This window comes from Aulonocara stuartgranti (assembly GCF_965226115.1).
Source record: "Aulonocara stuartgranti genome assembly, chromosome: 4".
Lineage (NCBI taxonomy): Eukaryota > Metazoa > Chordata > Actinopteri > Cichliformes > Cichlidae > Aulonocara > Aulonocara stuartgranti.
In genome coordinates this window covers 15,101,582-15,156,064 of record NC_138942.1, presented here as the reverse complement: position 1 = coordinate 15,156,064, position 54,483 = coordinate 15,101,582, and the positions used below count along the sequence as shown (strand labels likewise).

The 54,483-nt window shown below is 38.6% G+C and overlaps 2 protein-coding genes and 1 long non-coding RNA gene across 5 annotated transcripts; 1 reads left to right on the top strand and 2 right to left on the bottom strand.

Annotated features, from left to right (window-relative positions):
• Window positions 1–5,730: 5,730 nt before the first annotated feature.
• LOC309705477 (nuclear GTPase SLIP-GC-like) lies at window positions 5,731–22,497 on the bottom strand. Its single transcript, XM_082531346.1, has 21 exons — window positions 22,231–22,497; window positions 22,008–22,095; window positions 21,787–21,899; window positions 20,800–20,824; window positions 20,543–20,629; window positions 20,136–20,223; window positions 17,375–17,588; window positions 17,033–17,254; window positions 15,215–15,421; window positions 14,947–15,122; window positions 13,533–13,626; window positions 13,357–13,444; window positions 13,095–13,216; window positions 12,063–12,236; window positions 11,821–11,975; window positions 11,592–11,709; window positions 11,359–11,467; window positions 11,133–11,263; window positions 10,860–10,941; window positions 10,574–10,655; window positions 5,731–10,460 (listed from the first exon to the last, which is right to left on the bottom strand). The coding sequence occupies exons 2-21, from the start codon at window positions 22,072–22,074 to the stop codon at window positions 10,391–10,393; spliced, it is 2,424 nt and encodes an 807-aa protein (XP_082387472.1). The 5' UTR covers window positions 22,075–22,095; window positions 22,231–22,497; the 3' UTR covers window positions 5,731–10,390.
• A 13,416-nt stretch (window positions 22,498–35,913) lies between these two features.
• Window positions 35,914–38,603, top strand: LOC309705498. The gene is made up of 2 exons (XR_014276564.1): window positions 35,914–36,267; window positions 37,571–38,603. It is a non-coding gene; the product is annotated as an uncharacterized lncRNA (long non-coding RNA).
• Window positions 38,604–39,641: 1,038 nt separating this feature from the next.
• On the bottom strand, window positions 39,642–53,350 carry LOC309705471 (nuclear GTPase SLIP-GC-like). 3 transcript variants are annotated; one of them, XM_082531329.1, is made up of 23 exons: window positions 52,598–53,350; window positions 50,448–50,529; window positions 50,164–50,276; window positions 49,356–49,397; window positions 49,209–49,247; window positions 48,258–48,282; window positions 48,014–48,100; window positions 47,618–47,705; window positions 46,392–46,608; window positions 46,049–46,270; window positions 44,733–44,939; window positions 44,465–44,640; window positions 43,765–43,858; window positions 43,595–43,682; window positions 43,356–43,477; window positions 42,950–43,123; window positions 42,709–42,863; window positions 42,463–42,580; window positions 42,222–42,330; window positions 41,990–42,120; window positions 41,693–41,774; window positions 41,435–41,516; window positions 39,642–41,126 (listed from the first exon to the last, which is right to left on the bottom strand). In XM_082531329.1, the coding sequence occupies exons 2-23, from the start codon at window positions 50,512–50,514 to the stop codon at window positions 41,057–41,059; spliced, it is 2,508 nt and encodes an 835-aa protein (XP_082387455.1). In that variant the 5' UTR covers window positions 50,515–50,529; window positions 52,598–53,350; the 3' UTR covers window positions 39,642–41,056. The 3 variants fall into 3 exon arrangements, with proteins under 3 accessions (XP_082387455.1, XP_082387456.1, XP_082387457.1); XM_082531330.1 differs by having other exon boundaries at window positions 53,229–53,350; XM_082531331.1 differs by having other exon boundaries at window positions 41,411–41,516; window positions 52,598–53,347.
• Window positions 53,351–54,483: the final 1,133 nt, after the last annotated feature.

Below are 54,483 nucleotides of genomic sequence, written 5' to 3'. Positions count from 1 at the left end.
TATTACATGTATGTGAACCTGGAAATAAAACAAAATGCCAAACAGGTCAACAATTCATGAAACAAATCAAACTGCAAGTAGAAATTGAAAGGCTCAAGTCAAGGTTAATAACACAAAAATAATTAATAATTCAATTTTACTACAACGAAAGAGAAAAAAGGGACTGATCTAGTTGTAAAGAGACAAAGATAGTATTTTTATTCTTTCTAGAAGCTGATGCTGTATGTCTAAGGTCATGTCCATGATACGGTGGCTCGCAGTGTCGTTTGAGTGTTCTTTGCAGCAGCCCCTCCGATGATCTCATGGCACATATATACAGTGGCAGGCCAAATCAATTCAGTGCTTCAATGTATAGCATTACTCCACACATTGGGCTCTCGGGTCCGCCTCATTTCCTCTGTTCACAAACCGCATGCTTCAGGAAGTCAAAGCTGTACTTGCACAAACATTTTGACTTTTGGGAGGGGGTTGTCACCTTTATCTTCCTTTTTGCATTTTAAGAACTTCTCCATATATTTTGCTAACTGCAAACAGCAGGCAGACTGTCTTCTTCTTCTTGCTTTTTGAGGCTGTTTAAACAACTCCCACCAAATGGTGTGAAGCTGTATTGAGACTGAGATTGTCATGGACAGGGAACAATAACCAAAAGTATTTTGCGGCTCTTAAGGTGTGGCTCGCAGCCCCATGGTTAAGAATCACTGACTTATGTGATGCTGTTTATACTGTAAGTAACCATAAGAGGGTGGGCATGCTATGCTTTAACACATCTGTGAATCATTCAGAAAAATGGAAGAAAAGGTTGATGACAGACTGATATTTATTCTGGTTTTAATTTTTTAGATTTCCTTAAAAAAAACAAAAGAAAAATGTTGGGTCTAAACTCAGACCCCGCTGTATCCAGGACTTATTCCCATGAAAGAAAAGCAAGGCAACAGTGTTCGATCGATTTCTTGCGCAAGGGAGGCCTCTCGTCTGTGACCAGCACGTTGAAATGACCACGCTGGTGGCCTCCTCTCGCCGCCTTTTATTGACAAACTTCAAACAATAGTTTACAAAACACCTCCCCTTGCAACCCCCTTTGGTTACAAAGACAAGGCACTGTATGTAAGTGTGTGTGTGTGGGTGTTATGTGAGAATGTGTGTGTGTGTGTGTGTGTGTGTGTGTGTGTTTGATCAAAGGGTCATAAAACCTAAAAGCAGGAACAACATCCTTGGTCATAAAGAGGGTAGTCTTCCCCCACACCCAATGTATGGTTTACCAAAGATAACACAGTGAAACCATACAAAGGGTAGGAAGCTCTACCAAACATCAAACAGATCTTCAAGTTAGGATGTATCTACAATAAAACCTCCCCCAGCACAGAGTGGCTGGAGAGGTGGTCAGGATCAAAGGAATGGCTTTGATCCTACTGCTTAAACTAAGACTGTACAAATTTAAGAAACACAATGGCAACATTCAACAATTAGACTTAACATTTCCCTCCTTTTTGTCATTGTTCTTAAATTTCAACTTATGCACCCTTTGTTTAGACAGTGTCAGTGTAGATTTCATTCATGCACAGTAAACTACATCCTATACATAAGCAAATCAGTATCAACAGTTCAAAAACAGGAATTAATATCTTCAAAAGAAGATGCCACCAAGGACCAGACAGTAACCAAGCTATCCAGCCTTGTGGCGGATCTACTCCTGTCGTGCAATTCATTATGTATTTCTTCAAGTAAACAACTGAATGTCAAAGGTCAAACAAGAAGAATCATCATTCTCAAAAATCATATGTCACTACAATCCAACTGTATACAGACATAGGTATTTAAACGCATCAGTTGACTTTATTGTTTGTCCATGTGGCTCTCAGCTAACTTCAAAGCTGCAGCCTGGTCAACACCCTTCTTTATGACTCCTATCAACCCCCCAAATCTTCTCACTGTAGGCATCCTGTGGGGGTTAGAGTCAACTTGTGAATTATCTGCATTTACAACTCTTCTCCTGTCCTGTTGTCACCACAGAAAAAGCTTTGTAAAGGAAATTGGATCCAGCTGTTTTGATCTTCTTGGCTCAAAACCTCAAGTGTTCATGATGTAAATGTAGACAAAAGGCTTCTCTGTTTACATCCTTCTTGCAGAAGACAAAAGAATAAGTGATGTTACCATGTTCCATGGTTAATCTCCAACTTGGGCTAATCCATTGTCCTTCGTACACATAGGCAATTGGCCTGTTTCCAGTTCGTTTAACTGTATAATGTCCTGCAACAAGTCATATTCTTTGAGTCAGACGAGCAGGTCTGTCTCACCAGAGCAGTTCACCTTCCCAGCTACTGGTGAATCAACCTTCCATTCAGGTTATGAGGAATTGGAAAGTTGAAAAGTTGGCAGTGTTCCTGGATGTGTTGCTAAAGCAACCAAACAAACTGTCTCGCTCCAAGTGATGCTATCCGGTTGTGTTCTTAAACTGCCACCAGTAGTTGGTTGAAAACCCATGCGGGTACTGGGTGTGATTTGCTCTGTCCCAATGCGCTCCTGTCATCCCACTCAGGGTCCACAGGCACAAGAAGATGCACAGCACATTCCCAGCCATTCTGATGAGTACCTGTGGCTCAGTTGGTTTCTTCACCGGATTGAGACGAGGGGCCCTGGAGGCTTTCCCCCCCTTTGTTCCCGGTCTTCCTGCCACTTACTCCGAGCTGGCCTGGATGTGTGTCACCTTCTTGCAGTGCGCTTGATGTATCCAAGTGTTCCTTCCAGCAATCTTCACTGCTGTGGTCGTCGTCAGCAGCATCCGATATGGACCTTCCCACCATGGACTGGACCAGCACTTCCTCTCCATGGCCTTATCATCATCCAATCTCCAGACTTCAGGCTCTGCTCCTGCGAAGAAACAGAATCATCTGGCAGATCATTTGTTCTCATGACTACTTTACTTTTAAACATTTTCAAGCATCTAATCTGCTAATATGCTCTCTCTTCTGCTTTTCTATCATCACTACAGAAGACTGGAACTCTAAATGCTCTAACATGTGTAATCTCAAAGAGTCAGACCATTCTCTGTTGGAGTAATCCTCATGTACTTATTCTATACAGTCTAACCATGTCCTGCCTGTCTTCCTAAATCTTAACTTTAAAAAAAAAACTTTTGCAGACAGTAAAGTATTTAATAATCCTAGAGTGAGTATAACGACTGCTCATCTCCCTCCTGTTTGAGACATGGCATAGCCAATGGCTCAAAATAGCAGCAGTCTTATACAAATTATTAGGCAGTACTGGTTTATCACACAGATAAAAAAATCATCCTGCAAGCTTGCTCCCTCTGTAAGTCACAACTATTGTCCTGCAGTAGGTGAGTGGGCCTGCATGTCTGCTAATGCTGTACTGATAAAAGGTTAACACCATGTTTAACTAAAGCTGCCTCTTTTGCGATCTTATCTGCAAAAACTTCCCCTAATGCAACCGGATCTTTCCCTCACATGTGTGCTGCACATTTACAAACGGCAATTCCACTGGTTAATAACGCTGCATCCAGCAGAATTTGCAAGAGTTTGGTGTGTTCTGCAGGTTTCCCTGTAGAGGTTGTCACACCTCGTCTCACTCACTGCACTACAAAGAAATGTACAGTAGCAAATGTATACTACCTATCAGTGTATATTGTCTCTCTACAGCTTTACACGCTTCCGTTAAAGCTAGCATCTCTGCTGCTCAAGCAAACATGAAACATGCTAGTTGTCCTACATAGATAACTCTCTCTCACTGTCAGCTACAGTAAAACGTGTTCTAGTCTGTCCCTCTGCTGTTGTAAAACTCAAATCATCAACAAACCAAACCTTTCCCTCAACGAGTGGCACATCTATTAAGTCATCCCTCAGCTTACACGTCTTCTCCTCGCGCTCTCTACACTCATGAGAAGTGTCCTCCTCCGTTGGCAAAAAGGGTTTGACAGATTCAGAATTCTGCACCACTTTATGGTAATATGTGTGGTTGTGAGAGTAACAGTAACATTAAAGACAAGTGTCTTGTAGGTGACAGAAATGTAAGTTTAGTCTGCAATAGTAAACATCTACCTCGTGTGGAACTAACAATTGCAAAAGGTGAAATAAACTATTGAAACATTGTACAGCTTAAGCTGCTGCACATACTGATCTCACGCATGGAGGTAAAGCACGAGCAACTAGAGCTAATCTTTTAGGATAGTAAGTTACTGGCTTCACTTGTGGAAAAAGTGCTGTTAGTTATTTTACAGTCACCTGGCATTTGTGCTGTTCACAGAACCACAAGTCCATCGCTGGACCTCCTCTGCGCTGTCACTTTTTGGAGCTTGGCACGCTCCCTCAGGTTCCATTTTCCAACGCTGAAAGTCTCCTTGTGACAATCCTTTGGAAGCCCAGTAGCACAGCTCTCTGTGCTGAAGGTGATCTCCGATCCTCCTGAAGACTCCCTCCAGGCCTCAGCTTCCATCTTGTGGACGATCCTCTCAGTCTCTCCTTCTCATCATGGCACCTCACGACATCTACAAATTGAAAAAAATGACACTCCTCTCGCCACACGGCTTTCGCCATGTGTCAACTCCCCAATGAGACATGTACAAGAGTGTTGCACAGTCTCCCTAAAACAATCTCCAGGGTTTGTCCCTTGGAGCAGCTTCACTCCAAGCTGTAACCCTGTGTAAGAACATTAATCAGCACTTAAATGTTCAGCTTGTTTAACTCCCAGCTCCTGTATCACAGAAGACAAAGTCTTAAATTTAAACAACTTCACATTTGCAACCAACTGTAGATCATAAGAGTAATAAAGTATTCAGCATCACAGAGACAAGTATCATTGCAGGTTTATTCTAAACTCATTAATCTCCTACGTTTTCCCATAATTTATTCCAAATTATTTAACATCTCAATGTTATTCCACATTGTAATCAGTGAACTTCACTTATAGGCCATCAAAGCCTCATCTGAACATGGATGCACCACTTGCATAGGTTTAATACTTGTAAATAAACAGCTAATCACACAAATCACTGCAACAATAATAGAAAACATTGTTTAATATTAATTCTGGACCCCACCTCTTGACGCATGGACACTTCTCATGCGTCAACTCACCAAACCTGGATCCCTGTCTTAAAAACTGGCTCCACCAGGAGCCTGCATACTCACCATCATGGCCTGGAAAACAAGATCTGGAAGTAAAATCAAACTTCACACTTATAAACAAGTATATCACAAGGGTAACAAGCATTCAGCATCAGCAAGACAAGTGTCATGTGCAGGTTTTCTCAAATCATTAAATCACTATTGTTACCATAATTCGCCTCAAACATGGATCATCCCATGTGCTCAGTTAACATTAATGTAATCGGTGACTTCTCTTAAGCAAAGTCACTCCACTCATATATTATTATGGGTCCAAAAGTGGCCAGCAAATGAGCCCATAATAAACTATTCCATAAATATCGTAATCTCTTATTTGTTTTACTCATGTCACTTGTCCGCTTCTGCTGAATGCTACATGCACTCTTAAAGAAAACAAAACCTGTAATAAAGAAACAAACATCCACCAGTTGTTCTGCTAAAAACCACATCATCAAATCACATGAAAAACTGCAATGCTGTAAGAAAAAATGCAAATGTTAGCGCTGCGCAGGTGTGTACACACTTTCTCACAGTAACTTCTGTGAGTACCACAAGCCCATGAATAACACACCTCTGATAGATTCACAAACATAAAAATGGCATTTAAAAGGTTAAACCATCACGCAACCTCAGATGTTGCTATCATCTTTCTGCTCCTGTAACAGAGACACACACAGAGATACATCCACACCTTTGTCAAGTGGGGGTTGACTTCACACAATGGTGTTAAGTCAGTCAGTCAGTTCCCGATTTATTTTAAAATTCTTACTCATTCACTCAGTGATTCCTTCTTTTGCTAATTGTGGAAATTATCGTCGCATTCGTTTCCACGCTCAGCAAAACAACGTCATTTCAAAAAGAAAAATAATTTAGACTGGATTTCCTCGTTGAATCCTTTTGGACAGGAATTTGTTTCCTGATTGTCCCAAATAAGAGCCCATTTTAATTTTGGGGAAGCTCACTTTGCAACAGTTTTCTCGACGACGCTTCGATTCTAATCGTGCAGATCTGCTCAACAGAGATCATCAAACAAAACTTTCAGTGCACCATGAAAGTAACAAAATAAAAGAAAGAAAATAAAAGAAATCAAAGAAAATAAAGGAAAGATAGGCCTTGTTTAAATCATGACACGTGTTCTTCATGCCAGGGGGATAAATCGTAACAAAAGACAAATCAAACAGCCAGTTTAATCTCAAACATTCATCCAATCAGCCATACACACAACATACAGCATAACCCTGTTGTCTTAGCACATAATAAGTTTTAGTTCTCATGTAACTAAATGTGTGCCATGGTAAAACTTCTTCACACACCAGAAACTCACAATCAGCTCACTCAACTCACTCATTTAAGACCTCTCATCAGCATTCTGTTTCCTCCTCTATGATGCAACCATCTGTCCTCCTATAATATTCAGTCCACTAGTCTATGTATCACTTTCATCTTACTAGTGACTTGGACAAGATGACAAACAGAATCTCATGCTTAAGATGCTGTCTGGTCTCATGAGTATCATTGTATGTGTATATGCATGTAGGGTTAGTATGGTTAATGCATTTTCAGTATGTTTTTGTGTTCATCTCTCACCACACTTCCATTATTCTCATCACTGCTTAAAACAACACACATCTCTCTGTTTTTTTTCTTTAACTGTACTTTTCTCCAAAACAGAAAATAGCATTACAGCTGTTTCAGACTGAGAAACACCAAACACTCTTCGTGCTATCATTCATCCACACAACTATTTTATTTCTTTTTGTCCACTGGGCAGGTGACATGCAGAATCACGTCTGCCCCAGCTGGATACCTTTCACACACACCATGACGTCAGACACCCTCACACTCATGGAATTGATCAGGAGAAAAACTTTCTTCATCTTCACACTCTGTTACAGAAACACCATATGTTTTGTTTTTTTTTTTTGTTTTTTTTTTGTGTTGTGTCAGGGATGGATATGTAGTTGTAACGTTTGTGTTCACTAACTTTACTTTCTGTTTCCTACCCTGCCAAGTCTGTCTTGGACTCAATGCTGCTCCTAATATGCCTTTAATCTCTCCTCCACTTCTGCCTCTGCTCTCTCACGCTCTTCTCTGACTCTACTTTCTGCTAACATTCTTGCTCTTCCTAATGCTTTTCTATGGTGTTGTTCTAGAGTAGTTGCAGTGGATTGAGCTGTAGTTTCATCCTCAGGTTTCACAACTACTTCTTGCAATATTGCTCTTTTAACATTCTGTGCTTCTCTCCTCTTCTGAGCCTGCTCCAGCCACAACTTAGCAACTGCTAACTGCAATTCCTTCCTCTGCTTCGCTTTACCTGTTTTACCTGCTACACTTACAGCTATTCTTTCTACCAGCATTTTACACTGAACTTCCACTAATGTCCCTTCAAATCCACATTTCTTATACCAACAACCTACATACTGCGTGCTGCCTGGTAAAACTTTCTGCATAAATTTTACATCTCCTTCTAAGGCAGACTTACACATTTTATTCTCCATTACAAGACAACAATCAGCCACACTCACGCAGACCACGTCTGGCCCGCACACACACAACATAGGCCTATCGCTTGCGTCTGCACGCACAGCTAGCGCTCTCTGTTGAAAACTCTCAAACGCCCCATATGGCGGAGAATTCAACCTTCGGACACTCTCCAACGCCCCAAATGGCGGAGATTCCGGACGCTGAACCTAGGTTCTCTCCACGCCCCAAATGGCGGAGAACTCTCTACGCCCCAAACGGCGGAGAAGCCTGCGTCTCTCTCACGCGGCTAGCGCGCTCCCGGACTCACGTTTAACGCACAGCCCGTAGCCGCTCTCTATTGTTTTGGGTCCACGTGCGCTCTCGTGACCAGCGCTCCCCGGGACTCAAACGTTTCACGCAGAATCACGGTGACGCGTATCTAGGATCCCACATTCATTCACACGGTTATAGAGACGCTCTCTAAGGCCTTCTGTACTCACTGTTTGTTTACGTTCATGGGAAGAGTCTCTGGATCCCGTCAATCGTCATCCATCCCGAGGGGAGGTCAGGCGCAAACTTCCCGGCCTGGTGGCAAGCCAAAAACACCAGGGCTTTACGTCAATCATCCCAGACGTTGCGGTGGCGTCCTCTCCCTCTCCTCGGTGGATGCAATGTGTTAGGCTCCGGCTCCGAAGGACCAAAAAATGTTGGGTCTAAACTCAGACCCCGCTGTATCCAGGACTTATTCCCATGAAAGAAAAGCAAGGCAACAGTGTTCGATCGATTTCTTGCGCAAGGGAGGCCTCTCGTCTGTGACCAGCACGTTGAAATGACCACGCTGGTGGCCTCCTCTCGCCGCCTTTTATTGACAAACTTCAAACAATAGTTTACAAAACACCTCCCCTTGCAACCCCCTTTGGTTACAAAGACAAGGCACTGTATGTAAGTGTGTGTGTGTGGGTGTTATGTGAGAATGTGTGTGTGTGTGTGTGTGTGTGTGTGTGTGTGTGTTTGATCAAAGGGTCATAAAACCTAAAAGCAGGAACAACATCCTTGGTCATAAAGAGGGTAGTCTTCCCCCACACCCAATGTATGGTTTACCAAAGATAACACAGTGAAACCATACAAAGGGTAGGAAGCTCTACCAAACATCAAACAGATCTTCAAGTTAGGATGTATCTACAATAAAACCTCCCCCAGCACAGAGTGGCTGGAGAGGTGGTCAGGATCAAAGGAATGGCTTTGATCCTACTGCTTAAACTAAGACTGTACAAATTTAAGAAACACAATGGCAACATTCAACAATTAGACTTAACAAAAACAAACAACAACAAAAAAAAAAGAATTCACATTCAGAATATTCATAAGGATTTCTGTGGGAGTAATGGGGGTAAAGACAATTCAGGGACTTACTTCAAAGACTTTAAGCATTAGAAAATTAGAATTAAAAGGACATCTCGCTATAATATTATGAGTAAGGCTATAATGAAGAGGAACAAAAATGCACAAAAATGATGGCATTTTAGGATAATTGTGCTAAAAAAAAAAGGAGAGAAAAAAATTTCCCGAAACATATAATTTATTTCTAAGGTAAATTGGGATTAACAATGTAAGACAAGCTTTTAGAAATAATGTGATAGTGTATTTTTATACATAATACACTCAGTTCTTTTGTGGGGATTCTAATGACACAGAGTACTAGACCTGCAACAACAATGGCTGTTAGATGAGACAGAGGTGCACGTTAGACAAACTTAACTTCTGTCAACAGCGCAAAATATCAAAAAAGAGTCAGCTGATACTACTGCCAAAACAATCTTCATAATTAATTTTTTTGTCAAGAATAAAGAAAGGTGACAGGTGAGAAAGGTTGTTGGGACCAAGAAACTTACAATTAAAGAGAATAACAGGAATTATGAATGGGTGCTTGGAAAAAAACCCCAGAAACTTTAAGTTTTACAAATAAATTTATGACTAGTTGTGTTTTTCATACACAAATCCATCTAATCCCAATTCAGATATTGTTTTTAAGAAAAACACCCTCTGCTGTGGCTCTAATGTATGAAAACCTGTCAAAAACACATATTTGAGTGTGAAAGGTTGAGATGAAAAACTACTTTGAATCTCATAATCAGACAGTTAATTCCATAATGAAAAGAACTACTAAAATTAAACATTTATTGGAGGAAAAGATGGACACAATGTAGAGGGATAAAACTAGTCCTGTAGCTGCATGGAGATAGAGCTACTTACCCTAACTGACCAATCAACGTTTACAAGATAAATTTTAGGAGTCATTAATACTAAAAATCTTGGAACAATGGTCTGGATGACTTGTTACCTTTAAATATTTGTAGGTAAATATAATCACAATTTTAATTGTAATTTTAGATAAAATACATTGATGTTCCATTTAATTACACCTTAGTTGTGGGCTGTATTATAAAGTGTTACCATTTTTTATCTAGTGTGTTAAGTACACTGATTTTATATGTACTGAAATGTGCTATATCATTGCATTGTCATCTGAATGAACCATAACTAAACTCATAAAATAAAACGATTAAAATAGATTTGAAATATATGTAGAGTGATGTGATGTGAATCTCTTTCAGTTTTCCGCAAACTTCTTTGTCAGCCTCAAGATTTAAAACATTAAAAGATAAATATGTCTTACAGAAATAAAAGTCCACAATCACTTATAATGACATTCACAAAATCAAAGTCAAATGTCACCAAACAACTTTTAAAGGGACCAAATAAAAACAACTGAAAATGATTGAGACCAAATCGGATGGTTTTTTGTTTTAAACAGCACTTCCTCTGGTAAGACCTGTTTGTGTCCAGGTTTCTGCAGTTTCTACCTGGTCAGCAAATCTGAAACATCCAAAAAAAGGTTTAACAATGAGCAATAAGGACCAAAATATATATATATTTTTTTAAATGTAAAATATTCTATGTAATACTGATGATGACGTATAAGAATTTACCCAGTTAGTGATGTTTCATCATCTGGAGTGCCTACAAGTTTATCATAATGTTTCTTCACCATCTCAAGCTCTGTTGAAACATCTGAAAAACAAAACATTTTTTGAATTGTTTCCTCCCCAAGAGTGACTCACGTAATAGTGTGTGTGACTGTAAATTATAAGTTAATTTTAAAAATAGAGAGACAAATAGGTAAATACACTGTGCTATCAGGTGAAAGATTTCAAAGATAAAGAGAAAAGGAAGGAAGCTTTATCAAATGTAAATACAGCAAATTGTCCTGTTTACCTGGGAGTAAGCCCCCATCAGTCTTGAATGAACGTTCAATGGATTCCTTCATAGTTTCCTCCAGAGTCTTCAGGATTTTTTCCTATTTTAAAAATGGTTATTACTTATCACAGATCAAAATATTGTGTTAAGTCAAATACAATTACATTTAGAAGGTTCTCAGATACTGCATAAAAACATAAATGGAAACATATTTTTGTGTAAGTCTATTCCAGTTAAATATGGAAAAAGCCTTCATATGTTCATCCCATTTTTTCATAAAACATGACAAACCATCAAAGTGTGCAATTTCTCCAACATGGTATTTTTTGCCCTCTCAAACATGTCTTCCTTTGAGTGCACGTGGTCCGTAATAGTCTCCCTCATGTTGTACAGCGTGTCTTTTCCACTAAATTCTGCAGCCTCTACAATAAGACAGAAAGCTCCAATCAGATTTCTCTTTCTGAATAATGATAAATATAAATATGTGTTTTTGTGAATCTCTGATCTTATTTCTTACTCTTGTAGCCTTCATCCATAATGTCTTCAATTGTCTCTGTCAGACTGCTGTAGACTCTTTTCTTCTGTTTCCGCATCGTTCTGTTCAGTTTTGCCTTAATTTTTTCTTCCTTAGAGAACAAACATGAAATATGGATGAACATCACTTGAAATCACATCAAGCCATAAAACTAAGGTTAATTTTTCATGTTTTCCATTTACTGTCCATTATGTCAGTAAAGTTTCATCTCTTACCTCTGTCTTGAGAAATCTGAGCTGCAGTTCAGCATTTTTGTACTTTTCAAACAGAGAATCAGTGTTAAGTGAAAATGTATCGATGACTCCATTGAATGCTCCACGTTCTGAGTCATTTCTAAAACATATAAACATTGTGGTTATTAATGGCAGAATTGGCAAGTTTATATGTTATGATTATATATCTTGGATAATATTATGTGACTGTTTAGAACTTGTCTTTTCTTACGGGAAGGTCTTTCTGAATTCATCATCAATGCTGTCAATCAGACAGGAAGCCAACTTCATATTAAGGTTAATTAGGGTCCCTTTCTTTGGTTTGTGGACGCCACCATTCTTAACAACACACTTCAGTATCTTGTGAAAAGCACCACCCTTCTTTCCCTAAAACAGAAAAGAAAAGAAGAAGTATTTAAACACATATTCATGTAAAATATGTTGTTTTGTTGTAACTATATTTAAAATACATACACGATACAAGACGTTCTTGAGTTTTTCTCCATATGATCCTTTGGATTTCTCAACGCCATCATCAAGATATTTTTCAAAAGCCGTATAGGTGTCTTCCATTTCTTTGTTGACATTACGAAGTTGGATGTTCGTGTTTTTCTCAAGTTCTGCACACACCTCGGCTTTTTTATCATCCTGAAAATTTTTGAAGGAATAAAGTCAGAAAAACAACTTGTTGTTTCGTATATATTTATGAAATCAATTGATTTTAAAAGTCACTGTCCTGTAATAAGAACCTGAGAAGTAAAATAGAACAGCAAAAATAAATGAATCAATTAATAAATCATAAATTAATAGATTATAAAAACAAGATACTCGAAAAAATTTGGAAATCTCAACATGTAAGAGAATGTGTATCTTTTAATGCTGGGCATACACTCTGCGATTTATGGTCCATTTTGAGACGATTTTTCAGTCGTGCGACCGTTTTCGGGATTGGTCCAAGTTTTCCCCTAATCGTGTGTCATGCATCGTGTAGTATACGTGGGGTAACAAGAAGCGATTAATACCTCACGATCAGTTCCCGATCTCGTAAGAAAATCAAACCTGTTTGAAATCCTGTCGCTCGTTGCGAGGGTGTCAACGCAGCCTGTGATCTGGACATAAGCGATGGAGGCACAACTTGTAGAACTTTGGCAAGCTCATCTGAGTCTTTTCGATGTGGCCTCACAAAATTATCACGACCACAACAACCGTGAAAATAGTTGGATGGATATTGCTGCTCATTTGCAGCTGCGTTTTTCATTAGCAATTTAGTAATGTTGATGGTGGTGGTGTGTGTGTCTGTGTGAGTAAAAGACAGAGAGGGAGAGATAGATTTTGTGTTATGTGTTATGGACGCACAGTGTGAGCACATCAGGCCATATAGTGTGAGACCCTGCACCGTGACCTACGAACTTCTCACCCCTGCGATTCAATCGTACAGTTTGCGCAGAAGCTGAATAACGCGACTGAAAAAAATCGCAGTGTATTCCCAGCATTAGTTGACCTTACCACTCCTCTGGAGTTGGCTCCGTGAATCAGAGACAGAATCCCGTGAGCTCCATTCACATAGTTTACTGTCTCTGAGTGACAGTCATTGAGATCTTGCAAAAATCCCTGAAGTTGAGGTATTTCTGTTGAGAAGAAATTTCAGTGCCAGTTTGACATTACTTAAATTCAAATTAAATAATTCTTCTTTCAGTCAGAGCAAACTAAAACAACATGTGCATTTCAGCTGTTTATATTCTGTTAGCAAAACGGAGACTTCACTCACCAGTTTCATCTGGACTTAGATGCTTCCCTTTTAGGAACTCTTTGGAGCTCACTGTGAACACTTTGAAACTGTCATCAGTGAAGTGTTTCTGGGGAAAAATGTGATTTAATTTTAAAGCATCCTTACAACTATGGAGAGTCTTTACATTAGATTTTCTGTCAGTCTATAAAACTCACCTTAATCTTGCTTCTCTTGTTGAATTCTTTCCTTACTCCATCCTTGGCTTGAATGTTTCTTTTAACTATTCGATCATGGATATCAGCTGATGAACTACAACAAATGTGCATATATGTACTGTTACCATCATCACTATTATTATCACCATCATTAATCTGGGGCAGGCTGGGTGGTTTTGATTTACTCTTGGGCTACGTCCCCACGTACAAAGGTATTTTTTCATTTTTTAAAAATCGCATCGACGTGTGCACTTTTTAAAAAATATCTCTGTTCACATGTAAACGCAAAAACAAAGTCAAACGCTGTCAAGAACATGCCAAATCCTAACTTACTAGAATTATGTCCTCTTTTCTTTTCAAGTGCCTTCATTATTTCAAATGTTAATAACTAAACTGTATTTTGGATTTTATCTTGCTAGCTCTTTTGGCCAGAGTTTATTCAATAAAGAAAGAAACTGACAATTTTACATTTGTCTTAGTGATTTATAATCACGAGTCACAGCTCTCTGAAATACGGCAGGCAGTAACTGCATGTGTATATGTAAGCGTGTAAAAAAATGCAGATAGTATTTTGTTTCTGTCTCCCATTTTGAAAATTCATCAAATGTAAACAATCACGTGGCGCACAGCGTGGCGTCATGTTTGATGTTGCGTGACTAACTCCTCGTATTCCTCGTCCACGGGTAAATGCAAAAACTGTTTTCGAAAATCTCCACGCTGGCACGAGTTTATAAAAATCTCAGTTTTCAGTGATCCAAAACGCCATTTACGTGTGGATGAAAAGCCCAAACCGATAGAAAAAGCTATGTTTTCAAAAATACCAGTGTAGCTGTGGACGTAGCCTTGGCCTTTAGGCGGAAATGTGGGAGGCTCCCTTTCTGACCAAGCTGAGCTTTCCCTGACTGTCGCACACATATAACTCATTGTCATCGCCTAGATTGTATTTAAAGACTGACTGTGGCACTGCATCTCTGCCACCTACGGTGGTGTTCTCCACTAATTCACCAGTTCATATTAGTTTATTCAGTTTATATTTTTCTTTCATTGTAAATAAACCTATTAAACTTCACATCAGTTGTGCATACATAAAAGCTGCAATGATGCCAGTTGCAACTCTTTCTCCTCCTGCTCTCCTGTTATTGCTCACCCTCTTCTCTCTTGCTGTCCCTCTACAACTAAAAAAAAATCTACTACCTTTGCCACTCTCCACTATTCCACTCCCTCTCTCTTCTCTTTATTACTCAGTCCACCATATTCAATAAACTTTATAAAATTGTATCTGCATCTCAGACTCCCTTTGACCCAAATGTTCTGTATTATTAAAAAAAAAAGGCTAAACTCTGTGTTTCATTCTAGCCTGGGTTTATCTTACATGGAAACACCCTGTAGTTGATCAGCATTCAAAATTACTTACAGATCATCTGAATCATCAAGAAGATCAGACTTGGTGCAGATAAAGTGAATTTGCTGACATTCGCCACCATTTCCAATCAGACTACTGACACTTTCCAGGATCTCCCAGGCCTCTTTCTCTGATGCTGCTCGATTAATCTCAGTCACAATCCACACAGTAGAACACTCTCCAACTATCTGAAAGGAGAATAACATGTCTCAGTGCTTCATTGAAAGATGACTGTTTACAGACAACACAGTATAAGCAAAGAGCAGTAAATGTGAATTACCCCTTTCCACATCTGATCTCTGCTCTTGTTACAGTCGCCATTTCCAGGAAGGTCCACAAGTGTGACATGCTGGAGAAAAGGATTGTTTGGCACCCTGACAGTCACACACTTCACTAGTGGCCAAAACCACTTTTTTCCTTCATTGCCTTCTCCTTGTTTTGACTCACTTCTTGTGTACTTGACAAATTGTGCAGAAAGTTCATTAGCCTGCAATAAATAGTAAAAGCAGTGCAGTTTAATTTCAGTCCTCACAGAATGTGCTTTATAGAATTCATTAAAAAGTCAGTGACATAAAAAAGGTTAAGTAATTAGTGTTCAGTTTTAGATTTAAATGATCAGATTGTGTCATGTACAAGCTTCCCTTTGTGTTATATTGGACCAAGAAAAACATCAATCAAATCCAAAATGAAAATAGATTTTTATGATTTATTTAATTTTTATTCTCTATTTAAATCATGCTATGAACACTCTTGTTCTCAACAGCCAGTATTACTATTAGCAGAAACTACTTCATGTCGGCATTTTGCACAGTTGTCCACTTTAACTGACTGTCAGACACTGATTTACTTTGTGGCCACTTTGATTCAGTCTTTGCTGAATTTGCTCAGCAGTGAATTTCTACGGTGCGATTTAAAGTGTAAGAGTAGGTTAAAATAGGGAACTGATCACTGTTGTGTGATAAGGGAAAAGGTTCTTACTGCGATTATTTAAAATAAAAACAATCATGCTCTACATCACGGACCTGGACCAAACTTGGGTCTTGTTAACCAGTTATTACAAGAACAGATTTATTTTTTCTGGCAATGTGATCATCTAAAGATCATTGTGGGATCTCAGTAAGATCTGTTTTGTTTTGATCACTGGATCTGTTTTCAGTGTTTTGTTTTTTGGACTTTTGAATCTATGCTGCATGCTATTTTCAGAAGTGAGATATGTTTTTAGTTCTTAGGCTACGTTCACACTGCAGGTGTTAATGCTCAATTCCGATTTTTTGATCAAATCCAATTTTTTTGTCTGCGTGTTCACACTACAAATAAAATGCGACAGCAAACGCGCTCTAGTGTGAAGGCTTAAAGCGGCCCGCATGCGCAAAAGAAGACTTCACACACAGCGCGCTCTTCAGACCCAGAGCAAACAGTATTGTTTGACAGATGGCCGTTAATATAAAGACTTCGGACTTTACGTTTCCCAATTTTTGCTTTAAGTTATTTTGTTATTTACATAATAATGTAAATAACCTAATAATTATCCTTATTGCTGTTTTAGAGAGGAGCGGTGCTTCAAAGGATAGTTGCAGATTTCTGTCAGAATCTGCAGATTATACAGTACAAATAAAATGTTCACGTTTCTCCAACGTTGTCTTCCCAACAGTTTCACTGACATCTACGCTGGATGGCCAGGAAGCGACCGCGATGTCTTCTCGGGCGCTTCTCTAGTACTGATAATTGGCGTCTGTCTTGTGTCGGTGACGTAAAAGACGGATTTAATGCGACCTGACCGTTCAAACAGCAGTCGCTTTCTAAAACATCGGATATGTATCGGATTCAGTACCACATACGAAAGTGACCCAGATCGGATTTGAAAATATCGGATTTGCACCGTTCACACTGTCACACCATGATCGGATATGGGTCGCATAGTGTCAAAAAAATTGGATTTGATGCGCTTTCGCCTGCAGTGTGAACGTAGCCTTAGTCTTTTGTTTATTTGGTCAGTTCCCTTTTTGTGTCCAAGATGTCCTAGTTTCACCTGTGTCCCCTTCCCAGCATCCCCTGTGTGTCCCCTGTCTGTTATAGTAGCAATATGAGTTTGTCTTACTGATTCACATCTCAATATCTTCCGCCTGGATTGGAGAAATTCTGGAATTTCTTTGAAATATTTGTTCTCCATGAGGTTTTCAGAGGACTTCTCTTTCCATTCTTCTCCATAAAGTGCTGACAGCTTTTCAACAGCATCACGATAATCATCATCGCCTTCCTTTTCCTGATTTTCATTATTGTCAAGAAGCTGATGAAATGACCACAACTCATCTTTCCACTCCTACAAAAATAGATGACAAGCAATTTATTGAGGCATGTACCCAGCCTTAAGCTCCAAGAACTGCACTATAACAAATGATTTAGTTTTAAGTACAAATCAAACTTTGAGAATTCATTTTACCTCCTTTGTGATGAACTCAATTTCTGCTTCATACTTGTTGTGTGCGTTAGCTTCCACTTTGATCATGACTGAGGTGCAGGCATTGATGCTTCCTGAAGGTAAAAGATTCTTCTCTTCAATGATGGCATTTATCAAAGAGCTCTTTCCAGCCCCGGTTTTACCAAAGACACCAACCAGCTCCCTCTTGTCTGTCTCCAAATCACTGATCTTTTTCCTGATGAACGAGATTTTAAATATGGGTTAATTGATTCAGTCATGAAAACTTTTTATGCACGCTTTAAAAAAGAGAGTTTCAAAGAGAGTTATAATCATGGTAGTGATCATCAAATGAAATATCACTAAATATTTTAGTTTTATACACATACACCACTAATTGTTTACTGTATGTTGTTTTGATCAGCATCTTCCTTTTTGTGTCAGTTAAAGCTAAAATGTTTCCCCCAAGAGTTGGTAGATAACAGGAACAGCAAAAAATGTAGTTAAGTCACCAAAACCTCCTAAAAATATCAGTCTTTGTTGGTCTTAACTTTGATAGTTTTATTTTACTAATAAATCATTCTGTGATCTATAGTTGTACTGCTGTTAAGTCAAAAGTATAACGTAAAATAGCTAAACAAAGAACCAACACACCAAACAGACTGACACAAGAAACTAATTGGTGAATATGGAACCAAACTATCATCTGGCTGAGTGGTGCGACACCAACAACCTGCTGCTTAACACCGAGAAGATCAAGGAGCTCATCGTGGACTACAGGAGGAAAGCTGACCCACATCCACCCATCTACATTAAAGGGACGGCTGTGGATTATGTGAGCAGCTTCAAGCTCCTTGGAGTCCACATCTCCGAGGATCTCATCTGGACGACCAACTGCTCCAAGTTGGTCAAGAAGGCTCACCAGCGCCTCTTCTTACTGAGGACTCTGAGGAAGAACCACCTGTCCTCAGACATCCTGGTGAAATTCTACTGCTGCACCATCGAGAGCATCCTGACTAACTGTATAACAGTCTGGTATGGGAGCTTCTCTGCCTCGGACCGGAAGGCGTTGCAGAGGGTCATGAAAACCGCCCAGCGCATCGGTGAAAGACCACTTCCTGCCATACAAGACATCTACAGGAAAGTGTCTGAAAAGGGCTGGGAAAATCATCAGAGGCCCCAGTCACCCAGCACAAGGACTCTTCGACTCCTGCCCTCTGGGAGGCGCTACATGAGCCACAGGACTAAGACCATCAGGTAGTGGTAACAGCTTCTTCCCCACAACTGTCAGACTCCTGAACTCTGACCCACATTAAACTCATGGACTGAACATACACACACCTACAACCACCTATAACTGAACACACACACAATGGACAAAACAAACAAATGGCCAACTGTACCCTCATACACAAAATAATAACATGGACCAGTTCAGGTGGTGGTTCACCAACCTTACAACCACTAGCACTTTATATAACCACTGTAGAAATTACCCACATATCTCACTGATCTGAACTGCACTACTGTAAATGCTGTATAGACAATCATTCTGTACAATACAATAATTATAGTTCTACAACTGTTTACAACTGTTTATTAATACTCACAATTGTATATCTACAATCAGTATAGTTCATATTTCATATTTCTGTATAGTTTTCATATTTTTAACCATATTTAAATCCTGTTCATAGCCTGTACATAGTTTGTACACTCACTACAGCCTGTACATACTTATAGTTATAGCATATTCATAAAATACCTTCATACCGTGTACATTGTAACATACCCATAATTAGGGATGGGTACCATCTGACATAAACGGTAGTAACCAGACCGAAAAGCAGCGCACATTTCGGTGCTTTATTTCGGTGCTTTTATTCCCTGAGCTGTGATACACTTCTAGCCAATCATTTTACGTTTCCGAGGATAGTAGGCGGGTCCAGGTACGTACGTTCTTTTAGAGCAGAGCTACAGATTAAAAATGCCCAAGGCGAAGCGGTCAAAAGCCTGGCTGTACTTCACAGCAAAAGATGCAAACTCAGCAGCCTGCAACAAGTGCTTTAAGCTGATACTGTGATACTGTCAAAGGAGGTAACACCTCAAATCCGATGAAACACCTGGCGACGCATAGCGTTTTTTTTAAAAGCCCAGAAATGCACCGTATTTGATAGCTTGGTGCGAGACCTCACACCGAGCGCATCTACTGCGGGTGGGTTGCCTGTTATCGGACCCGGAGTTTGCATTTCATTTTTCTGATTTCGTATTATAGGGACGTGTTGGGTGGCCAGAAGCGTAATATACCGACGATTTGTCACATAGCATAACATGTTACGCTTTGGGAGTGAGAACGTGTTGTCTTTTCATGTTTGCCTCGGCTCTCTCCAGGTACTTTGGCTTTCTCCAACAGTCCAAAGACGTGCAATTAGTGCATTTAGGTTAATAAATCCTCATCAATGTAGTTACTCATTCCTGTGACTGTATCTTGGTGTAACCAGTGTGACATCCATAAAGTTTGTTTGGACTGAATCATTTTAATTGTTCTGATCATGTGAATATACTGCTTATTTTTGCGTGTGTCAAGACTCTTGAAAAGGGACCATCTTCTCTGTGTGACTCAATTACACATAACTAGCAGTTTTTGAGGATGTTTTACAGATATTTTCTGCATTTTTGGTTTCTTCAAACACAATCTCTCTTTGATCTGTTTGTGAAACTGTCACATGATCAGGAGTGGAACCAGGCCCATACATTACAAAATATGAAAAAACTTAATACTCACTTTAAGAAATCACTGAGTTTGTCTTGGTCATTTAGTCTGGCATGTACAAATGTCATGATGCTTTTCACATCAGACAGTATGATTGATTCTGTGGACAAAGAAAGGCAAAAACTATTTAAAACAAATAGACTAGAATAAACAGAAAATGTAAAATCTCATGTAAAAAAACAAACAAACAAAACAAACCTGTGTGAATTAGAGTATATCAGGACCATAATGTGACCACTTACCAATCAAACTTACTATACCATACATCAAGCTGACTGTTAAATTTTGACAACAGGCCAAAGAAAAAGTAATTTCTAGCATCAAAGATGAAACTGGCATGTTGGACAAATTGTGCTGCACAGAAATTTAACCCTATAGTGGCTTAAACTGTGACACTGTTTAGAAAGAGACGTAAATACCTGCAAATCCTGGCATAGACAGACGCTGTCGCTTAGCTGGTGACTGCAACCTGCTGGCATCACTTTGAAGATCAGATTTTCTCTTTCCTGATTGTATAAAAACAACAAAAAATAAGAACAAAAAATAAGAACAAAAAATGTGTTTCTCTCAGCATTGAAAGTTATTCTTAGTAAAGTTATGTAGATTGAAAGGCACCAATATTTTATGCAAACACAGAATAATATGAGATGCAATAAATACGATACATGTGTCTCACCTGTATCACTTGTGGATGGCAAGACCTGAGGATGAATATGAGTTATACAGGAAATTATTACTATTTGCATTGGCATTGCTCTTTAACAACATTTGAAGGACACTAGCATACAAGTTTTACAATCAACAAACTTAAATGCAGTTATATTTATAACTAGCAGACTGATGAAGAATACATTATAAATTACCTTATCACAGAATTGGAGACTTTGCTTCGCACCCTTAAAAATCCTATAGCTAGCCAGGCCCCTTTAGCCTGTCCAGTCAAAGGCTAGCTCCCTCTGGCAAATTGTCCCGAACAGTCGGGTAAACAAGATGACTGGGTGATGGTGAGGAGGAAGCATAGTCTTAAACAGAAGTCCCCGGTACACCACCAACCTGTTCATGCATCTAACTGTTTTTGCCCACTTGGCAAAACACTTGCCAGGAATCAAACTCTGGTAATTGGTGATTCTGTTCTGACTTCGAGGAGGGGGCCTAAGGGTACATCTTTCGCCATCTTAGAATGCTGTAATTGCAGCCATTCCCCAACTCTCTGAATGGTATTCATGGCCATTGATCAGTGGGTTTTGGTCAGTGGTTGTTGATCAATGGTCATGAGAATTTGCATAATTAACATTAAGGAACTGACCTCCCAGCCCATTGTTCCTTCACTGGACTGGTTTCAGTCATTATGCAAATGCACTGCAGTCAGCTGAAACTAAAGAGGTCACTTGGATGAGTGACGAAACGGTTCTCACACAAAACGCTACGTCCAGATGAACAGAATCAAGTTTTGGAGATTTACTTATCTGCATGATTGATGCATCAAGACAAAACGATAGAAATAGTAATTACTCAGATTACCAGTTACAGAAAAAAAGTAAAAGAGTTGCTTTTAACGCGGTTTTTCCCATCACTGATTATTACTGCCAGTGCATTTTTAAATATACAGATAAAGTCACCTCTGTTCACTAAAATAGCAATGATTGTCAAAGAACTTAATTACCTTTAACAGCTTGAGGTTCTTCTTGAATCTCATTCTTGGTCCAGCTTTTGTGATCAAATTCTCAATTTCTCGATCATCAAGCTCAAAAATATTTTCTTCATCAATTTCTTGATCTGTAATTAAAAATAAAGTTGAAGAGATAAAGATTATTCTCAACTTACTTCACAGATCACATCAGAATCAATATCTGTACCCATCAGGGATTCACGTTAATACTTTACCTTTAAATTTTTCCACCCACTCACTAAGCCCCCATTCAACCAGTTTGGTTCTTACGAAATCATCCATGACCAAGAAATGTAAGATAAACTGTAAGATAAAATGCAATATTTAACCAGACAATACTGCTTTACTGGTTAGACATTCGTGATCGACTTCTCCTTTAATGCACATATAATCAGAGACAGTGATATTAAATTCAGATTAAAAGTTCAAACTGCTCACCTTTTGTTAGAAGTAATGCTGGAAAAGGCTGCTGAGGGAGATCTGAGGGAAGCAGTGAGACACAAACAGGAAACAGGCGGGAAAAATAAAAATCAAGCAAAAAGCAAAGTCCACAAACAGATGCGGTTAAAAACAAACTGGAACTCTGTGGCTCAGACTGCACAATTGCAACTGCATCTATACATAAAATACAAAGGTAAATCCAACATGAGTAACGCGGGAGCAGGAAAAGCAGAACGGAGAACTGAGAAAGGCAGGAAGAGGAGGTGTTTGTGCAGCGCAGATGGGCGTGGCTGGAAGAGCGGTAACACCCTCCCTCGGAGCCCTTTTTTTTCAACAATGAAACGATGTTGGGTGATAAACACTTTTTTTTAAAAAGCCTAATAATAAATACCATCTTTAATCCTTAAAATACTAATAAAAATATAAATTGCCACTCTTTTCTGTTACCGTCATCAGCCCAGCCACACCCATCCCCCAATAGATAAAATACAACTGTTAAGTTGCATATTATCTATTAGCTTGTATCTATCATCTTGTTTTATAACCCCCAAAACACAAACACATCCTCCAACCACACACACACACACACACACACGCATGTTTTGTTTTCAAACACCATTGCAGTGTATTTCGCACCTCAAACCTTTTGTAAACAATAAAACAAATACAAGTAAACTGAAACAAATTACAGGTTGCAATAAAATAAAGTACAAACTCTTTTAATAACAGAAATCTTTATGGTTTAATTTATTGTACGTGTAGTTTTTTTTAACTGTGTAAGAATATTTAACATTATGCTATCAATACATTTAAAAAAATGCCTCTCTTCAAAATGGGTTTAAAAACATAAACAGCTGTGGGATACTGTTTGTCCATGATTTGGACAGCCCAGTGCGGGCTTCTGACGCAGGGGGATACCTACTTTGGCACTAGGGCTGGTTATCATCACTGATTTCTAGAATCGGTTGGATTCCAATTCGATTCAATTTTTCCTCAGACAGTCAGAAATATTATAATTTTGATCATTTATCAGTACTGATACTTCATCAGATGTTTAAGCATATGCAATATACACAGCAGATGCCTTTGTGTCAAAGTAACTAAGGATAAAACACAGAAAAACATGAAGGAGATTTTCCTGGCCTGGCTTTTCCTTAAAAATATTCTGCAGTGGATCAAAAACTGAAGAAAACCGTTAATCAACATATGAACATTACCTGATGCTCTTTGAGGATAATAGCTTGCTTGGTATAATTAGAGAGACTGTAGATTGCATAGTGGGAGGGGGCTGGGGTGCAGGGCAGGAGAACAGCTAACCCCCACCCCCTGGACTGGAGGCCACAGTTACAAGCCTGTGGGAGGGCAACCCTCCAGGGCAAAGAGGAGAGTGGTGGAAAACTACTGAAGAGCATTCCCCCCCCCCCCCCCCCCCACACACACACACACACACACACATTCACAGATCAGCCTTAGGTGTGCTGATCTCCAGATGCATCTGTAAGGAAGAGGTGAAGAGTGGCAAATCCTGCAGCATCATAAGCTGTGAGATGTCGTCGTTCAGCACTGATGGCGTGTACGTGCCATCAAGTGAGAAAGCTGAAGACATCGCACTGATTCTCATGCATTTCGTCCACGCTTTGTGTTTACATCTTTGCGTGGAATCCGTTTACCTGCTCTCATTTGCTGATTTAGTTGTTTGGTGGTTGTTGATATAGTTTTCTTAGCTTTAACCTGAAATGCACAAGATTAATTTGTAATAAATAGAATATATATGATTATATGATTATACATGAAGTATATAAAGAAACAAAGGATGGGATACCCATCTTCTGGCCTTCTTCTTCTTACCACATTTGGTTAGAGGAAGAAGGGTGGGGGAGTAGAAGTCATGCATACAACATGGCCAAATGGCTATCAATGCTTCTAAGGGGTCACTTAGGAGCATTCAGGATTCTTCCTCTAGTTTCCTGCATGATCAGTAAATCCAGACTTGGAAGTTCACAGTTGGAAATTACAGCAAAAAACAAGCCAAAGGATTAGGTGCTGCCGAACACTATGAACTTACGAATGATAATTTTTTGGCTTTTTTCTCTTCTCGTACAATGTTGGATTACCATTTCAAAGTAATTGGAGAACACTATAGAGTTACTTTGCTATTGGATTATATTGACAGGGAACAGAAATAAATGCATCTTCAGGCCTGGATGAGCCCATCCTCTCTCTCATTCCACCCAAGATCAGTATTAGGAATCTACATTAGCTTAATTAAGTAAGTAAAATTCAAGTGATTTTATTAAGTGATTATTATTATTATTACTTGATTGATCTTTTGCTTTGCTTCTACTAAATTCCTTTAATGTAATATTCTGGATTCATCCATCCATCCATTCGCTTCCGCTTATCCTTTTCAGGGTCGCGGGGGGTGCTGGAGCCTATCCCAGCTGTCACAGGGCGAGAGGCAGGGTACACCCTGGACAGGTCGCCAGTCTGTCACAGGGATTCAAAAAGTCTAAATTCTCGACATGCTTTTTTTTTTTAAACCTTTGTGAAACAGGAAATGTAAAAACCTGTATTGTTTTAATATCACACAAAGGGTTATAAAAGGTTAGTTTGGCCATAAAAGTTAACAGATTATAGAAGAGAGCTGCTGATGACAGATGTGACTGGAGGATTGTAGATGACCTGCAAGGCCACTGAGATAAGAACGCTTTTACAGGAAGCAGGATCACCAATCATTCGACTTCCGGTTGAAAAATAGATTGTTTCAGTCTTTAAAGTTCATGGATAATTTTGTTGTATGTTAAAAACTGCTGTGGTGCTGCAAAATACTTTTTTGGCAGGCAGCTTATTTTTAGTGTCAGAAAAAAACAAGAACAGGGTTTGAAAAAAAAAACATGTTTCCATCTTACAGCATAGAATCAATACAGAATATAAACAACAGAAACAATATAATAGCTAAAGTAGAAGCTGAGTAGGCAACTCCAGGCCTCGAGTGCCGGTGTCCTGCAGGTTTTAGATATTGTTAAGGTTCAAATATTGAGGAAGGAGAGTACAAACAACCATGGTCCAGAAGATCTTGGTCAAACAATTGATTTTAATGAATACACGCGTGGGAAGACCAGTTCCGTTCGCAGACAGGGCTGATCTTCGACTTAATCAAAGCATACACAGATTTTTATAGCATCAGGGTTTGAATTAATGACGCCCCTTCATACGTCACAGACAGAATATATACATACGTCAAATCAAAACCACAATGACTTTTAACACGGTTTTTAAAAGAACATTGTCTTCTATCTCATCTGGAACACGAGCCCCACATCCTGCCAGACGCTGTTCCTCTTTCTTGCAGAGACAACAAGAAACTGTTCCTCTTTCACAGTTGCGAGTAAACATAACTAACCTCTCACCTATAAATGATTCCCTCTAATTGAGTGTGTGTGTGTGTGTGTGTGTGTGTGTGTGTGTGTGTGTGTGTGTGTGTGTGTGTATATGTCGTCCTCAAATGCTCTCTCATCTCACCCGTTGCACTTCTGACCTTTCACCAGAACAGAGGCTCATCCTTATGTGTAACAACCTAATTGAAACTATATGTACTATATTGAATAAATGTTTTAATCAAGAACCTCTACTAAAAGCTTAATAAAAGGATATAAAAGTATACCAGGCAATTTGAATAACCTAGTTATTCAAATAGCCTCATCTAACCAGCTCCTCAGAATAACCTGCGCTTAGATTCTGCTTTCTGTTTCAGTTCTGCAAAGCCTGCATATCCTGTCAGAATCAGAATCAGAATACTTTATTGATCCCTGGGGGAAATTATTTTTTGTTACAGTGCTCCATTATAAACCAACATTAAGACAAGACAGACAATACACTAACTAAGAATAGTACAATATATACATATACATACATACATACATAAGTCACTCATAAATAGCTGAAAAAGAAACATGTGTAGTTATAGCAGCAAACAGTGTGTTAAGTGGATGCGTTGTACAGGGAGATGGCCACAGGCAGGAAAGATTTCCTGTGTGGTTCAGTGGTGCTTTTCGGTAATCTCAGTCTCTCACTGAACGTGCTCCTGTGACTGACCGGCATGTCATGGAGTGGGTGGGAGGTGTTATCCAACATTGTCTTTATCTTGGACAGCATCCGCCTCTCCGACACCACCTTGAGGGAGTCCAGCTCCATCCCCACAACATTGCTGGCCTTACGGATCAGTTTATTGAGTCTGTTGGCATCTGCGACCCTCAGCCTGCTCCCCCAGCATGCAACAGCATAGAGGATCCCACTGGCCACAACAGACTCATAGAAAATCCTCAGCATTTTCTGGCAGATGCTGAAGGACCTCAGTCGCCTCAAAAAATAGAGACGACTCTGGCCCTTCCTGTAAAGTGCTGTGGTGTTTTTAGCCCAGTCCAGTTTATTGTCAATATAGTCCTCCACAATGTCAACACTGACCCCCTGGATTGAAACAGGGGTCAAGTGTTTCCTGGTCTTCCTGAAGTCCACGATCAGTTCCTTGGTCTTTGCCACGTTGAGCTGCAGAGGATTCTGCTCACACCACGTGACAAAGGAGTCGACCACAGCCCGGTACTCTGTCTCATCATCCCTGCTGATGCATCCAACCACCGCAGAGTCATCAGAAAACTTCTGAAGATGGCAGGTCTCTGTGCAGTGGCTGAAGTCTGTGGTGTAGAGGGTGAAGAGGAAGGGGGAGAGGACAGTCCCCTGTGGTGCCCCTGTCCTCTCCCCCTTCCTCTTCACCCTCTACACAGCCTCTGTCAGCCTGTGGCTTAGTCTTTCTGAAAGACACACACACTGTTTAAACATCTGAATGCAATATCAATGCTGCAGATTATATTATTAATGCAATAGTAATGTTGATGATTATTAACAATAGCAGTAAAATAGTTTCCCTGCTCTCCACAATATCACCCTGGGAGAGAGATACTCCCTACAAGTTATGACAAAATTTGATTCGATTTGATTGATGACCCTAATCACGACCTTTTGACCTCCCCCCTCCCCCCCGGAAGTGTGTAATTTGATCCCCTAAGCGTGACGAATTGCATCCGGAGAAGGGAGGGGGAAACCCCGGAAGCGCGCCACCTGCCCCTAAGCGTGACGAATTGCATCCGGCGAAGGGAGGGGGAAACCCCCGGAAGTGTGTAATTTGATCCCCTAAGCGCGCCACCACCACAGGAACGCAGCCCAGCAGCGTTCCTGTGTACTTGGACGGCGAAGAGATCTGCTCTCCCGAGGCCGCTAGCATGGGAGGCAGCAGCAGCGAGTGTTTTTTTTATTTTTTTTATTTTTTTTAACTTTATTTATCACATTATAGACATACAGTCAGGTAAAACAGGGATCACATAAAAGATAACATTGTGGTAGTACAATGAGGAACAGAAAGAGTGACAAAGACAGTAAGACAAAAGTGAGTACAAAAAATAAAATAAATCAAGGGGAACATAAATAAACAAAAGTTTGCAAGAGCCAAAATCAAGTTAGCAGTTTCAATCCGTTACAGATGTTAACAGTCTTGAGAGCCTTAGTGTTTTTTGATGAGGAGATTGTCCTTATATATTGTGCAAGTTCCATTTTTAATACAAGAAGTTCAGGCTTTCTGCCGAGGACTTTGCTTTTGTGTATATGAAATTTTGCCAAAAATAAAACCAAATTTATAAAAAAGAAAGCATCATTGTCCTTGTCTTTAAAATTATAATAGCCAAAGATAACATCCTTATAGTATAGTTGAAGATTAGGGAGAACAAAGTCAGCAATAAACTTGTGGAAATCCTTCCAGAATTTACACGTAAATTTACACGACCAAAACAGATGAGAAACTGTTTCAGGTTGCTCTTGACAGAAAGTACAATTTACATTTATTTCAGCCATAAATTTGGACAAATATTGTTTGGTAGGGTAAAACTTATGAATCAACTTAAAAGAAATCTCTTTAATTTTGTTTGTCAAGAAAAACCTTTGTGGTAAAGTCCAAACTTTTTTCCATTCAATATCTGTTACAAAATTGGCCCAATAAAATATGGCTGATGGAACAGAGACCATTGCATCCTGAAAGAGAGATCTTATTTTGGTATTTATAGACTTATGAGAGGAAAAGCAAACATTGCCAAGAGAAGAATGTAACACATCCGGGGGAGTGACCTGTCGTGGAGCACTGTGGGAGCATCTGTGTAACATGGACAGACCAGATGGGATGGCATCGAACACTATTGAGAATTCTTTAGGCGTTATCGGTACATTGTATCTCCTGAGGAACTCAGAGTAATTATAAAAGAGTCCATCTTCTCTAAATAACTGACTAACCAAGATTATTCCATTACTAAACCAGTTATTTAAAAAAAGAGTTTTATTTTTATAAATAATATTGCAGTTATTCCAAATAAAACAGTTTTGTGGAGAGAAATTGTGTTTGTAAATCAGCGCCCATGCCAAAAGAATTTATTGATGAAAGTGAGAAAGTTTCAGTGGTATTTTTGGAATACTGTAATTGCAGAGCAGTAGGAAGTTAAGGCCGCCTAAATGAGAGAACACATGATGTGAGATAAAGTTCCAGATAGAAGTGGGATTTTTTAAATACTTTTTAATCCAGTTTATTTTAAAGGTGTTGTTAAGAGCACCGAAATCAATAAAATTTATACCTCCTTTATCATATGAATTTAAAGCTACTGATTTACGCAAGTAGTGAGTTTTATTTTTCCATAAAAAATTGTATAATAATTTGTTAATTGACTTACAGGTTGTATTATCAACATGTAGTGACTGGGCAGCATAGGTTAGACGGGAGATACCTTCAGCCTTCGATAGCAGAACTCTACCCTTCAATGACAGGTCTCGCTGTAGCCAATGATTAAAGATTTTTTGGGATTTATCTATAATAGGAATGAAGTTTGTGGAGCATCTGGATTGCTCATTTTTTATTATTTGAATTCCAAGGTATCTTACAGAGTTTCTTACAGGTATTCCATGAATTGAAGTTGCTGAACAACTTTTAACTGGTAAAAGTTCACATTTATGCAGGTTGAGTGAAAGTCCGGAGGCTTTAGAGAATGGCTGTATATTGTTGATGGCCACTGAAACTTGCGAGGCGTCTCTGAGGAAGAGAGCTGTATCGTCTGCCAGCTGACTTATGAGTATTTCTCTGTTAGCAATGACCAGGCCTTTTAAAGAACTGAGTTTGATATGCGAATTAAGGAGTTGCACAGAAAGAAGGAATAAATATACGGATAGGGGGCAACCCTGCCTCACTCCACGCTTTAGAGAAAATCTTGGGGAAGTACCAGTGGCAAGCTTTATGGAGCTGTTACTATTGGAATACAGTGTCCGAACGGCATTACAGAAGGACTGACCAAACCCAAATTTATTTAAAGCAGTAAAAATAAACTCATGCTCTAAGGAGTCGAACGCCTTGTAGAAATCTAAAAAAAGAATAAGACTATCATCCTGTACAAGTTCTGGGTAATCTATTATGTCTAGAATTAATCTTATGTTGTTTGAGATATGACGATTCCGCATGAAACCAGACTGACTCTCATCCATAACTTTATCTAATACAGGTTTCATTCTATTAGCCAGAATTTGTGCCAATATCTTATAATCATTATTCAGTAAAGAGATTGGTCGCCAATTGTCTAAGAGCAAAGGATCCTTTCCTGGTTTGGGAATGAGGGTGATCAAACCTTGACATAAAGTGGGAGGGAGTGTACCTCTATCCATACTTTCCTTAAAAACTTCTAAAAGAAACGGGGCTAAACTGTCAGCGAACTGTTTGTAAAACTCGGCAGTAAGGCCGTCAGTTCCAGGTGATTTGTTAAACTTCAGATGTTTTATAGCATCTGCAACCTCAATCAAAGAAATCGATCTGTCGCAAAGCTGACTATCCTCCTCATTCAGCTGAGTGATTTTGTCTAAAGAATTTTAAAAAGTCAGACAAGCTTCAGGGCAATAACTAGAAGAATAAAGTTTGCAATAAAAGTTTGAACAATATTTTGCTATGGTATCCGTATCATTAGAAATTGTCCCATTAATATTTAGTTGTAGGATGGAGTTGGTGTTAGATTGATGCTTTTCAAGTCTGAAAAAATAGGCTGAATTCTGCTCTCCTTCTTCGAGCCATTTCCTGCGAGACCGAATAAATGCTCCGTCAGCTTTGCGTTTGTAAATCTCATCTAACTTATGCTGCAGGTCAACCAGTTTTATCTTATCAGATTCACTGAGGGTGCCTATTGGTTTGGAAGTAAGGCATGTGATCTCTTGTATCACTTGCGTCTCATCAGATCTTCTTTTTTTTGCTAAATCACTGCTATATTTTCTAAAGAATTTTCCAATTTCATATTTCAAAAGTTCCCAGTTACTACAAAATGTATTATCTGTGAGAGCTTTACTCCAATAAAGTTTAATGAATCTCTGAACTTCACAAATCACTTCTTTATGCTCAAGAATGGTACTATTTAACTTCCAGTAAGAGGTTTTAGTGATTAGGGAGGATGACAACGGGATTGATAAGCTAACCATTTTGTGGTCTGAGAGTGGTGTAGGATAAATATCCGTTTTAACTTTTTCTAAATCTTTTGAGATAAGCCAAAAATCGATACGCGAGTGTCTGGTTTGAGACTTATTGCACCATGTATAAGCTATCTGAGACGAATGAGAATCCCTCCAAGAATCGACTAAGTTGAATCTTTGTGCAAACAGTCTTATGAATGAGTTAGAGTCTGAACTTCTAGAAGGCCATCTGTCTAAATAGCTGTTAAACACTGTATTAACTCATTCACTGCCAGCCATTTTTCAAATCAGGTAACTCCCCACTGCCAGGGTTTTTGAGCATTTTTACTCATTTTTGAAGAGCCACAGAAAACTGTGTGTTATGATCATATAAACGCTGAACCTACCAAAATGAAGAACAGACTCTCTTCTTTCATCCAAAAAAAAAAAGCTTGTTTCTACCATTTTCCATTCTTTAGTAATCAGCTGTAGAAGAGAGGTGGGTTCCACCAAAAATGCCTGTTTTGACCAAAAAAAGGGAGAAAACAAACTCTTTGTGAAAAATACATTTCAAGCAGAAAAGTGCCTTTGACACTAATATTTCTTGCTTTGTGACACCTCTAACATATAAAATAGTTTTTCACTTCTATAAAACAGAAATAACACTGAGAAAGGTTATGTTTTATCAAAACAATTTATTTACAAATATATGAAACAATAAAATTCACTGACAAGCTGCCCAAGGTTGTATTCTAGCCCCTCCCATTGAAAAACGTAATTGACGTCTATAGACGTCAATGGCAGTCAACGTAAGTTTTTCAATTGACGTCTATAGACGTCAATGGCAGTGAATGAGTTAAAGTCTCCACCAAAAATAATAAAAGAATTGGGATATTTAGATAACCAGCGCAGTAGGCGCTCCTCCAACCTGTCAAAATATAGTTTATTCTCCCTCTGACAGTTAAAACCATACACATTGACTAAAACATAGATAGAGTGTGCAGCCTCAACTATTAGAAAAATGTAATGACCATCTTTATCTATGTCAGAATTCAAGATTTTACCATTAAATCTTCCTTTAAGTATGCAGACACCAGCAGCATGCTCTGTACCATGGGACATCCACAGATCATCTCCCCATTGCGATCTCCAAAATGTTTTTTCTTGTTCTGTTGAGTGAGACTCTTGTATAAAACAGAAATCTGAATTGAACTGCTTGCAAAACAAAAAAAATAGCCTTACGTTTAACATTGTTTCTTAAACCTCTTGCATTTAAAGAAATAACAGACAAAGACATAAAGATAGTAACAAAAATTAAAAGTGACAAATAAGAAAAAGCTTAGACCAAGTAAATGAAGAACAGTTGAATTGGGAACCTGGTCACTTAAGAGAGTCCTATATAAGATGAGAACTGCAACCCCTGAGTAAGGAAATTGTGAACTTGAATAATAATAGGAATACAATAGCCTAAAACAAAACCAATGTGGTAAAAAATAAATAAATAAAATAAATAAATGCTTCACATATGAGCATTGAAAGGGAGCTTAATAGAAATTTTCTTGCTCCATTTAAATCACTAATTATTCAAAAAAAGAATTAAAAAAACAAACAAACAAAAAAAATAAAATAAAAAGAAGCTTATCCAGCTTGCTCATAACATTTTCAGCAAAAATATTGCAGCCAAACTGAAGACCAATAAACTTATAACAAATAAACTGCATCAGTTTAACTCTGATCGTTTTATGAGTCCAACAACAAAGACAAACAAACAAAAAAAGAACGGCAGTGAAACCAAGTTAATCTTAAGATACTTCAGTTTTCACCTCAAAATACCTTGGATCAAGTTATAGGGGTGGAAAAATCTCTTTTCCCTCCACGAATGCACGACCTCCTACGAAGAACGCCAGCTTGTTTTCTTTGCGCGCAGCTTCCACAGACGGCCAGAGTCTGTTTCTTCGGGCGCGGTCGTCAGGAGACAGATCCTCAGCCAGCTTTAGGTTGTTACCTTTCAGGTAGGTGGATTTCTTAGCAGCGTGCCAGACAGCATCGCGGTAGATCCTGGATGTAAACTGAATGATGATTCCCCTGGGTTGGTCGTTATTGGACTTCTTGGGACCGATGCGGTGGACGGTGTCAACGACGTCGGGGAATTTATCTTGCATCTCCGGTAGGACTGATCTACAGACTTTGAGTACCTCCTGCCGCACGTCCTGCTTGTCCCTCTCGGTCAGACCGTAGAGCTTCAGATTCCAACGGCGTGAATAGCTCTCCAGGTGAGAGATGCGCTTTTCCTGTGCTTCAGCGATAGCTTTATATTTTTCGAGCTGTGCCTCAACACTGACAACTCTGCTCTTCATATCATTTAACTCAGCACAGACAGCATCAAATGACTCCTTAACAGCTGTGATATGTTCAGTGTTCTCTTGGACAGCTTTTTTCATCTCGGAGATGGCTATGGAGTTGTCACTCACCATTTTTTCAAGAGTGTCCGACCTCGAGTTAATCAACATGGTAAGTGATGAGAGCTGGGAGAGAACCGTAGATGTCTCCGTATCCGCAATTTTTCTTAGCTTACCAGCGGGAGAGGCGCATGGAGTGATAGGGAGAGGGGGAAACTCTTCTTCCATCCGTGAATACTGAAGCGGTTCGGAAACTGCCTCCAAATAGTCGTGCATGGAGTCGATGAGAGTATTTTTAGTGTCGGCGGGCATCTCAGTGGCGAGAGAAGACTGAGCAGCTTGGCTAACATTAGCAAGCTTGCTAACGGAGCCGCTGTTAGCATGTAACTTCTTAGAATCGGTCTTTCTCTTCTCGGGTTTGCTCATTTTGGTTCACAAATAGATACCAAAATGAGAAGTAAAGGATGACTATTGCGTAGGCGTAAATAAAGTCTCTGTTCACTGTGTGTAATATATATTTAAAAAAGGCCAGGTTCGCAGAGCTCAGCGAAACGTGACTGCTCAGAGCGCCATCTTGGGGGTCTCGCGGCTAATGCTCGATAATGCAACATATTGTTTACCTTCGGTTTTAAAACTTTTTTCTCCGCAGTTCTCCTGGTATGCGGAGACGAAAATAACGTCGTCTTCTTGTTCTTCTTTTCGCTGCGGCGGAGGTTCTGCGGGGAGGATGGCGTCTAAATCGCCTCGGAAAACGGCCGGATTTATGCTGCTACTCACCGCGCTATCGATAGCTTCTGTAAGTAACAGAGTTTCGTTAAAAAAAAAAGTCTATCTAAACTTATTTAAAAAATTATATATACTTATTTAATCGCACCGTAGTCCACTTGCGTGAAATCATTGATGTAGAAATCTAAAAGAAAGTAATCAAATTATTGACATCTCTGTTGATATATAATTTAAAGTCGTAAAGAAAAAAAGACTTACCGGGGTGAGGTACGAATACTTCTGGCGAGATGGCCCTGGCGCTCTGATCGGCGGTGTTGTTTGAACGGAATGCTGACATAATATTCTCGGATTCTTCCTCGCGATTGGTAGAACTCTCACAGTAGGGTTTGAGCAGATAACGGCTCTTTTAACTCCCCCGTCTCATTTTATCCTCGTCTAGAGAGGCATCTGTTTTTCACATCTTTCTCCTGACAATATTGTCAGTTAGAGAGGGTTTTTTTTGTGTGTGTGTGTGTGTGTGTGTGTGTGTGTGTGTGTGTGCAGTCGGGAGAGTTGGGGTGTCCAATTTCCTTTTTTTTTTGGGAGGGCTGTCTGTTTTCCACATTCTGCAACGGTAAAATACGACTTAGAGGCGGATATTTGTTTTACTTTATGGGCAACAGTTGTTCTTGCTCGCCTCCTGTTGACAAAACTCACCTCATGGTTTAAACTCGACTCTGAGAAAAAAAACTCTTTCCCACAGAGGGGGGTGCTTTAATAAACTTATTCGAATATGAGCTTTTTTTTCCCACTAAGGCTTATTTTATGGGGAGATGTACGAAATTATTTACCGGGTTACAAGCAATGATAATATCGGCTGTTGACTCCTCAGCGTCATCATTTTCATTTTCTGTCTATTGAGAAAACCCATTGTAAAAGTAATGAAGAAAAAAACTCTACCGCTGTCTCATTCCTCCTTGACCCGCGTGTGTGTGTGTGTGTGTGTGTGTGTGTGTGTGTGTGTGTGTGTGTGTGTGTGTGTGTGTGTGTGTGTGTGTGTGTGTGAAACAAGATCGCCTGTCACGGCAATTATGGTTTGTTTTTCAGTCCCTTGTAAAAGGGACTCTCAAAAGGAAAAGTAGTATTCAAAGAAAAGTATTCACTAAGGGATATTTATTCATTTTTACACATACGGGGTAGGCAGCCTGTAGGTTACAAGCGGATAGAAAGTTCTTCTTTTCATCACAAGCTATGGTGTAGCCTAAAAATGCAATTTGTTGCTAGACAGATCATCTTAAAGGTTTTTTACTGCGTCTGTATTATAGGAAAATAAAATACTATTAGAAAGAAACGGTTCTCTACAGGCAATAGGAAGTCACTCTTTTTTTCCCATTACAAGCGCCGGTGCAGCTTAAGAAAGTAAAATTACATCCGCTATTGTAAAAAAAAAAATAATACAGAGAAAATTGTCATAATATTGAAACAGAATTCAAACTATGAGTTTGTGGAAAACTAACTGCCGCTCTGTCTCTCTATACAGCACAGAGTCAACTGCTGCTGCATCACCCCTATGCTTCAGGAACCCTCTCTGATCTCCCCCCAGCAACCATACCCCTCCCCTCATGCTTAAGGAACATGACGCATCAGGTCTGAAAATGACTAGACACTTCCGGAGTATTTCCGGTAGGGTCGCAAGGTCTGGATCGAGGCCTTCCATAGTAAATATGCTGACTTCATTACAGTAATAGGCAAAATGAAATTCTCATCGTGCTCTTTAGATATATTGCCTCTCTCTGTCTTGTCTGGGACTCTCACCATCATTGGTCCCACATTGTTATCCATCATCAACAGTACACTGAGGCAAGGTTTTGTTCCATCCTTTAAACATGCTGAGGAAACTCCTCTTTTTTAAAATAAATAAATAAAAAAAACAAACAGAATCTAGATCCTTGCTCTACTAGTAATTATTGGGCTATTTCAAAACTGCCATTTATAAGTAAATTACTGGAAAAAGTTCAGTTCAGGTCCTCACTATGCAGATTACAGATTTTTGTCCCTTTTCAATCTGGCTTTCAAAAGCAGCACTCCACTTAGACCACTCTCTCGATGGACCCCCTAATGATCCTCTATCTAATCGCACGAGCCAAGGTGTGAAAATGGGTGTAGGTCACGAGGTTTCGGGTGAGCTCATTGTGAAACCTAGCCCCACCCTGTCATGTGATTTCCTGAGGTCAGATGGCCCAGGATGTGAGTGGGCGTTAAGGCGTCTGTGAAGGGATCTCAACACTGGATTATAGATGGCAGACAGTTGGTGTCGTAAACCACCGCCTCTGTTCAAAGATGGTCGCTCACAGTGGACATAAATGGCATCTTTTACTCTTCTTTCAAACCATCTAGCTACAGTCGACAGGGGAACAAGGTTTGTAATGTACATGATTTAATTTGAGCAATCTGAAATGCATAATATGTATTGTATAGTTTAATAGAAAACGGTTAGACTAGCATAACGAGTGGTTAAAATGGTGTTAATGGTGTTACTGATGCTGAAAAACTAGTTCATGTATTTATTACTTCCACGCTCGACTACTGCAATTCATTATTACCAGGAAGTCCAAAAAACTTCCTGAAAAGCCTTCAGTTAATTCAAAATGCTGCAGCAAGAGTACTGACAGGGACTAGAAAGAGAGAGCATATTTCTCCTGCTTTGACTTCCCTTCATTGGCTTCCTGTTAAATCCAGAGTTGGATTCAAAATCCTGCTCCTCACATACAAGGTCTTAAATAATCAGAATCAGAATACTTTATTAATCCCGAAGGAAATTAGGGTTACAGCAGGCAGCACGCTAATGGCGCATGCGCACTTACAAAGGAACCTTCTGACCAACTTTACACAAACATCACATTGGGGAGACATGTCAGAAAGGTAGGCTGATAGGAAAAAAAACAACGAAAATACAAAACATGAGGTAAGAGGAGGGGAAAAAAAACTCCACTCAGACTGAGCTCCTAGTGGGAGAACAGTTTGATAACAGAAAAAACACCTCAGCACAAAAAGCACACGACACCATAGAAACACAAGACAAGCAACAGGGGCGGGTAAAGGGTAAGAGAGAGCCGGTGTAGACAGCGCATCCGGTCCTGCAGCATGTCTGCGCTGGTCCAGTTGACTGCCATCTTCCCTGGTAGGGCACAAGCATCGAAGGCGTTTGGAAAGTAATGCACACGAGACAAGACAAGGACATAGAGGCTAAGCAGGGAAGATAAGGGTAAGGAGGAGAGGAGAAAAGTGCGACCGCCTTCGCTGAGAGCCAAAGAGGCCCCATCTTATCTCAATGACCTTGTAGTACCATGTCACCCTATTAGAGCACTTCGCTCTCGCTCTGCAGGCCTACTTGTTGTTCCTAGAGTATTTAAAAGTAGAATGGGAGGGAGAGCCTTCAGTTTTCAGGCCCCTCTTCTGTTGAACCAGCTTCCAGTTTTGTTTGGGGGGACACTATCTCTACTTTTAAGATTAGGCTTAAAACTTTCCTTTTTGCTAAAGCATATAGTTAGGGCTGGACCAGGTGACCCTGAATCCTCCCTTAGCTGCAATAGATGTAGGCTGCCGGGGATTCCCATGACGCATTGAGTTTTTCCTTTCCAGTCACCTTTCTCACTCACTATGTGTTAATAGACCTCTGCATTGAATCATACCTTTTATTAATCTCTGTCTCTCTTCCACAGTATGTCGTTATCCTGTCTTCTTTCTCTCACCCCAACCGGTCGCAGCAGATGGCCCAGCCCCTCCCTGAGCCTGGTTCTGCTGGAGGGTTCTTCCTGTTAAAAGGGAGTTTTTCCTTCCCACTGTCGCCAAAATGCTTGTCATATGATTGTTGGGTTTTTCTCTGTATCTATTATTGTAGGATCTACTGTACAATATAAAGCGCCATGAGGTGACTGTTGTTGTGATTTGGCGCTATAAAAATAAAACTGAATTGAATTGAATATATGGATGGGTTGTCATTTTGGAAGTTGCTGTTTGTGTGAAAGACTAGACAATAAACTAATGTTGTTTTTTGCTCAGTCAAGTCAGAGTTATGTCTGCTGTTTTCTGCACAACACTGGGTTGTCAGACACAGATTGCATGAAGTTATCAATTTGACTCAATTGCAGGCTGATATTAGACTTAGAAATCCGAAGTTGCCTATTGTGTGAATGTGAGTATAACGGTCTGTCTCTCTGTGTTGGCCCTGCGATAGACCTGTTCACCCCGCCTCTGGACTGCTGGGATAGGCTCCACCCACCAGGCAGAGTGACTACAATACCCCATCAGCCTTTTACGGCTGAGAGCTCATCAAGAATGATAAAAAAATAATAAAATCATGCCCATATACTTCACTGTAAATTTACTATTGTTATCATTTATACACAATTTTTAATAGTCTTCACAGTCTCCTTTTACATCAACAGTCTTGCTGCCTTACGTTTTTGAGGTTGAGATACCAAAATATGAAAAAAAAAATACTATAATACAAAATGCATTGAGAAATATTTCATACTTTATACTTAAATTAGCCTTTATTACTTACGTGAGGCGGTATCAGTTTATACTGTAAATAAGCATGAGAGGGTGAACATGCTATGCTTCATATAAAGAACAACAAAATAAACAACAAAATAAACTACCACAGCTATGCAGATGACACACAAATATATATCACAATGTCACCAGGAGACCGAGGCCCTGTACAGGCTCTTGGTAAATGCATTGAGGAAATTAATGACTGGTTGTGCCACAATTTTCTCCAGCTAAACAAAAACAAAACTGAGGTAATAGTCTTTGGCGCCAAAGAAAAACGATTACAGGTCACCAGAGAACTTCAATCTATACACCTAAAAACCACAAACCAGGCGAGAAATTTGGGTGTAGTGATGGATGCAGACCTAAACTTAGAAAAACACATTAAGACAATAACAAAGTCAGCTTACTATCACCTCAAGAATATTTCAAGGATAAAAGATCTGATGTCTCAACAGGACCTGGAAAAACTAGTCCATGCATTCATCTTTAGTAGGCTTGATTACTGTAACAGCATCTTTACAGGTCTACCTAAAAAATCAGTCAGACAACTACAGCTCATTCAGAACTCTGCTGCTCGAGTCCTCACTAAGACCAAAAAAGTGGACCACATCAGTCCAGCTCTGAGGTCTTTACACTGGCTGCCTGTCCGTCAGAGGATAGACTTTAAAGTTCTGATGCTGGTCTATAAAGCTCTGAATGGTTTAGGACCAAAATACATCAGTGACCTCCTGACCCAGTATGAACCTTCCAGATCCCTCAGGTCATCTGGATCCGGTCTTTTATCAGTTCCCAGAGTCAGAACCAGACACGGAGAAGCTGCATTCAGCTTTTATGCTCCTTATATCTGGAACAAACTCCCAGAAAGCCTCAGATCAGCTGAAACACTCAGTTTATTTAAATCCAGGTTGAAGACTCACCTATTCTCAGCTGCATTTGAATAAAGCACCAAATCCACACTTTTAAGCTTAAATTTCAAAACTTGCATTTAACTACTGATTTTATCTATTGTTCTGATTTTATCTGTTTTGATTTTATATACTGTTTTGTTTGTTTGTTAATTAGTTTGTTTGTTTGCTTGTTTTAATCAATTTTAAATCATGCTTTTTATTTGTTTTTGTTTCTAATGTCTCTGTAAAGCACTTTGAATCACCTTGTTGTTGAATTGTGCTATACAAATAAACTTGCCTTGCCTTCAACACATCTGTGAATCATTCAGAAAAATGGAAGAAAATGTTGATGAAAGACTGATATTTATTCTGGTTCTTTAAAAAAAGATGATTTTCCTTTAAAAAAAATAAAAGAAAAGAAAACAAACAAAAATAACAACAACAAAAAAACAATGCCCCTAAGAGTAAGAGTAATGGGGGTTACAGCCAATTCAGGGACTTATATCAAAGACTTTAAGCATTGAAAATGTATTCACAGAATTAAAATAACATCTGGTTATAATATTATGAGTAAGGGTGTACAACTGTTTTTAATTTTTATTACTTATATTAAAAACTGAGCTTGAACAAAAATGACTGGACATGGCATTTCAGGATATTTGTGCTTAAAAACCCAAACAAAAGTATAATTGATTTCTAAGGTAAATTGGGGATTCAGATTGTAAGACACGCTTTTAGAAATAATGTGATAATATATTTTCATACAAAATACACTCAGTTCTTTTGTGGGGACTCAAATGGCACAGGATACTTGGAAAGACCTGCAACAACAACAATGGCTGTTAGGTGTGACAGAGGTGCACCTTAGACAAACTCAAATTCTGTCAACAGCACACTATGTTGTCAAAATATCACAACAGAGTCCACTGATACTACTACCAAAACAATGTTCATATAATAATATTTTTTGTGAAGAATAAACATAGATGACAGGTCAGAAAGATTGTAGGGAACAAGAAAGCAACAATTAAAAGAGCATGACAAGAAGTGTGAATGTGTCCTTGGAAAAAAAACCCAGAAACTTTAAGTTTTACAAATAAATTTATGACTAGTTGTGTTTTTCATACACAAATCCATCTTATCCTAATTCAGATATTGTTTTTAAGAAAACGCACCCTCTGCTGTGGCTCTAATGTATGAAAACCTGTCAAAAACACATATTTGTGTGTGAAAGGTTGAGATGAAAAACTATTATCTCATAATAAAAAATCTTAAATCAATGGTCTGGATGACTTGTTACCTTTAAATATTTGTAGGTAAATACAATTACAGTTTTAATTGTAATTTTAGATAAAATACATTGATGTTCCTTTTAATTACAGGGGAATTACGCGTTAGTTGTGGGCTGTATTATAAAGTGTTGCCATGTTTTTACCTTCTGTGATAAGTAGACTGATTTTACATGTACTGAAATGTACTATATAATTGTCATTGTCATCTGAATGAACCATAACTAAACTCATGAAATAAAAGCATTAAAGTAGATCAAAACATATATGTAGAGTGATGTGAATCTCTTTCAGTTTTTCCTCCAACTTCTCTGCTAGCCTCAAGATTTAAAACATTAAAAGAGACAGATGTCTTACAGAAATAAAAATCCAGAATCACTTATGACATTCACAAAATCAAAGTCAAATGTCACCAAAGACCAAATAAAAACAACTGAAAAGGATTGAGACCAAATCGGATGTTTTCTTTGTTTTAAACAGCACTTCCTCTGGTAAGACCTGTTTGTGTCCAGGCTTCTGCAGTTACTACCTGGTCAGCAACTCTGAAACATTAAAAAAAGAGAGCAAAGGTTTGACAATAAACAATAACCAATGAACATAATATAATTTCTACATTTTAAAAATCGTAATATTGCTTGTAAAACTCCTCACACTAAAGAATACTAATGGCTATAATTAGTTTAAATGTTAAATTGCAGATTCCCCTAAAATGGACTCATTGCAGCCTCTGAGCTGATCATCATACTTTGGCTTAAAATAATTGTTAACATTGTTAAGAGCAAAAATTCTTTATTTTTTGTAAAATTTTTAATATTTAATGTAATACCATTGATAACATATTAGGAGTTACCCAGTAAGGGACACTTCATCATCTGGAGTGCCTGGAAGTTCATCATAACGTTTCTTCACCATATCAAGCTCTGTTGAAACATCTGAAAAACAAATTTGAATTTTTGTGAATCAGTAATTTATAAGTTAATTTAAAAAATAGATAAATAGTTACACAGACGAAGTTATCAGGTGCAAGATTGCAAAGATAAAGAGAAAAGGACGGAAGCATTATCAAGCACTTGGAACCGATGTAATTACAGCAAACTGTCCTGTTTACCTGGGAGTGAGCTCCCATCAGTCTTGAATGAACATTCAAAGGATTCCTTCATAGTAGTCTCCAGAATCTCAAGGATGTCTCTCTAATTTAAAAAAAAAAATTGTATTCACTTATCACAGATCAAATATTGTATTAAAGTCATATTAAATTACATTTAGAAATTTCTCAGACTTCATTTAAAACATAAATGGAAACATAAATTTTTGTATAAGTCTATTCCAGTTAAACACAGAAAAAGCCTTCAGGTGAGCTATAACAAAATATGGTCATAATATTTCTTCATAAAACAGGACAAACCCTTAAACTGCGTAACTTCTCCAACATGGTATTTTTTGCCTGCTCAAACATGTCCTTTTTTGAGTGCACATGGTTCTTAATAGTCTCCCTCATGTTGTACAGCTGGCCTTCTCCTCTAAATTCTGCAGCCTCTACAATAAGACAGAAAACTCCAATTAGATTCCTCTTGCTGAATAATGATAAATATAAATATGTGTTTTAGTGCCAAGTTGTGAATAATATTATCTCTTACTCTTGTAGCCTTCTTCCATAATGTTCTCAATTGTCTCTGTCAGACTGCTGTAGACTTTTTTCTTCTGTTCCCGGATCATTCTGTTCAGTTTTGCCTTAATTTTTTCTTCCTTAGTGACAAAACATGAAATATGGATGAACGTTGTTTTAAATTACATCAAGCTATAAAACTAATTTTTCATTTTTTCCTTTTACTGTACTTTACTGTTTGAATTGATGTATAGGAAAGTTTCATCTCTTACCTCTGTCTTGAGAAATCTGAGCTGCAGTTCAGTATTTTTGTACTTTTCAATCAGAGAATCAGTGTTAAGAGAAAAAGTCTTGATGACTCCGTTGAATGCTCCACATTCTGAGTCATTTCTAAAACATGTAAACATTGTGGTTATTAATGGCAGAGTTGGCAAGTTTATATTTGAAAATTGTGATATGTTATAAATTACATATCTTGAATAATATTATGTGACTGTTTAGAACTTGTCTTTTCTTACGGGAAGGTCTTTCTGAATTCTTCATCAATGCTGTCGGTCAGACATGAAGCCAACATCATGTTAAGGTTAATTAGGGTCTTGTTCTTTGGTTTGTGGACGCCACCATTCTTAACAACACACTTCAGTACCCTGCAAAAACCACCACCCTTCTTTCCCTAAAACAAAAAAGAAAACGGAATTATTTAAATACATACTCCTGTAAAACCTGTTGTTTTGTTACACCTAGATTTAAAATACATACGTGATACAAGAAGTTCTTGAGTTTTTCTCCGTATGAACGTTTGGATTTCTCAACGCCATCATTAAGACATTTTTCAAAGGCCGTAATGGTCTCTTCCATTTCTTTGTTGATATTTGCTAGTTGAAGGATCATGTGTCTCTCAAGTTCTGAACACACCTCACCTTTTTTATCATCCTGAAAAGGAATAAAACCATAAACAAAATACTTATTATTATTTCTTCTCTATAAACTCCACTTGGCTTTAAGTCACTCTACTGTAAGTAAAACAGAACGGCAAAAATACAATCAATTGATCACTTAATAACCTATAAATTAATACATAAAAAACACAATAAGAAACACAAAGACATTTGATAAATCCCAACATGTAAGAGAATGTTGTTGTGTATCTTTTACTTGAACTTACCACTCCTCCGGAGTTGGCTCCTTGAATCAAAGCAAGAATCCCATAAGCTCCACTCACGTAGTTTACTATCTCAGAGTGACAGTCATTGAGCTCTTGCAAAAATCCCTGAAGTTTGGGTATTTCTGTTAAGAAGAAATTTCAGTGCCACAGTTTGACATTACGTACTATAATTCAAATTAAATAATTCTTCTTTCAGTCAGAGCAAACTAAAACAACATGTGCATCAAGACTTCACCTACCAGTCTCTTCTGGACTTAGATGCTTCCCTTTTAGGAACTCTTTGGAGCTCACTGTGAACACTTTGAAACTGTCGTCAGTGAAGTGTTTCTGCGGAAAAATGATTTAATTTTAAAGCATCTTTGCAACTGTGGAGAGTCTGTATTATTTTCTATCAGCCTATAAAACTCACATTAATCTTGCTTCGCTTGTTGAATTCTTTCCTTACTCCATCCTTGGCTTGCAGGTTTCTCATTACTATTCGATCATGGATATGAGCTCGTGAACTACAAGAAATGAGCATATCTGTACTGTTACCGTCATCACTATTATCATCACCATCACCATCATTAATTTGGGGCAGGCTGGGCGGTTTTGATTTATTCTTGGCCTTTAGGTGAAAATGTGGGAACCAAGCAGAGCTTTGCCTGACTTTTGCACACCTGTAACTCTTTGTTAACACATAGATTGTATTTAAAGACTGGCTGTGGCAATGTTTCTCTGCCTGATGGTGCTGGTACTCCAGTTTGTTGCCTTCTATTTTTAAATGTCTGGTCTGGTTAATATCCTCTCATACTCCTACTTGCTAACTTGGGTTGTCAGAGCCTCACACCAAAATACTTACCTATTCACTACAGTCTCCGTCTTTTTTCCTTCCAGCCAGTCATTGAGTACTCTCTCCCAAACCACCACCTTAGGGTGGTGCTCTCCACTAATTCACCAGTTCATTGTATACATTTGTTTCATTAAAAATAAACCTATTGAGCTTCAGTTGTCTGCTTTGCGGGTCCAGTCATATATGATTATATGGCTTTATTTGCTTAATGTATTTATTTTGACTGTTTAAAAAACAAACTCGCAAATATGGGAGTTTGCATGGAAAATGTACTTACAGATCATCAGAATCATCAAGAAGATCAGACTTGGTGCAGATAAAGTGAATTTGCTGACATTCGCCACCATTTCCAATCAGACTACTGACACTTTCCAGGATCTCCCAGGGTGCTTTCTCTGATGCTGCTCGATTAATGTCAGTCACAATCCACACAGTAGAACAATCTCCAACTATCTGAAAGGAGAATAACATGTCTCAGTGCTTCATTGAAAGATGACTGTTTACAGACAACACAGTATAAGCAAAGAGCAGTAAATGTGAATTACCCCTTTCCACATCTGATCTCTGCTCTTGTTACAGTCGTCATTTCCAGGAAGGTCCACAAGTGTGACATGCTGGAGAAGAGACTTGTTTGGCACCCTGACAGTCACACACTTCACTAGTGGCCAAAACCACTTTTTTCCTTCATTGCCTTCTCCTTGTTTTGAATCACTTCTTGTGTACTTGACACATTTTGCAGAAAGTTCATTAGCCTGCAATAAATAATAAAAGCAGTGCAGTTTAATTTTAATCCTACAGTTTAAGTGCTTTACAAAAACCATTAAAAAGTCCGTGACATAAAAAAAACTTAAAGAAATTGGATCACTAAAAAAATATATATATATATATTTTTAATCATTTTATTTTTTGCTTTTATATTAAACACAGCATGCTTATACAGATTCAACTGAGGACAATTACTACATTTAGCATTTGTGAACTTATAAGGAAAAAAGAAAAAGGAGAAAAAAGAGGAAGAAAAAATTATAACAACATTAACTAAATAAAGAGTAAAATAAAATAAGAAAATTCGCACAGCGTGTGAGGCATGAATTATGATCAGTTAATTAAGAATTCTAGAAATGGCTACCAAATCGTACAAAAACTCGCCAGTTTCCCCTTTCTATCAAATATTATCTGTTCCACCCTGGCCACAGACACCATCTCATTAAACCACCTTTTAAAACACGGGGCCGAAGAAGACCGCCACTGTAAAAGAATAAGTTTCTTTGCAGCCAGCATACCCATTGTAATTATCTGTTTTTGTGAAAAGGAAAAACAGATTCGATTGATGCAAATGATCCAATTATAGCCAGTGTACCATCAAGTGGTACTTTTTTCCTAAATTGGTTTGAAAACCACGTAAAAATCTGGCTCCAAAAAGCTTTAAAGACAGGGCAATGCCAAAATAGATGTGCAAGGGAACCTTCGTCAATTTTCGATTTAAATGATCAGATTGTGTCATGTACAAGCTTCCCCTTGCGTTATATTGGATCAAGACTGAGGAGAAATTCAGGTCATGTGAAACCCTTTTTAAAACAATCAACCATTTGATAGTTTTGAGTAAGTCTCTAATTCGACAGACAGAAATAAAGAAAGAAAAAAACTGTTTTTGGTGTTTTGTGTTTTTTGGACTTTTGGATCTATGCTGCATTTTGTTTTCAGAAGTGAGATGTGTTTCCAATTCGTAATCTTTTGTTAATTTGGTCAGTTCCCTTTTGTGTCCAAGATGTCCTAGTTTCACCTGTGTCCCCTTCCCAGCATCCCCAGTGTGTAGTCTATCATGGCTGTCTGTTATAGTAGCAATATGAGTTTGTCTTACTGATTCACATCTCAAAATCTTTCGCCTGGATTGGAGAAATTCTGGAATTTCTTTGAAATATTTGTTTTCCATGAGGTTTTCAGAGGACTTTTCTTTCCATTCTTCTCCATAAAGTGCTGTCAGCTTTTCAACAGCATCACGATAATCATCATCGCCTTCCTTGTGCTGATCTTCATTATTGTCAAGAAACTGACGAAATGACCACAACTCATCTTTCCACTCCTACAAAAATAGATGACAAGCCATTTATTGGAGGAATGTACCCAGCCTTAAGCTCCAAGAACTGCACTATAACAAATGATTTAGTTTTAAGTACAAATCAAACTTTGAGAATTCATTTTACCTCCTTTGTGATGAACTCAATTTCTGCTTCATACTTTGTGCTACGTGTGTTAGCTTCCACTTTGATCATGACTGAGGTGCAGGCATTGATGCTTCCTGAGGGTAAAAGATTCTTCTCTTTGATGATGGCATTTATCAAAGAGCTCTTTCCAGCCCCAGTTTTACCAAAGACACCAACCAGCTCCCTCTTGTCTGTCTCCAAATCACTGATCTTTTTCCTGTTGAACAAGATTTTAAAGATGGGTTAATTGATTCAGTCATGAAAACATTTTTAAGCATGCTTCAAAAGGTTTAAAAGAGAGTTTTGTTATTTTTAATAGTAATCACTACTAGGTATTTCAGTTTTATAGACTCGCTCCACTAATTGTTTACTGTATGTTGTTTTGATCTACACCTTTTTTGTGACAGCTAAAGTGAAAATGTTTCCTTCAAGAGTTGGTAGATACCGGGAACAGGAAAAAAAATGTAGCTAAGTCACCAAAACTTCCTAAAAATATCAGTCTTTGTTGGTCTTAAATTGGAAAGTTTTAGTTTACTACCGAATCATTCCGTCATCTATAATTGTGCGGCTGTAAGTCAAAAGTATGATGTAAAAATAACTAAACAAAGTCAAAGGAGCTTGCAAAGAAAAGCGTCTGGACTTCTTTAAGTTGCTTGAAGACGTTTCACCTCTCATCCGAGAAGCTTCTCCACTTCTCGGATGAGAGGTGAAACGTCTTCAAGCAACTTAAAGAAGTCCAGACGCTTTTCTTTGCAAGCTCCTTTGACTACGATGACCTGGATGACTGAGAACCTTCACAGACAACTAAACAAAGAACCAACACGTCAAACAGACTGACACAAGAAACTAATTGGTGACTATTGAACCAAAAGGGTTCATGTTCAGGCAGCACGATGGCATGATGGCACTGTTGTCTCACACCACCATCTGGTTGGGGGCATTTTTGTTTTGAGTTTACGTGTTCTCTCTGTGTTTGCCTCGGTTCTCTCCAGGTACTCTGGCTTTCTCCAACAGTCCAAAGACGTGCAGTTAGTGCATTTAGGTTAATTCATCTCCGTGTGACTAAATTACACATAACTAGCAGCTTCTGAGGATGTTTTACAGATATTTTCTGCATTTTTGCTTTCTTTAAAAACAAACTCTGTGATTTGTTAGTGAAACTGTCACGCAATCAGGAGTGGAACCAGGCCCATACATTACAAAATATGAAAAAAATTAATACTCACTTCAAGAAAGCACTGAGTTTGTCTTGGTCATTTAGTCTGGCATGTACAAATGTCATGATGCTTTTCACATCAGACAGTATGATTGATTCTGTGGACAAAAAAGTAAAAAACTATTTAGAAGGAATTATAGACTAGAATAACCAGAAAATGTAAAATCTCATGTTAAAAAAACAAACCTGTGTGAATTAGAGTATATCAGGATCATAATATGACCACTTACCAATCATACTTAGTATACCATGCATCATGTGACTGTTACATTTTGACAACAGGCCAAAGAAAAAGTAATTTCTAGCATCAAAGATGAAACTGGCATGTTGGGAAAATTGTGCTGCACAGAGGTTTAACCCTATAGTGGCTTAAACTGTGACACTGTTTAGTAAGAAACATAAATACCTTCAAATCCTGGCATAGACTGACACTGTCGCTTAGCTGGTGACTGCAACCTGCTGGCATCACTTTGAAGGTCTGATTTTCTCTTTCCTGATTGGATAAAAACAACAAAAAATAATAAGAAAAGAAAAACGTCTTTCTCTCAGTAAATCTATTCTTAGTAAAGTTATGTAGATTGCAAAAAATATTGGTGCCTTTAAAACAAAGACTAATATGAGATGCAATAAATACGATGCATGTGTCTCACCTGTATCACTTGTGGATGGCAAGACCTGAGGATGAATATGAGTTATACAGGAAATTATTACTATTTGCATTGGCATTGCTCTTTAACAGCATTTAAAGGACACTAATGTACAAGTTCTCCATGTTTTCAACTAGCAGACTGATGAAGAGTACATTACGCCCTCCCATTACCCTCTTCTTATGCTATGAGACAATTCTTTTACATAATTAAGTTTTGGTGGCAGATTTCTGTTCTCGTGTATTAATCACATGTTTAATCATATCACATTAGTAATAGTAATATCACTTTAGTATAGCAAGAGCACTCCTGTCACTTAGTTGTATGCATGTGCACTAGAAATGAGCCCTGTGCTCTACACACACACACTGACACAGTGGGGCCATTGTTAGTTCATGGGAGACGTTAAACAGATAGTGAGACTCCCTCTCCTTTTCAGGGATGTAAATCTTTAGGTGACGGTTAAGCAGAAAGCAAGGTTATAATTCTCTCTGAGAGGGAGAGGGTTTTAAGCATGAGGCTGATGGTATAGCCTCCCCGTGAGAGGGGCCAACATGTAAGAGTTTGTGGAGTGTCTTTGTCTGTCTCTGGGTATATAAGATGTAAGGGCGGTGGCCACGATTCAGAGATGATCCTAGTGGTTTGGCTGGGATGCTTCTATCCACATTGCAATGTGTTTATTACACCCTTTTCAAAACGCTCAATGGGTGTGTTGCAGGTTATTGTCAAAATTTCCACAACAAAGTCCCAGTCATGAAGACCTACAGAGACGGTTAGCGAACCCCTAGCTAGGGCAAAATGTATATTTCCCAACCCAACCTATGAATTAGGTTTTTAGATTCAGTCATTTATTGGTTTCTGTAGAGAGTGGTCAGTTTCTATAGACCAGAGGATGGAGCTTTACTTTGTCTCAGGTAGTTGGCCTAAATGTCTGAAATTCAGTATAACCCTTACCTGAACCACATCAGCTGCTTCTTCATGCTCCTGTTCACACTGCAGATAAAAGTGCAAAGCAGTGTTTAATATTAACCTCTTAAACGTGTATTAAAATTGTATTTGTCATATGGACATTTAAGAACTTTTCCCTTCACATTTACTTACTTGAACAGAATTGACTGTTTCCCGATTTGAGTTTTCTTCTTCCTACAACAGTAAAATCAGTTCAAATCTATATTAGTTAAGAATTAATAAAATTACTCTACAAATAATTACTGCCAGTGAGACGCTGTCGAACACCAGTGGGTCATTTGGTGTTCCCTCTCCATGGTAGACTATCACTTCTTGTTCCAACGCAGAGTGGTATTTTTGTGTAGCTTATCTGTGTAGCCAGTCTAATTAAAAACGTATAGATAGCGTATTTCATAGTGTTATCTTCATGCACTCTGTGTATTCACTCACTAATTATAGTCACAGTATTCACTCACTGTGCCATCAGGGATTCGCTAGCTTAGCTTGGCCTGTAGCCAACTCACTAGCAGCATGGCCCTTTCACCTGTACCTCCTGCACTTTCTTGCTCATTGTGTCAGATTACTTTTGTTACTTTTGTGCTTAATTACTCCTTAGCCTCCTTTAGCAATAATGATACTATTTGTAGACTATTTGCAGCTCTGGAGGCCAGGATCACAGAATTGGAGACTCTGCTTCGCACCCTTAAACATCCCATAGCTAGCAAGGCCCCTTTAGCCCAGCAAAGCAGTGTTTAATATTAACCTCTTACTACTGTTTCTTGATTTCTTGATTTGTGTTTATTTCTTCCTAGCACAACAAAAACATTTCAGTTTTAGTAAAGAATTAACAAAAATGACACTACATATTATTACCGCCAGTACATTTTTAATATTCTGATAATTCTAACAACAGTTCACCTCCGAACACTCAAATAAAAATGTTGTTAAAAAACGTAATTACCTTTAACAGCTTGAGGTTCTTCTTGAATTTCACTCTTGGTCCAGCTTTTGGGATCAAATTATCAATTTCTCGATCATCAAGGACACGCAGACTTTCTGCATCGATTTGTTCATCTGTAATTAAAAATAAAGTTGCAGAGATAAAGATTATTCTCAACTTGCTTTAGAAATTCTTGTTCAATGAGTGACAAAGCAATGGGCATAGTTATATGAGCTGTTTCACAGTTAACAGATCACATCAGGATCAATATCTGTACCGATCATGGATTCACGTTAATACTTTACCTTTAAATTTCTCCACCCACTCACTTAGCCCCCATTCAGCCAGTTTGTTTCTTACGAAATCATCCATGACAAGGAAGTGAAACTGTAAGATAAACTGTGATGTTTAACCAGACAGTACTGCTTTACAGGTTAGACATTTGTGATCAACTTCTCCTTTAATGCATATATAAATCAGAGACACTGATATCAAATTCAGATTAAAAGTTCAACAGTTCACCTTTTGTTAGAAGTAACGCAGGAAAAGGCTGCTGAGGGAGATAATAATGGATTGGATTTATATAGCGCTTTTCAAAGAACCCAAGGCGCTTTTCAATGCCACTATTCATTCACTCTCGCATTCACACACTGGTGGAGGCAAGCTACGGTTGTAGCCACAGCTGCCCTGGGGCAGACTGACAGAAGCGAGGCTGCCATATCGCGCCATCGGCCCCTCTGGCCAACACTAGTAGGTAAAGTGTCTTGCCCAAGGACACAACGACCAGGAGGGAGAGCCCGGGGATCGAACCGGCGACCTTCTGGTTACAGATACGCTTCCCAACCCCCTGAGCCACGGCCGCCCCGATGTGAAGTAAGCAGTGAGACACAGACAGAAAACAGGCGGGAAGAAAGCAAAAAGTCTGAAAACAGGTTAAAAACAAGTTAAAAACAAACTGGAACTGTGTGGCTCAGACTGCACAATTGCAGCTGCATCTATACATTTAATAGAAAGGTAAATCCAACATGAATAAAGCGGATGCAGGGTAAAGCAGAACTGAGAACAGAGAAGAGCAGGAAGAGGTGGTGTTTGTGCAGGCCAGATTGGAAGTGACTGAGAGAGGGGGGTAACAACCTCCCCAGACCAATATAATCCAATAGTAACGTAGTAACTCTATACTGAGTCCTTCAATTACTTGACATTGTAATCCAACACAGCACAAATAGAGAATAAATGTAGTTTGGAAAGGAAGGCACTTTTGTGCTATTTTAATCACATAATCATATGATTATGTGACAAAATAGCACAAAAGTGCTAAACTACATTTATTCTCTATTTGTGTTGTGTTGGATTACAATGTCAAGTAATTGAAGGACTCAGTATAGCGTTACTACCTTACTATTGGATTATATTGACACGACCCAAAGAAGTGCAACTTCCTGCCTGGATGTGCCAATCCTCTGCTCTCTCATTACTCTCAAGATCAGTATTAGAAATTTGCATTATCTCGGAGTAGAATAATTAGTTAAGTATATTAAGTGATTATTATTATTTAATACATCCTTTGCTTTGCTCCTGCTAAATAGCTTTAATAAAATATTCTGCATTCAAAAAGTCTAAAGTAAAGATCACAGAAAAAGTGGTTGTATGCATGGGCGTGAATGGGGCAAGTTGTCTAAAGCCCAACTTAAGATGGGCAGCAACAGTACCTCAACTGAACATAATGTCACTGGAAACAGAATAATAAAATATTTCTGACAAAATACTTATAGACGGAGTCTGAGTTTGATAGAAAAATACACACAGTTTAAAAACCAAATATAAACAGTTCGGCTAATATGACACTTTTGGTTCAATCCTTTTTTTCCCCTTCAGTTCTAAGACCTCCACCCATTTTGTGGATGAAAGAGTTATTTTAGCCACAGAACATCTGATATGATTTTCTTGGCTGTGCGGAACAATCAGTTTCAGCTTATACTGTTTATTCTTGTGCTGTGTGCAGCTGGGTTTGCTAGTTCACAGACTTTATAGAGCGCATTGGATCATGACAAGAGGAATGCAATGTACACTTTATCTCTTACACCCTAAACCTCCCCACCCCCAACTTCCTGGCGCATCCCACAGCCCTGGAGAATGTACGTTCCAAAATGTTTGCATTGGACTGCAGAACAATGTTGTAGTACTCATGTTTTTAGTAGATTTTCTGTTTCACAGTCAGTAGATCACATCCGTATCAATATCTTCAAATCTCTCCAGCCACTTACTTAGGCCCAGTTTTTTTTCTCCACAAAATCATCCATAAGCAAGAAACTAAAAGATAAACTGTAATATTTCATCAGACAGTACTGCTTGACAAATTAGACTTTGTAATCAACTGGTCCTTAAATTCATTGACTCTAATTCTATATTCAGATAAACTTTTATTGAATTCAAATTAAAAGTTTAAACTACTTACCTTTGGTTTAAAGTAATGCAGAAAAAGACAGTTGACAATAAAATAAATAAATGAACAAAAAGTTTAAAAAAAAAATAAAAACAAAATGCAGGGAGGCACACACTGGAACAGGGTGAAAAAAAAAATCTAGCAAAAAGCAAAAGTCCAAAAACAAACTGGGACTCGGTTTTGCAAAAAGTGTAGTTCACTGTTTGGCAAGTGAAAGTGGATCGCTACATATAATACAACGCTAAATCTAGACAGAGTAAAGTGGGTGTGCACGGAAAAGCAGAACTCAGAAAACAAAAAACAGGATAGGGAAGACGCAGAAGTGGTGTTGATGCATGTAGAAAGCGGTTTTGTTTGGTGACAAACAAATCGAATGGATTAAAGTTTACAGATTAAAAACAAAAGACAAGAAATAAAGAACACTGTGTTATATAAGTATTTAACACAAATTAGTGATAAAATCGCACAATTATGTCCCGTTTTCTAAGCTTCATTCCGTACTAACAAACAGAGGCGTCATAAGGATGAGAAAAGTGATAACATGAGCGCTAGAAAAATAGTAAACCGTCAATTACTTTTACTTTTGAAAATATTAACATATTACAATAAAGGGATGTTTGTTTCATAAGGTATTTGACCTTACCACTCCTCTCTTCTAGAATTAATGTCGTTTTGTCATTGCCAACAAATAATGAAATCTAGTCAGCGTCTGACATCGCCTCCCCTCCTTATTTCATGATTTGGTTCGGTCCAGTGCGCCAGGCTGAGCGCCAGAGCACTAACAGATCCGGTTCATAAGAGAGAGAGAGACAGATGGAAATAATAAGAAGATAACGAAGTCCATATGAAAGAAACTGCTCGAAATTCCTGGTATTTGTAATGTGTTGTATTGTGGCGGGGAAAGAAACAAAAACAAAAAGCCAAACAAAGGAAAGCCAAACAATAATGGTTATAAAATAAAATAAAAACCCTGTAGGAGTAAGAAGCAGCTCTGGAAGAAGCATAAGCTTTTCTAATCCCACCCCCTTTCCACCACTACTAATAATCAACACGTTTTCTTCCTATTTATCCATCAGAAATTCTTCCTTACAATTTGTTACATGTGTTTGCTTTTATAACCCTAACACGTCAAAACATATACAAATTTACAGATATATAAAGTTATATAAACATACTTGTGCGTGCGTGCGTGCGTACACACACACACACACACACACACACACACACACGTTTTGTTTTTTTTACTGCTTGTTAGACTGAGTCGTGCTGGGTAGTGATGGGACGTTCTGTATCGAGGCTTCGGAGCGTGTGTCGAGTAATGGAGGGGGCGTTTCCGCGAAGCGCGTATCGAGGCTTGCTTCATTTATGGGAGGAGCTGAAAATGATGACGTCCGAAGCCTCGCTGCCCGGCTGTACCACGTGACTGGTTCATGAAGCGGTTCGAACTTTGCCGCAAATAATCATTTTCCATACTGCCAGCATAAATATACACAGTATACTGCCATCACTACACTATAGGTGTTTTACACACTCCTTTTGTTGTTGACATTTACAGGCTGTGTGCAAAATGCCACACTCTTCAAATTCATGCCAGCTATTATTTTTACGTCCAGTAGGTGTCCTGCTAGAGCAAATGAAGCTTCATGAAGCTTCGCGTTGGGGTGAACCAATTGGATGAAAAGCTTCAGTGCTTCATGGGGCTTCATCTGCCCATCACTAGTGCTGGGACATTGCTTCCGTTCTTCACTTCAGTCCACAATTTCACTCCACACACAGAAATGCAAAAGCTTTTTACTATTGTATGGATACTGGGGTATATTAAATTTAATCCCCCCAAATTGCATGCCCCTTCTCTTTAAGAAAACAATTTTAGAATTTTTTTTATTTTAACAGTGGAT

Bases quoted from the DNA above. Each gene is read 5' to 3' on its own strand.
- LOC309705477 (XM_082531346.1), bottom strand. From the start codon at position 22,074: ATGGATGATTTCGTAAGAACCAAACTGGTTGAATGGGGGCTTAGTGAG. The intron at 21,900-22,007 runs GTAAAGTATTAA...TTTTAATTACAG, and splicing joins GTGGGTGGAAAAATTTAAAG to ATCAAGAAATTGATGAAGAA. The intron at 20,825-21,786 runs GTAATTAAGTTC...ATTCATCCTCAG, and splicing joins AGAACCTCAAGCTGTTAAAG to GTCTTGCCATCCACAAGTGA.
- LOC309705471 (XM_082531329.1), bottom strand. From the start codon at position 50,514: ATGGATGATTTCGTAAGAAACAAACTGGCTGAATGGGGGCTAAGTGAG. The intron at 50,277-50,447 runs GTAAAGTATTAA...TTTTAATTACAG, and splicing joins GTGGGTGGAGAAATTTAAAG to ATGAACAAATCGATGCAGAA. The intron at 46,609-47,617 runs GTGAGTATTAAT...CTTGTTCAACAG, and splicing joins AAACTCAGTGCTTTCTTGAA to GAAAAAGATCAGTGATTTGG.